This window comes from Ictidomys tridecemlineatus, chromosome 10, assembly GCF_052094955.1.
Source record: "Ictidomys tridecemlineatus isolate mIctTri1 chromosome 10, mIctTri1.hap1, whole genome shotgun sequence".
NCBI classification, from domain to species: Eukaryota; Metazoa; Chordata; class Mammalia; order Rodentia; family Sciuridae; genus Ictidomys; species Ictidomys tridecemlineatus.
Window position 1 is genome coordinate 111558378 of NC_135486.1, and position 51611 is coordinate 111609988.

Consider the following 51611-nt stretch of genomic DNA (forward strand, 5'->3'; position numbering starts at 1 on the left):
TCCCTAGGAAAATTTTTATTAAGTCCCTCCAAAAACATAATAAAATTTAAAGGTACTAATAACAAACCTAAGCTGCTTAGAATATCATGGCCCCACAAATTTCCTGGCAAGATGCCTAAAACATAAGCCTTGAAAATTCCAGAGTTACCATCTTTATCACCCCAGTGAAAATATTTAGCTCTTTGTGCAGTCTGAGAGGTCTGACCTATCCCCTCCATGTTGGCAGGTGCAATATGTAAAGGCCAGCCCCTAGGCCATAATCTACTAGATAGAACATATCTATAAGCCCCAGTTATCTATGATACATGAATTTTTTATGATTAATTTTAAGATCCAGTAGAGGGCATTCTTGCTGAACTAATTGAGCCCAGAAGTTGAGGTCTACTCTGGGCCTTCCATGGAGTGACAAGGCAGGAGTATTAGCTGTGCCAATCATCTCTAAAAGAGAGCTAAGTATCGAGCTCTGACTGCATAATAATTTCAATTTTATCTCTAAAGTTTGAATCAATCACTCCTGGCAGCACCTGAATTCCCTTTTTTAAGTTGTTTCACCCCAAAAATCAGCCTATTGTATTTGTAGGTACTGGCCCATGAACCCCAGTAGGGACTCGGTTGGCTACATTTCAGGCATTAAAATAATTCCCAAGGTTGGTCATAAGTGTACAGTCTTGGTGGAGTTGGCTGGTGATTAGCTGGCATGGCCAGTCCTGTTGACGTCAGAGTCTGCGACTCCTCTTCCAGTGTATATTAAAGTGCCCTTACTGTTTGGTGGGCCCAGTGAAGGCCCAGCTCCCAGTTTCCTGGCACAAAAGAAGGCAGAGGTGAAGGCCAAATTGGCTGTGAACCACCGCCGCCATATATATCCAAATCTTCCCATGCCATGTGGTCATCTCCCTGGTAGTGACATCTGTGCAAACTGGGAGAGGTCTCTGCCCTATTGTGCAGAGTTCCATAGTCCCAAGCCATTTGCCCAGTTCTACCAAAATTGGAACAGCACCCATGAGAATGGCACCTCTGAGACTTATGTTGTAATAAACGCTTCAAACTGCAGCAAGCATTACACCCTGTAGCTGTGTGGGACCCACAACCACACAAAGGCCAATGAACTTGAAAATTATCCCATTTTTTCAATGGGGTTGAAGGATTTCCTGACAAACTTTGTTAGCATTCTCAAATGCTTGCAGCTTGACTAGGAACTCAGAGGTATCCAAGTCTCCTATTGATCTCTTTGCTGCCTGGTATAGATATTCCTCCAAATCTGAAAATGTCTCTGGTGATCCTTGTTAGATCTGACTAAAATCCAAAGTTTATTCACCCCGATTAGGCAGCTCTCCATGCCCTTTTGGCACATGCAGTAATTTGATCATATATGAAGATAGTGATGTGGCTCACTGGTAGAGCACTTACCTTGCATGTGTGAGGCAATGGGTTTGATTCTCAGAACTGCATATAAATAAATGAATAAAATAAAGTGCCGCAGTCTGGCTGGGCACAATTCAGGAGCCACTTGTCAAAAGAAACTAACTTTATTTTTAGAACTACACATGCAAAACAAAACAGCTCCTCAGGAAAAAACCCTCAGAGCCCAACTGCCACCACCGGCTTCCCACAAGCCTCTCACTCCAACACCAGCCTCTCACCCTCCCACAATCCTCCTGCTCTTGAGGCCGATTGGCTGAGTAGCATGAGTGGAGCCAAAGAAGTTCCCCAATGAGCAGCTCCGTGGTCTGAAAGGACAGGCAAACAGCCCAATGAACATCACCGCAGAGGAGCCAATCAGCTAGATGTTACTGGGGCCGCTGTGAGCCAATCATCAGCAGGCAGCTGGAAGTTTGCTGGCAGCTGGAAGTTTGCTGGGGCCCCTTTGGCTGTGACTCTCAACAATAAGGGTCCATCAACAACTAAAAATATATATTAAAAAAGAATGAAAAATTTCATAGATGCAAATTTCAAATATATGACTCAGTACTTAGATCATAGCAGTAAAAAGCACTCAGTAACTATTTTTCAAATATATATATTTTACCACCATTTAACCTAGCTATTCCACTCCCTGGTTTATACCCAAAGGACTTAAAATAAGCATACTATAGTGATGCAGCCACATCAATGTTTATACTAGCTCAATTCACAGTAGCTAAACTGTGGAAGCAACCTAGGTGTCCCACAATAGATGAATGGATTAAGAAAATGTGGTATATACACTCAATGGACTGTTACTCAGCTTTAAAGAAGAGTGAAATTATGCCATTTACTAGTAAATGGTTGAAGTTGGAGAAAATCATACTAAGTAAAATAAACCAATCTCACAAAACCAAAGGCCAAATGTTCTCCCTAATATGCAGGTGCTAATTCACAATAAGGCAGGGGACACTAGGGAATAATAGCATTATCTTATATTAGGTAGAGGAAAGTGATAGGAGGGGAGGAAAGAGGTTGTAGTGATACAAAAGGCAGTAGAAAAAGCAGACATTATTACTTTATGTATATATGTGACTACATGACCAATATGATTCCACAACAGGTATACTCAGAAAAATGAGAAATTATATTCCATCTATGTATGACATGTCAAAGTGCATAAATACATTCTACTGTCATGTAGAACTAATTATAACAAATTAAAAATTATATATTTTACAAAAAGTATGTACAGGTACTATTACTTTGTATGTAATAATACTTCTCTTCTAAAAACTTACTGATACAGTAAACTCTACAATTCTAACAACATAACTTATCTCTCACCCTTCCTTTCAAGAAACCCTTCACTTCATGTCCCATACTTCTGATATTAAGCAAGATCTTCTCCTTTGACATTGCGTAAATATTCTTGAGTGGCATCATTTATATCTATTTTGTGGATGAAAATATAATGAGAAAAGCGTGAGTGTCAATGAACTTTGCAAGTCTTCTATGGAGAGATTTTTAATCATTTTCCCTGGTTCTCTAGGGGGTGTGAAATGTGCCCCATGTTGCTTGGATGCCTGAGACCAAGTTAAAACAGTGAAGTTATACATAAGCCACGTATTTCTTGCAAAGAGATTCAGAGACCTGGATTCTTGAAAGGTTTATTCAGATCAACATAAGGAGCTTATCCTATTCCATTCTCTGTTTGGGACAACTGCGAGTGCAATCACCAGGTGATCTGTATCCCTAACACTCTTCTCAGAGCCTTTATTCCAGAGAGTATAAATCAGAGGATTCAGAGTGGGAGTAATGATGCTAAAGAACACAGAACCAACTTTGTCTTCCAGTGGAGTGTGCTGGGACCTGGGCCTCATGTATGAGAAGATGCAGGCACCAAACCAGAGAGACACCACAATTAGGTGGGAGCTGCAAGTGGCAAAGATATTTCTCTTACTCCCAGATGAATGCATCTCAATGACACTGTGCAGAATGAAGCCATAGGATGTAGAAACCAGGATTATTGGGAGGAGGAGAAGCACGATGGTGCTGATGAACATTGTGGACACATACACAGTGACGTTAACACATACCAACTTCAAGACAGCTGGATACTCACAGTAGAAGTGGTGTATTTTCCAAGTCCCACAGAAAGGAAAGTGCATCAAGATGACTGTGAATTAGGGAGTTCAGAGATGGCCCCAACCATGAAATGAGGGCCATCATCAGTGCCACCTTCCTGCTCATGAGCACAGTGCAATGCAGAGGCTGACAGATGGCAACATACCTGTCATAGGACATGAGAGCTAGCAGAAGACACTTAGCGCCACCCAGAGACAAATAGAGGAAGTGCTGGGTGGCACATCCCAAGAAGGAGATGGACTTGGTGCCAGACAGGTAGTTGGTAGCCATCTTGGGGATGGTTGTGCAGACGTGCATCAGGTCCATGAGGGAGAGCTGGCTGAGCAGGAAGTACATGGGTGTGTGAAGCCCATGATCCACACAGATGAGGAGGATGGTGAGGGTGTTGCCACTCAGTGCAACAAGGTAGACCACTATGGTCAGGCAGAAAAGAAAAAGGTGGGTTGGGGAGACATCAAAGAGTCCTTCAAGGATGAAGTCTGCCAGAGACATATGATTTCTCAGCCCTGTGGTTCCTTCTCAGTCCCTAGGGAAACAGGGAGTAGAGACAGATTGTGACGCCAGAAAAATGGGATCCTGTGTACATGGTGATAAGCTCTGTTGTGAAGAGAGTTTTTCTCTATTTGTAATTAATCTGCAGTTGAAATTATTGAAATTCAGTTTTTCAAAACAAAAGAAACCTAAAATTTGTTATCACGATCATGGTCATTTGGAATTCCAAGACTCTATTAAGGGCCAAAATTTATGACTCTTGTTACTAAATATAGGCATATGTGTATATAATCATTTGTGTGATTTGTGTTAGTGTGTGTCTATGTTTGTATGGTTGTTGGATTATGTTTCTGATTTTACAGGCAGCTTATAACAAGAGCAGCTGAAAAACTAAGACATTTCTATTAATACATGTAATGGTAAAGGGTTGCATTACAGAACTTTGGCATTATTTCTTTGTGGAAGCTGGTTAAGGAGTTGGTGTACTGCTGTCATGTTTAAGTCTGATGTGGAAACTTTAAGTCTACAGGACAAGCAGTAGAAAGGGAAGATAGTAGAAAGTAGGGCAGACAAGAGACAGATGAAATCCAAAAGCATGAACTGTGACCCTGCAAGAGAAAACAAACAAACAAAAAAGAGTCAGTTCTTCTTGCCTATAGAATTAGGCACTGGGGTTCTTTATTTGTATTGGCTATTTTGAATTTTACAAACTTTTTGGGTTTCTTTTAACATAATTAAAAAGCATAAAATAGGCCTCAATTCAGTCCCCATACTTCCCTTTTCCTTTTCTCCTCCCTTCCTTTGATCCCTTCCCTCTACTCTGATGATCTGCTATTATTTATAGCTTTTTATTAGTTCCTTGTGGATATACATACAGATGAGATCCATATGGTATGTTCATATAGGTATATGGGAAATTTAGGTCGGATTTCTAATGAAGCTGAATGCCCACACCTAGCCCAGAATTCAAAGAGCCTAAAGGAGAATCCTGGGGAAGGTAGAGCAACTGCAGGCCCAGCCACTGCTCCATACCAGTGAGGAATGAGCCAGCAGATCTCCAGCAATGTTTTAATACTACAGAATGACTGCTTCCCTTCTGCCCTCTAATCTCCCAGGAAGCTCCTCTATGGCCCACTTTAACTAGAAATGATGGATTAGAGGGAATTTGGTGAGATGTAGTTCATCCTAGCCAACCTCACACATCATAAAGTCACTACAGTCCATCTTCTGCCAATTTGGCACACATGTACACCTCCATCAGTCAGGTTAACCTCCAAATACAAAAATGATACATGTGTAACTATTACAATACATCCATCATGAAGGCAAACACATTAACCCATTCTCCAGGAGAAAATCCAAATTTTTTTTATTTCACCTAGGGGATATATTTATTCCTCTGATACATGTGTTCTCTTTAATATCCTGGAACTTCAAAATTTTCTGCATGATTTATATGAGAAAGATTCATACAGAAAATGTTGGGAGTCACCCTGGCTCCAAAGATGGCGCCAACCATGCTTCTCTTCTGGTACTAACTTCCCCATGCTCCAAGACAGTGGTGGGAAGAGCCGCCCAATGGTAAGTCTTGCTGACCCTCATGATCCTTACCCACCAAGCAGAAAGTGCCCTGTGCCAATACCTTGCTCTGTTGAATGGTTCCTGTCTCTATAAATGAAGAAAGCTGTTCCTCAATAAACAGGTACTTCTCCGATGACGAGCCTTGTCTGGTCGTTCTTTCAGAAACAACAAAGAAATACTCATTACTACCCATCACGGGATAGATCTTCTTATCCAAAAAAGGGTTAACCAGTACTTTGGATACCAACCCCTGTTTCCTCACTCAGTCCTGGCATCTTCCCAATAGATCCATGAACAAACTGGACATGGCCTCAGGGGTAAATATTATTCCTGGATTCAGCAAGATGGACGTACACTCACCAAGGCCAATCTTTCTGAAGCTGCAGCTGAATACTCATGGTTAATAGCAAAGACCAATCTGAGTTCCCAACATCGCATATTCCCTGGGGTGATCAATAAGCCCCTCATACCACATTGATGACATTGGACCATATTCAACATGAAAGGAACATTCTTTCTTTTTTCTGGACTGGAAATTCACTCTGAGTATGGATTTTGCTTCCTCTTCTGAAGTGCTGCTGCCAGAACTAACATCTCTGGACTCACAGAATGCTTTTTTTCCCCATAAGAGTATTCCACACAGCATTGCTCCTGATCAAGGAGCTTGATTCACAGCAAATAAGTGTGCAATGTGGCCTGTGTTCATGGCATTTGTTATACTTAACATAGGTCTTCCAACTTCCTGAAACACAGAAACTGATGTAATGGTGAAATACACTTGTAAGACGCTGCTTCAAACTACACGTAGCTGAAAACATCTCTCATTGCTGGGGCAATGTCCTCCAGGGTGTGTACATGCTCCACTTTACATCTAATTTATGGTACTGCTTCTCCCACAACAAGGATTCATAGGATCAGACCACAAGCATTCAATGAATAGAAATGAGAGTGTGTTCTCCCCCCTACAACATTGATGTCTATGACACACCAACATTATGTGTTCCTGCACTTTTCAGTTCTGCTGCTTTAGAAAATTCTTAGCGACAAAAAAGAGATTCTTCTACCCAGACACAAGGTGATTCCGTTTTCTGAGAGTTGAGATTGCTCTACTGCCACTTTAGGATGCTTATTTTAGCTGAATCAACAGGTGAATAAGAATCACTCTGTGGCATGTAGTGATTGATTCTGACTAGGAATGGGAAACTGAGTTGCTACTACACAATACAGAGAGGAAGAGCAAGTGTGACAAAGGACATTTTCCTAGTGCCTCTTCGAACTCCCAGGTCCTGTGATGGAGGGCAACAGGAAACTAAATCCCAAGTCAGGTCACACTGATAAAGGCTCAGATCCTTCAGAGATGAAGGTTTGGGTCACCCACCTGACTAGGAACAATGACCAGCTGTGAACCAAGGCAGTATGTACTGGGGAGTGAAATAGGATAGTCATAAACACCAGTAATGACCATGTGGACAAACCTCAGGAACACAGATTACCATACTTTTGCATTTCTTCTTAATGCTGATAAGAATTTTTTTATATTATACAAATTAAGATTTTATTTCATTGTCATCCTCTTATCAAACATGAGGTGTGAATAATACCTAAAATCACATCTCAGTATTTAAATAAATGGATATAAATGAAGGAGTATGAATCAGTAGAAACAGAATAAATTTCACACAAAATACCAAAAAAATGATTTTTTTCTCTTAATGAGGAAAGGGTTGTATATTTTGTATACTCTTCTTAGGAAAAGTTGACGACGTTTTAGGTTATTCTTAGAATAGTCAGATTAGGTAGAAGAATATTTTATGTTGTCTTTATTTGAATATTGAGTAAATTTTTTTTAAAAAAAATGCATGAGTGCCGTGTTGACACAAAACAAAACAACCATATCTGTGTCCTGGGTAGATTTGTGAGTCAACAGATTACATAAAATGCCAACAAAGCTACGTTTTTCTCATTGATTTAGGCACACTTGCCAATCTTTCCTCTCACAAGTTCTCCCTCTAACTTCCCCATCTCCCAAGAAGAGCTGTCTAATGATGAGTCCTGCCGGCTCACATGATTCTTACCCACCAATTAAACTAGCCCTTTTGGCTCACATGACCCTTACCTACCAATCAGACTAGGCCTGCTGACTCACATGATCCTTACCCATAAATCAGAAAGCACACTATGCCAACTGAAAACCATTAAACTGTTAAATTTTCATAACTGTCAAACCACCCCCGGTTCTATAAATATACAGAGCTTTTTCTCAATAAACGGGCATTTTATCCAACAATGTGCCTTTTTTGTTCTTTCATCAGAGCCAAAACCTGGGAGGGGAATGCCTCACTGCTTGAGGGCCTTCTCTCTCAAGGCTTGCCATCCTTGTTATCTCTTTTGAGTGCTGCTACTACTCACACAACACCGGCTCTTCTGTAGGTGACTTCCCCTATTGGGTATCCAATTTCAGATGGGCTATAAGCAGGGGCTTTGACCATGAACGTCCAGCAAACCTCTGATGCCCAATCTGGAGGAGAGAATGGACCCCACCACCACCTTCACAGTCATGGTAGACTCTCTGGGACCCGGTTCATGGGTGAGAGGTCCTGAGGGGTGGAAGAAAAGGCACTCTCTCTCTCTCTCTCTCTCTCTCTCTCTCTCTCTCTCTCTCTCCCCCACCCTTGTCCCTCTCCTGACCTATACAGGCTTCTTCTTCCCTCCATGAAGACTTCTTCCTCCTTATTAAATTCTGCAGACAAGATTGGCCTTACTATCAATTAGACAATCAAAGTCAATGGCCCCCAGGAGGATTCCTAGATCCTGCAATTCTCAGAGATCTATTTAACTTCTGCGAGCACTCAAAAAAGTGGAAGCAGATCCCCCATGTTGAGGCTTTTTCTCTTCTTTCTTCTCACCCTGACCTATCCAGCAGATAAAACCCCTCCCTACTGACCTCCCCCATTGGCTCCATCCAGCCACTCAGGTGCTCCCCCTGACTTGGCTGACACCTTTATTCCCCCCAAACTAGGACCCTCTCCCTAGTCCCACAAACCATGGTCCCCTTAAGAGATTTTGCTGGACCTGAGGGCATTATCTGAGTACATGTTCCATTCTCTATGAATGACTTTATGCAACTTGAGTGAAGGTTGGGCTCATTCACCACAGAAGAGAGTTTCAATGGGTCTTCCAGGCTTATACCCTCACTTATATGTTATTGGTTAATACTCTCCTTCTTGAGGAATGTACCAGAGTCTGGGAACTCGCCAGAGGCCATGTTGATGAAACTCACTGAGTTAATCCCAATCACCCTCCGGGGCCATTTGCTGCCCCAGATAATACTCAAGCTGGCATACAGAGTAGGGAACAATTCTCTGCATGTATTATTGCTGGCTCAAAAAAGTGGCATATAAGGCTGTCAATTTCCAAAAATTACAAGAGACCCAATTGAAATTTCTGTATCAGCTTACAAAAGCCCTTCAGCAGTAACCTAGATCCTGAAACCCCAGATGGCCATATGTCCTTATGACATATTTCCTCTTGCAGAGCTACCTCGACATCTGGGTCAAACGAAAAAAGCTCAAAAAAGGCCCTGCCACCCCCCAGACTGAGAAATTTTAGATGCTCACCCAGGCCCTGCAGGGTGCTTTCTTGGGTTGCTGCCCATCACCAGAATCCCCCCCTGGGTACCTGCTTCAAGTGTGACAAGGAGAGACATTGGGCCAAGACATGCCCTGCACCACACACTGTGCATACCTTATGCCCTAAATGTCAATAACAAGGTCATTGGGTTTATGACTGTCCTAGATCCCATAGGAGGCCTATGGCCAGGTTACCATTCGACCTTCTGGGCATAGCAATGGAAAATTGATGGAACCTTGGTTCCTTGTCCCTTGTCCCGGTCCTTGTCTTGTCAATAGACAGGAACCCAGGGTGCAGATTCAGGTGGATAGGTGCAAGATTGACTTTCTCCTAGACACTGGGGCTACCTTCTCAGAATTCTTCCTGACAGAATTCTGGGGGCAAACAGTGCTGTCTACCTCTCCTATTGTTGGGGTAGAAGGAAAGACCATCTATCCAAAAAAACACCCCTATTACTCTGTTCCATAGACAACTTCCCATGCTCTGAGGCATTCCTAGTTATGCCCCAATGCCCAGTTCCTTTGCTCAGCTGAGATATTCTCTCTAAATTCAATACAACAATCAACATCCAGGCTCTTGGCATCAGTCAGGCCCCAGAATTGGCCTGTTCATTTTTTTCTGGCCCTTTTGGCAGAAGACTGGCCATTCTGCTCCACTTGTGAGGATGATATGAAACACCATACTGAAAAGGACCTCTTACCTATGAACCTGGTTGACCCAATTGTATGGGATACCCACACCCCCTCCACCTTTTCCTGCCCACCAGTAAAGATTCTAACACCTTTCCCAATCAGGCTCAATACCCCCTGTCCACAAAAGCTCTTATGGGCCTACAACCTGTTATTCAGGACCTTCTGAGCAAAGGGGTACCTCCGTCCTGCTCATTCCCCTTACCATACTCCCATACTAATGGTAGAAAAGCCCAACAGGTCCTATCACTTAGTTCAGGATCTACGACTCATCAACACCTCCGTTAGGCCCATACATCCTTTGGTTCCCAACCGTATTTGAATTGCCAGTTATCATAATCATGTGAGTTAATTTCTTATAATGAATCTCACACACCCACACATTTATGCATACATGAATACACTCAGACATCCTATTGATTCTGTTTCTTTGGAGAACCACAACAGGAAACAAATTGACTATTTTAAAAAACAAAACCAGCATATTGTGGAGTTTTTAATGTATTTAAAGGTGAAATGCATGACAAAAATTGACCTTTATCACTAGGAAATGAACTTTATCTCTGGTACTATTCTTTGCTCTTAAGTCTGTTGATATACTCACTCTAAATTTCTTTAGTATTCACATGTTATATCATTTTAATTCTTTTACTTTAAACATATATGGGTCTTTATATAAAATAATCATAGTTGGGTCTTGCTTTTTAAGATGATACAACCAAACCCTCTGCCTTTGGTTTAGGGTAACTCAGATATTTATAGTTAATGTGATCATTATGCAGTGAGACTGGTGTCTATTATCTTGCTATTTGCATTTTGTTGTATTTCTTTCTTTTCCCACTTTCTTTTTGATAAATTAAGATTTTTAAATCATTCCACTTTATTTCCTTGTTGATTTATTATTTATAATGGTTTTATTTTAGTGTTCCTATAAGGGTCACAGCATATACTGATAAACCCAGCCTGATTCCCTCTTAAAATTGGGAGCCATCTCGCCGCAAACATGAAAAGCTAATTTCAGCTTTACTATAAATTTCTGTGAATTCTAAACTTGCTTGGAATGCCTGTGCATGTCTTGAACTCACCCATGCCTGGCTTTCCCTAACCAGATAACAACCCTCTCTGGGGCTCTAATGACCTTCATAAATTCTGATGAATTTTAAACTAAAATTATAAATTAGCCTTTGTGTTAAGCTCGTCAAGAGTTTTGTTATCTGTAAGTTTTCAACTCCCCCCCCCACTTTGGGTAATTTTCTGGGCTATAAAACTGCACTTCTAGAATGTTTTGAGGCTGTCTTTTGTTCCTGTGGTTTTTGTTGGGAGAGGCTGCCCAGCTGGTTGAAATAATAAGTTTGCTTTAATTTGATTTTAATTGGAGTCAATGGTCTTTTCTTTACATCCTGGTCTAACAATACCTTTATCAGTCTACCATCAAGTGATATTATACAACTTCACAACTAAGAAATATGTAATATTATGTTGCTATTCCCCCTGCCCCCATCTCAATCTTCATGCTATTGTCTGGAAAAAGGAATTCTCAGAATACCATAAACAGATTTCAACACTAACCACCTATTCTGGGGAAAAAAGACATTTTTACTACAGAGTAACATTACTGGTAATTGGAGAGCAAAGAAAGCTTGAAGATTACTGTGGGAGTATGTTAGAGATTAAAAAATATCTACCTCCTCATGTGGAATTCTGGGATAATCATTGGAATTCAGCTGGCCATCAGTCTCTAGCAAGTCTCCCTGTCATCCCTTCAGAGGGAGATACAAGTCTTTATCAGGTGGGGTTTGCCTAGCTCATGAGGTATTGTACTGTAGCGCTGTGGACAGAGTACACCTGACATTTTTTTCTTCTCCTTTTGTCTCACACCGCTGGCTGTATTCTTTTACTGATTCCCCTAACATCTTTAGTTAGGCCATTAATGACTCATGGGAAATAAAGCTATTCTTCTTTTGAATGAAAATTCCCTCCTTGAACTCTGGCTTAGAGACACACATTTCTTGGATCCCTTTCCCCCTTCATTTGTGTCCTGGGTAGTCCATCAGTACTATCCATTCAGATTCCAATTTCATGTTCATTTCAGCTCCTGCATAAGATGCACACAAACAAATATGGTAGCTTCCATTAGTCACTTTTCTAGTGGCCACCTAAACATTCCTTTTTCCTCTGATCCTCCTAATTGAACTATTTAATATTCACTCTCAATGTGCTTCAGATGATGCAGTCTCATTTAAGGAATTAGGGCCAGTGGAGCTAGGACAGAAAATTTTCCAAGGTGCATCTAAGTTATATTCAAATATTTAAAATATTTTACATTAATTATATTTAAACATGAATATTTTGAATATTAAAAATAATTTTTAAAACATTCTTACCATTTTTTATGTTAGCAGCTATATAGGAACTGAGAACACAGGGACAGTAGACTTGGTTAAAGATTTGCCTAAGCTTTGTTTTGGCAGTTCTAAGAAATGATTACACATTCCTATCAGGACTTCTTCCAGTACCCACATTGCTAATTTCTTATCATTGGGAAACTTATCAATACTTTTTCCTATTCTTCCTGTGAGCTGTTGCAAGATTGATTGACTCTTCTACAAATCCTTATTCTGATATCAAATGGAGCCAATAAACAAATTTTATTTTTTTCATCCCTTGGCTTCCTTTTAAATCACTGGTGGCAACAGTTCCAAACTTTTCCTCTACAATTGGGAAGAAATTAAATTTTCACTTGAGAGGGAAAAAAAAACACATTCATATCCTCACCTCATATTATTCAGTCCTTTACCTCTTTTTTTGTGGGTCTTGATGTTGACCCTATCTGCTCATTAGGTATAGATGGGATTCAAATAACAAAACAAATAAATAATAATATAATAATAACAAAACAACAAACTGAAACACTTAACCTCTTTGATGCTTTTGACATACAAAACATTATTGAGAAGAAAATTTCATGGTAAATTTTCAATTTTACTTAAGGACTTCTGCAAACTTTTTCTATGTTAATGTGTGATATGACTCATTAGGAGTGTTGGCAGCAATTTAGCATCATTCACCACAGAAACCATTGTTCTTGCACAGTTATTGGGACTTCCTAGAAGGTGGTTTTGCCATCCTTACTTATCCTCCACTTTCTGAGCCCCACGTGTACCTTCTAGGATCTCAACTTCTCAGATCCACAGGGAGACCCAGACTGCACCACCCTAGCCCTCTGAGGTCATGGGTATTCTCCTCCACTGGAAGGTGCTCTCTGCCAGGTGCCAAAGAGTGTAGAGGGGCATCTTGATGTGAGGAAGACAGACAGGCTTATCCCTTAGACCAATCTCTAGACGGGTGGGTTGGAACTAGACTCGGAGCACTCTGGAGACCTGGTGGTTTCTAGAAGGGGAGACCGGAAGTGCTAGTGAAAGGATCTGATGTGCAGTCTGGGCAGCTGGGAATGCCTACGTGTCTCTTCTGGAGGGTAAGGCTTTTCCCTGGTGTTGTTAATCTTTAGCCCAAGATTAAGGCTGTGTTAGCTAGGTTTTTATTTTTTTATTTTTAAAATTCACATTTTCCCCTTATTTACTTGTGCTTTCAAAACCAGTTACTGGGCTGGGGTTGTAGCTCAGGGAGAGAGGGTGAGGCTCTGGATTGGATTCTCAGCACCACATTAAAAAAATAAAAAAGTCACAAAGTCTAGCCCACGCACAAGGGGCTGGGGAAGCAGCTAGGAGAATGCAATTGGGGACAGGACCCGGAGCCAAGTGACGCCTGGTGGCAAAAGTGTGTGGGGGCAGGAGATGTGTGTCCACTTAAATTATTTGTAATGTTTCTGAGTGGAAGACTTCCTTTCTCTTCCATTTGTTTAATTATTTATACCAAAATGAGCTCATGAAGATTTATTTTATCATTTGGGTTGTATTCCAGCATCACATTACTTATCTTTTGGTCAAATTATCTCAGCTTTGTTCATTAGGAATCCTTCATATTAGCTCCCGTGTCCTTCCAATTGTATTTTTATTGTGTTAGGTCCATTTGGTGTATTGTGTTCAAGTTTTCTGTTTCCATATAGATTTTCTGTCTACATGATTAATCTGTTATGAATTAACGGCTCCTACTGTTATTGTGTTGCTGATGATATCTTTCTTCAGATCTGTCAGTGTTTGCCTTAAATTAGGTAGAGTGATGTTGGTTGCATAGCTTTTTTTTTCCTTTGGGTTATGGGGATTGAACTCAGGGACCCTTGACCACTGAGCCACATCCCAATACATATTTTGTATTTTATTTAGAGACAGGTTCTCACTGACGGGTGGATCCTTTCCATTGCTGAGGCTGGTTTTAAACTGGAGATCCTCCTTTCTCAGCCTCCCAAGTGCCTGGGATTACAGGCATGTCCCACTGCAACCAATTTGCATACCTATTTTTAATCATTACATTTTCCTATTGAATTGACCCTTTAATCATTATATAATGATTTTTGTCTCTAATACCAGTTTTGACTTGTCTATTTGTCTTTATGAGTTAACTTCACCATGTTTTCTTTAAGTTAGTGTTTGAATGGAATATCATTTTCTTCCTTTACTTTCAGCCTTTATACAAGATGAATATGTCATAATGATCTCTACAATACAGTGTATAGATCTGTGGAAGGCTGCCTGCCCATAAGCTGAGCATCCTCTCTCAGCTTTGAGTAAGGGGGTGCTGGTCTAGTATCACACACCTTACTCTATGCAATGGAGTGGCCCCCACCTTCACTCTGCAAAGAAGTTTGCTCTAGCCCTGGACTTGGGCATTACTAAGTGGGATTAGATGACTCTCTTTTAAACTGTATCTCCTGCTTTATTTGGTGAAGAACATTCTATTGAAACTCCTGTGTGTCTCCCCTATAAACAAAAAGAAATTCTGGGTGCATGCTCTCTTTTCTAGTGCTCTTTCCAGCGTGGAAGCTGACCTTTAAGGTCACAGAGCAGTCCACCTTCCATGTGAAAATTTCTTTTGTGTCCTGTGCTTTCTCACCATTTTCTTAGTTTAATGTTGCAGCCAGCTCTTGTGAATTCAGTTCATCTCGTCAGTGCAGGTGGCTGGGTGAGATATAGCCTATAGTTTTCTATTATACTTTGTATACTTAAGAATTTGTAAGACAGTAGAACTATATTGTGTTTTTTTACATGCAGAAATTATAATGATAAAGAGAAAGGGAGTAAAGTTTGGAGGTGATGGATATGTTTATAGTGTAGTTTATAGTGACTACATGAGTATATTTATCTCTGAACTCATCAACTTTTATGTATTAAATATGTCCAATGTTTTGTATGTTACTCCTTCCTCAGTAAAGTGGTTTTATTTATTTATTATTATCTTCAATATTTTTAGTTGTAGATGGTCACAATATCTTTATTTTGTTTATTTATTTTTATGTAGTGCTAGGGATCAAATACCAGTAAAGTGGTTTTTTGTTTGTTTTGTTTTGTTTTGTTTTTTTAAGATAATTCCACCACATGACCAGCACTGGCTTCATGAAAGAAAGTTCTATTCATGAGTAAACGCTAAGGAGTTCTAAATTAAAGAGACAAGGCTCTAATTATCTTTAATACCAGCCCTGGGTCGGCTTCGCCTAGCTCCTACCTCCACCCATGTAATGCGGTATTGAGGTTCACCGAAGAGGAGAGAGAGAGAGAGAGAGAGAGAGAGAGAGAGAGAGAGAGAGAGAGAGAGAGAGAGAGAACAGGCCAGGGAGTGGACTTTTATTACAGAACAAAAAATTCAAGGGAAAATCTCATCCAATGAACATTAAGGGGGCGGGGGCAGCATCCCAAAGTCAGGGACGATAATTGGGTCTTTGTGCAGTGGCCAGGCATGCCTCTGCAAGGGCCTCGAGAAGGGTGAGGAAAAGCTCTAACACAGCTGTGTCTAAGTGCCTCTCATCCAGGCAGGGAGGTAACTCAAATCACATGCAAGGATGGCCTCCCACAGAAAATACATTTTTTTAATTTATTTTTTTCAATGAACCTTTATTTTATTTATATGCAGTGCCAAATATTGATCTCAGTTCCTCACACATGCTAGGCAAGTGCTCTACCACTGAGCTACAATTTCACCCAGCAAAGTGGTCTTAATGTACAAAACAAAACATTTTTGTTTTTTTATTTTCCTTTTGATTTCTTTTTGACCTATGGGTAATTTAAAAGTCTCTCAATATTTGGAGTTTCAGGAGATATTTCTATTATTGATTTTTAATTTTGTACTGGCCTGAGAATACAATTTGTAGACTTAAAGTTTAAATTTATTGCTCCTTTTATTATGGCTTAGAATATAGCTTATGTTGATAAATTTTTCCACATACGTATAAAAATATTTTCTGTTTTTTTAGAGTGGAGTGTTTGGTATGTTTTTCCTAGGTCAAGCTGGATAATAGTATTATTTTTTCAGATTTTTTTTCTGTCCCTCCTTTCTCTACTCTTTCAGGGCTCCAATTACTTCAACATACCTCTCTCACTACTAGATAGGTCATCCAGAAATAATCTAAGTAAAGAATCCTCAAACCGAAAAAATACTATTAACCAAATGTACCTAATAGACATCTGTAGAATATTTCATCCAACAATTACTGAATTTAACTTCCTCTCAGCAGTGAATGGAACATTTTCTAAAATATGTGACATTTTAGGTCATGAAGCAAATTTTAGCAAATATGAAAAAAATATAGATAATATATTGCATCCTAATGAAACATAATAGAGTGAAATTAGAAATCAATGATCAGATTAAAAATAGAAACCACTCTTACACCTGGAGGCTAAATAATACATCTTTGAATGACAAATGGACAGCAGAAGAAATTGGAGGAGATATAAATAATTCGTATAAACAAATGAGAATAGGTACACCACATATCAAAATATCTGAGCCAGTATAAAAGCAGATGTAAGAAAAAATTTTAGTCCTGAGTTTATACATTAAAAAATTAGAGAACACATAAATAACTAACATTATACCTCAAGGTCCTAGAAAAAAGAAAAACAAACCAACACCAAAGTCAGTAGAAAACAGGAATTAAAATCAGAGCCCAAAACCAATGAGATTGAGAATAAAAAATACAAAGGATCAATAAAACAAAGAGTTAGTTTTTTGAAAAGATAAGCAAGAATAATAACCCCCCCTAGTCAAGTTAACCAAAATAAAGAGAGAAAAGACTCGAATAAATACAATTAGTGATGAAAAAGGAAATATCACTAGATACCACTGAAAGCCAGAGGATCATCTGAAATTATTTTGAAAATTTATACTCCAATAAGCTAGAACTTTTTGAAGAAATCGAAAAATTCCTAGAGACATATGACCAAATCAAATGAACTATGAGGATCTAGAAAACATAAACAGATTAATATCAAGTAATGAAATTGAAATAGCTATCAAAAGCCTTTCAACAAAGAGAAATCCAGGACCAGATGGAGTAATAGCTGAGTTCTATCAAACCTTTAAAGAAGAATTAGTACCAGACCTCCTCAAATTATTCCATGAAATTGAAAAGGAGGGAATCACTGCCAAATTCATTCTATGAGACCAGTATCACCCTAACTAGACAAACACACATCAAGGAAAGAAAACTTCAGGCTAATATCCTTGATGAACACAGATGCAAAAAATTCTTAAGAAAATACTGGGAATCTCAGTGTGGTGATGCAGGCCTGTAATCCCAGCGGCTCCGGAGACAGGAGAATAGTGACTTCAAAGCCAGCTTCAGTAACAGTGAGGTGCTTAGCAGCTCAGTGAGACCCTGTCTCTAAATAAAATACAAGATAGAGCTGGACATGTGGCTCAGTGGCCAAGTGTCCCTGAGTTCAAGCCCCAGTCCCTCCTGCCCCCCAAAATATTTTGGAAAACTGGATACAAAAACATATTACAAAGATAATACACTAAAATCAAGGGAGTTTTATTTCAGGGCTGAGAGGTTGGTTCAATATATGCAAATCAATAGATGTAATTTACCATATAATAGACTTAAGGATAAGAATCACATGATTATCTCAATAAATGCAGAAAAATTATTTGACAAAGTACAACACATATCAATGTTTAAAACATTAGAAAAATTAGGGATAGAAGGAACTTACCTCAACATTGTAAAGGCTATACATGACAAATCCAAAGGCAATATCACACTGAATGGAGAAAAACAGAAAGCATTTTCTCTGAAAACAGGAATAAGACAAAGATTTCCACTATCACAATTCCTATTCAACACAGTTGTTAAAACTGTAGCCAGAACATTCAGGCAAAAATAGGAAATTAAAGAAATACAAAAAGGAAAAGGAGCTCAAATGATCTCGGCTAGCTATTGACATTATCATATATTTAGAAGACACCAAAAACTCCAATACAAGTCTTCTAGAGCTGATAAAATTTTAGTAAAGTATCAGCATCCAAAATTAACATATATAAATCAATCACTTTCCTATACTTCAATATAAATCAATCAGTTTCCTATAGTTCAATAAGGAACCACTGTAAAAGAAACAATAACCCACCTCAGAATATGGAAAGATTTCCCATGGATGGGCAGAATTAATATTATTAAGATGAAAATATCACCAAAACCATAATAGAGATTCAATCCAATTTCCATCAAAATACCAATGACATTCTTAAAAGATCTAGAAAAGGCAATTCTAAAATTCATTTTGAAAAATAAGAGGCTCCAAATAGCCAAAGCAATCCTAAGCAAAAAAAGAAAAAAAAAGATGCTGGAGGCATCACAATACCAGACCTCAAAATATGCTACAGAGCTATAATAACAAAACAGCATGACACTGGCACCAAAACAGACTGAAGAACAATTAAATAGAATAGAAGATAGAGAGGCAAATCCACATTAATACAATCATCTGATACTAGATGAAGGTACCAAAAACATTAATTGGAGAAAAGATAGCCTCTTTAACAAATGGATTTGGAGTTACTGTAAATCCATATGTAGAAAAATGAAAGTTAACCTCTCTCACCATGAAAAGGTCAACTCAAAGTGGATCAAAGACCTAGGAATTAGACTGGAAACTCTGCAACTCCTAGAAAATGTAGGCCCAACAGTCCAACATGTTAGCACAGGAACTGACTTCCTTAACAATACTTCTTAAGCAAAAGACATAAAACCAAAAAATCAATAAATGGGATAGCATAAAAATGAAGAAATTTTTGTATAGCATAGAAAACAAGCAAGTGAAGAGAAACCTTGCATAAGATTTTTGCCACCTGTTATTCAGACATGTCATCAATATCCATAATATATAAAGAACTCAAAAATCTTGACACCCAAACCTCTGCAAATAGCTCAATTAAAAATGAGAAAAATAACTAAAGACACTTCTCAAAAGAAGAAATACAATTGGACAACAAACATGTAAAAAATGTTCAATATCTCTAGCAGTAAGGGAAATGCAAACCAAGACTGCATTGAGATTTTATCTCACCCTAGTCAGAATAGCAATTTTGAAGAGTACAAATAATAATAAGTATTAACAAGGATGTGGGGAAAAGGTACATTTATACATTGTTGGTAGGACTGAAAATTAATGCAAGTACTCTGGAAGGTCATATGGAGATTTCTCAAAAAACTAGGAATGGGCTCAGCAAAAGAAACAATCAATGAGGTGAACAGAACATTTTGGGATCAAGTTTTTGCCACACACATGTCGTATATAGTTCTAATCTCCAGGATATATAAAGAACTCAAATACTCAACACCTAAAAACCAAACAACCCAATCAATAAATAGACTAAGGAGCTAAACAGTCACTTCTCAGAAAAAGATATATAACTGATCAACAAATATATGAAAAATGTTCAACACCTCTAGTAATTAGAGAAGTGCAAATCAAACTATTCTAAGATTTCCTCTTATGCCAGTCAGAATGGCAGTTATCAAGAATACAAACAACAATAAGTACTGGTGAGGATGTGGAGGGAAAGGCACACTCATACATTGCTGGTAGGACTGCAAATTGGTGCAACCAATCTCGAAAGCAGTATGGAAATTCCTTAGAAAATTTGGAATGGAACTACCATTTGTGTAGAGGGAAGTGAGGACTGGGGTGTGGCTGTGGGGATGAGAAGAATGGTAGAATGAGACAGACATTATTACCTTATATACATGTATATACTGAAGTGATTACCATGTACAGTCAGAGGAGTGAGAAGTTGTGCTCCATTTGTGTACCATATGTCAAAATTCATTCTACTGTCCCACTCCTCGGACTATACCCAAAGGACTTAAAATCAGCATACTATAGTAACACAGCCACATCAATGTTTATAGCAACTCAATTCACCATAGCTAAACTGTGGAACCAACCTAGATGCCCGTCAATAGATGAATGGATAAAGAAACTGTGTTATATATACACAATAGAATATTACTCAGCATTAAAAGAGAATAAAATTATGACATTTGCAAGTAAAAGCATGGAGTTGAAGAATATAATGCTAAGTAAAGTAAGTCAATCCCCAAAAACCAAAGGCCATATTCTCTCTGATAAGTGGATAATGATACTTAATGGAGGGTCATGGGGAAAATGAAGAAACTTTGGGCAAATGGGAGGGAGGGAGGGGAGGGCTCAAGGGGGCAGGAAAGATGGTGGAATGAGATAGACATCATTACCCTAGATACTTGTATGACATCACATATGGTGCAATGCTGTATTGTGTACAAACAGAGAAATGAAAAGTTTTGCTTGCTGTAACTGTGTACAATGAATTAAAATGCATTTTGCTGTCATATATACCTAAGGAGAATAAATAAATAAACAAATAACCCAAAGAAAAAAAATTGAAAAATAAAGCAAAAAACAAAAACAAACAAGCAAAAAAAGAATGTAGGAATGGAACCATCATATGACTACCACTCTTTGGTATATATCTGAAGGAGCTAAAGTCAGCATGCTGTATGGATACAGCCACATCAGTGCTTGGTAGAAACACAATTCATAACAATTAAGCTATGGAACCAACGAAGGTGTCCTTCAATAGATGAATGGACAAAGAAAATGTGATATATATCCATCTGTAGCCAGTGGAGTACTAGTCATAACGGTGATTGAAATTATAGTATTTGCTGGTAAATGGATGGAATTGGAGACCATCATGCTAAGTGAGTTAAACCAGACTCATAAAGCTAAAAATTGAAGGTTTTCTCTGATTTGTGAAAGCTACCCCAAAATAAGAGGGAAAAAGAGAAAAAAGATAAAGGGAAAATGATTTCATAAAAATAGAAAAAAGATAGGTGGAATAGATAAAGGAGGCTGAGTGGGAGGGAGAAGAAACATGATAAGGAAGGAACAGAAGAGTGAATCTGACCTAACTTTCACATATATGAATATGTGAAATACATATATGAACATACCACAGTGAATCTCATCATAATGTATATCCAGAAGACACTAACTATAAAAAAACTCATGTTTACTTCAATAGCAAAAAGATCTGTAGAGTAGAGGATAGGGAAGATGGGGAGGGAGGAGAGAATGGAAAGAGGGAAATACTGGGGACTGAATTAGGACAAATTATATTTCATGCTTTTATAAGTATGTGAAAATGAATCCTAATGTTATATATAACTAAACGAACAAAAAAAATTCAAAAAAATTTTGTTTCGTATCACTTGCATGGGCATTGATTAATACAAATCTTTAACACAAGCTGACATATTTTTATCTGTAAATCTTAAGGAGTAAAGAACCCCTCATGCTTGTTAATCACTATGTAATCAATCCAGTGCATGGAACATAGCAAGTGCTCATACAATATTTGTCAAACAAATGAATGAATCATATAAATACCATAGCTGCCTTAATTTAAAGCTAATTATATTCTTGCATAAAGGAAGGTACCAGATAAAAGTAATAGTCTGTAGGTTTTGAAGACAATGATAATACATTTCATCTACTTAAACAACAAGCCACAATATGGAGTCAAGGTAAGCTCAGTGAAGCAAGACATATTGATATCTGAGTTGAGAAAAGAGAAACAATAGCTCAAATGTGCTTATGATGAGTTCTGGGCTGTGGTTCAGTGGTAGAGTGCTTGCCTAGCATGTGTCGAGCACTGGGTTCAAACCTTAGCACCACATAAAAATAAAATAGATTATGTGTGTCCATCTAAATCTAAGGAAAAATCTCCAAAATATCCTTATTATAAGAGGAGGGCAGGGAGTGAATGAAACATGGGAATTAATGCAATGTAGCGAAATGCACTTTTCTTTTTATTTGTCCATGTAAATGACATGTTATTTAATGTACTTTATAAGAATTGGAGTACCAATAAGACTGAGGGTGGGAATTACCTGCTATCATTTTTATAATATATTACATGGGAAAAGACAGAAAAGTGGCCATTGTGCTAGAAGATACTCAGCCTGTCTTCTGAAAAGGGTAGCATGGAAAGAGGCTACAGAGATCTTGATTCTGTAATGAATACATTATTATAAAATATCCTGGCACGTTTTTTTATGATCCTCTGCTATAACTGATTTTTAAAAAATTTGTTCTAATTAGTTATTCATAAAAGTAGAATGCATTTTGACATATTGTACACAAATGCAGCACAACTTCTCATCCCTCTGACAGTACATGGTGCAGAGTCACTTCAGTATATACGTGTATATAAGGTAATAATGTCTGTCTCATTCTACCATCCTTCTCATCTTCACAGCCCCACCCCACCCCTCACTGCCCTCTACACAAACACCAAATTTTCTTCATTCTTCCAGACCCACCTGTCCCAGTATTGATCACCAACCACATATCAGAGAAAATATTTGGCTTTGTTCTTTTTGGAGGGGGGATTCACTTATTTCACTTAGCATGATATTCTCTAGTTATGACTATTTACCTGAAAATCTATAATTTCATTCTTATTTAAGACTGAGTAATATTCCATTCTGTTTATATACCACATTTTCCTGACCTGTTTTATTTGTGTAGTAATATGTATTCCTGGAGATTCACCAAGTGTTAGTGTGGGAATTAACTTCCTTCATTTCTTAAATTCTTTTCTGTGTAAAGATATTCAGGAAGACCGTTAAAAGGGCATATTGGGTAAGGGAGACTTGATCTTTCTCAAAAATTGTCTTCTCAAGAGGGTAGCATGGAAAGGGACTACAGAGATCTGGGTTCTGCAATGAATAAAACAAGTCAGGGAGTTTAGGAATAGTTACTATGCATTGTTAATTGGCCCCTAGAGAGAGTATTCCCATGCTATCTTCAGAGCCAGAGTCCCAGAATTATCAAGGTCCCCCAACCCTGCAAATAAACTTCAAGTACAGCACTCTGGGATTATCACCTCAGTGCACACAGCACAGAGTAATTGGTATGTTTGGTAATGATGCCCAGAAGAGATCCAGGTTGTGTTCTGGTGGGAATTCTTGATGCCACCAGGGATTCAGATCTCTATTCACTTCTGCTGACATCATAGGTCCTGAGGACCAGGGGGTATTTCATCTCTCATGGAGTATGCTCCTCTTTTCTCATGAATGACTCATGTCAGGCCAAGTCTGGCCTCTTCTAACCCCTGTGATTACTGTTGAGGAAATATCTGTGTAGTCCAGAAGGAGCTTAGTAACTGCATAACATGTACATGGTTGGATGTTACTAAGTAGGGAATGAAGATAAAGCTAGAAAGAGGGTACCTTAGTGATTCCAAACCACAGAGACTGCAAAGTGGATTTTTGTTGGATTCTGGGAGCATTGAAGATTAAGCTGGTATTATTGTTTACCATCTTACTCAGGTAACATAAATGGCCATTCCTATTTCCAAGGCTCTCAACTTGGTAATGAAAGGTAGTTCAAATATATGCTCAGGAACAGAGGAAACATGTACCATGCAAAGTTCCAACTATAAGGGGCCAAAAGAATTCAGTTATTTAATCTGTCCTGATGTGGGCTCATGGGGCTCAAAATATGAGCACAGATATTGAGAGGGTCACAGAACCCCATATCCTATTGTTTCTGTGTTGCTCTATCACTAGTGTAATTAGTGCAAATCATGATGACTGTGCTGGACCAATGTCCTCTCTGGTATACTACTAGGAGATGGCAATTTCCAGGGTTAGAGGAGGAGTCTGAGGAATACTTCTGCAAGTGTTTCTATGGAAGGCCATTAGCAAAAGTGTGGCTGGGAGGACTTTTCTTCCTTCTTTATTTCACTTCTGTGCTTATTCTGTCTAAACATCTCTGCAGAGGAAATGCCAGGTAAGATAGTGCTGGAGCTTGAGGTTTTATTAGAAACTAGAGCATTGTGAGATTATCCTTTAAATCGAGGGAGACATTTGATTAGCCCATGGGGATGCTTCCTGAGAAGGCACAAAACATAACAAAACAAACAGTGAACCAAAAAATGTAATTTAAGGGGCACAAGTAGGATTGGAAAATTATTAGGCAGGTTATCTAAGAGAGGAAGAGAAATAGAGTTAGATGGTGGAATACTTGTACTATGGAGGTTTACAGATATGGTTAGAAACTAATGAGAAAAGAGAGAGATGTATGGATAATTAGGTGGAAAGAATGTTTGTAGATAATCTTGACTTGGTTAGAGTAATCAGGGGGAGCAGTGTTGAAATTACTCTCTTAGTCTACAGAAGCTGAGTGTGAAATATGACATGACTGCCACAAAAATCCTAGAGTGACCCTAGGGCACAGGAAAAATGAATGTGAGCTCTTTATTTCCTGGAAAAAAATTGATATTTGATCAGAATGCATTCAGTCCTGTGTTTTTTGTTTTTATTTTTTAAGTTTTTTTTAATACTCACATATTTTTAATTATTTGTGTTCACTCTTATGAATGTCATGATTATCACAAGTCTATCTAGAGCATAGGTATTGTTGCTTTGTTTTGTGTCAACACAGCATCCATTCACATTTTTAAAAATTATAATCAATAGTCAAATAAAGACAACATAAAATATCCTTTTACCTAATCCGATATGACTATTCTATCAACTTTTTTTTTCCAAGAAGAGTATATAAAATATACAACCCTTTCCTCATTTAGGGGAAAAAATCATTTTTTGTGTATTTTGTGTGAAATTTATTCTATTCCTACTGATTCATACTCCTCCTTTTATATTTAGTTATTCAAATACTGAAATATGATATTAGGTTTTATTAATTCCTCTTATGTTGATAAGAGGATGAAAATAAAATAAACACTTGATTTACATAATATTAATGGATAATATTCTTATCAGCATTAGGAAGAAATGCACAAACTATGGTGGTTGTGTTCCTGAGGGTTTTCCACATAGGGTTTTTTCCTATTTTACTTCCCAGTCCATATTTCCTTGGTTCATAGGTAGTCATTGTTTCTGGTCTGGTAGGGTGACCCAAATCTTCCTTTCTGAAGGATGTGAGCCCTTATCAGCATGATCTGACTTGGGCTTTAATTTTCTATTGCTCTGCATTACAGGACCTGGAAGTTTGAAGAGGAACTTTAGAAAATGTCCCGATTTCACACTTGCTCTTCCTCCTTCGTATTGTGTAGTTGTAACAACTTACTTTCCCCTTCCTAATTAGAATCAATCACTCCATGCCATAGGGTGAACTTCTTCACCTCCTGATTCTGTTATAATGAGGATCCTAAAGTGGCAGCAGGGAAATCTAAACTCTCACAAAATGGAATCAAAAAACAAAAAACAAACACAAAACAAAACAAAGAAACAAAAAACCAAACCACAAGTGTCTGTTTTATGTTAAAAGTAGTCCAATACTATCAAAGTGCTATCAACTCAGGTTGGTCTTTGCTGTTGGCAGTGGGTATTCAGCAGTTTATTCAGGCACATTTTCCTTGGTGAGTGTAAGTCCACTGTGCTGAATCCAGGGATAATCTTTACCCCTGCTGCCATGCCTGGTTTGTTCATGGTTCTGTTTGGCAGATTCCAGAACTGAGTGAAAAATGGCTGATAGCTAAAGAATGGGTAAATACTTTTTTGGATAAGATGATCTATTCTATTGGTAGGAGTAGTGAGGATTTCTTTCTTGTTTCCATATGAATATTCTGAATATATCTTAACCAGATAATTTTGAAGTTCTAGGAGACAAAAGGGTCACATGTTTCAGAAGAATGACTGTCTCCCGTAGGCGGACTAAAGAACTGTGGATTTTTGTCTGAAGAAAACGTTAACATTTGCCTTCATGCTGGATGTATTGTATTTTTTAGGCAGGTAACTGTTCTATTTAGAAATTAACCTGACTGAAGGAGATGTGTATGTGTTTCAAATTGACAGAAAATGGACTGATGTGAATTTGTGATGTGTGAGGCTGGCTAGGATGAACTACATCTCACCAAATTCCCTCTAATTTTTCTTTTCTGTTTAAGGTGGGACTTAGAGGAGCTTCCTGGGAGATTAGAGGGCAGAAGGGAAGCAGCTATCCTGTAGTACTAATATGTTGTTGCTGGTCACCTGGCTCACACCTCACTGACATGGAGCAGTGGCTGGGCCTGCAGTTGCTCTACCTTCCCCAGGATTCTCCTTTAGGCTCTTTGACTTCTGGGCTAGGGGTGTGCATTCAGCTTCATTAGAAATTTGACCTAAATTTCCCATGTGCCTATATGAACATACCATAGGGATCTCATCTGGATGTATATCCACAAGAAACTAATAAAGAAATATAAATTAATAGCAGATAGATCAGTAGAGTAGAGGAAAGGGAACAGAAGAAGGGAGGAGGAGAGATAAAGGGGAAGTACTGGGGAGTGAATTAAAGCAAATTATATTTTATGCTTTAGAATTATGTCAAAACAAACCCAAATATTTTGCATAAATAAAAACAGTCAATAAAAAAGAATACCAGCCACTGATTCCATAGGCAAGCACACCTGACACTTTTTTTGTCTTCATTTGTGGGGTTACAGCTCATGCTTTCGGATTTAGTCTGCATCTTGTCTGCCCTGCTTTATGCTGTCTTCCCTTTCTACTGCTTGTTTTTTAAAAAAAGTATATTCCAATAATTTCAGGTGCTGATAATTACATATAGGAAAAAAATCTCTTCACAAATGTTTTCTTGGATAAAAGTGCTTATCCTCATGTATGCAGGATCCCATATTTCGGGCATCTCTGAACTCCCTAATTCACACAGTCATCTTCATGCACTTTCCTTTCTGTGGTACTCGAAAAATACAACACTTCTACTGTTAGTATCCAGCTGTTTGGATGTTGGTGTGTGTTGACGTCACTGTCTATGAGACCACAGCATACATCGGCACCATAGTGCTTCTCCTCCTCCCCATCATCCTGGTTTCTACATCCTATGGCTTCATCCTGCACAGTGTCATTAAGATGCATTCAGCTGGGAGTAAGAGAAATGCCTTTGCCACTTGCAGCACCCACCTCACTGTGGTCTCTCTCTGGTTTGGTGCCTGCATCTTCTCATACATGAGAACCAGGTCCCAGTGCACTCCAGTGCAAGTCAAAGTTGGTTCTTTGTTCTATAGCATCATTACTCCCACTCTGAATTCTCTGATTTATACTCTCCGGAATAAGGATGTAGCTAAGGCTCTGAGGAGAGTGTTGAGGAGAGATTTTATCTCCCAATGACTATATCTGTGTTTGTCCCAAATGTAGATGTTATTCTGAGCAAATCTCTAAGAATTTTCAAGAGTCCAAATACCTTATGTTCTCTGAATACTCCAAGAATAAAGTGGTTTATGGCTAACTTCACTATTTTAACTTAGTCACAAGAATTCAAGCAGCATTGCATATGTGTCTACAGTCATTCAGAGTATTAGAGAAATATCTTTACAAACCTTATTAAAAGAAGACATATAATGGTAAGAGACAATGTAAAAATATTAATATAAATATGTAAGCACCTTTTGTATTATTATTTATTGACAAGACTTGTGTAATTTATGCCACCAGATGGTATTTTTGGAGTGTAAAATTAGAATTTGTTGCTTAATATCAGAATCATGGGAAGTAAAGGGTGTTTTGAAAGAAATGGTAGATGATACAAAATTTATGCTTATAGACCTTTATAGTTCCTTGAATCAGTGTTTATAAATTTATAAAGGAAAAAATAAAGAGGCAAGGGTATGGAGAGGGGTGGAGAGAGTCTCAAGAGAACCAGAGAGGCTAAGTCTTCACGTTTGGCAATGATGTGGTCACCTCCTTTTAATCACACAATACAGAGTACTGTGTAGAGACAAGCCCAGAGAAAGTTCAGCATCACTAGTAACTCAAGAGCAGCATCAATCTATCTTAAATTCATTTTTTTATTCACAGAGCAAATCAAGATATTTTTTGTTCTGACACACATCTTTCTTTAAGAACAGAGCATAAATCTTTAGGAAGATTCAGATTCTACTTTACAGGCTTTTCTCTTGACACAATCTTTAGAACATTGTTTTTTCTGGCTGAAGTAATGATTCCCTGCTGAATTTCAGAGGAATCTGAAAACATTAATCTAGCATACTTAAAAGTAGTAAATGAAGCATCAAAACCAGAAGGAATTAGAAAAGGTAAATTTAAGATAATAATGCTATATAAACATATGAAAACTACTTTTAACCTTGTATGTCTAGGTTTCCTTCATTTATTTTTATAAGCTTTCTTAAGATTGGATAGTGAAAGCATATATACATCTGTCCATTCAACAAAATATTTTATGAGAATCTACTCACTACCATGCCTGGGATAAATCATGTTGGCTTGTGGTTTTTTTAACTTAAATTTTCGCAAGAGAGTTGGGGATGAGGTTCAGTGGTTGAGCACTTGCCTAGCAATGGTGAGGCCCTGAGTTCCCCGGTACCACAAAGAAAAAAATTTAAGTAAAATGGATGAATTTAAAAAATTTAAACCAGAGTCAAACTCTGTAAAGCTGAATAAAATGAACCTCATGGATGTTTGCTCAGGTTCTTTCATGCATGGGTTACATAGGAAAGGCTGAGTAGGTTTTATAATTAGAAGTATATGAGTAGTCCTTCCCTTCTAAAAGAGTCCAGTCATACCTCTTGATTGTACCCATGCAGTTTAAAGATGGACAAAACCTTCAGGGAAACTTTATGCTTTCCACCTCCAAGGCTCCTCTTTGTCTTTACTTCCAAGTGAAGTGCAAATGGGGAACTTTTGAGTTCTACAGAGTTTAGAGGAGAACTTTTGCCCCATTCTGACCAAGGCATTCCTTTACTGTCAGGGGTACTTCCAGCAGAGTATTATTCTGATCCCAGGAGAAAGAAGGGGAGACAATTGTCATGGAGATTGAGAAATTCCTGCTGGGAAAGACTAGGAGCTTGCAGAAAGAACCTACCCTATCCCAGCTGTACTAGAGACTTATTTTCTATCAGATCTAAGTGCCCTATATGTACATACATGAAGCATAGCTACATGGCTGCCCTAAATCCTCAAAGAAAATGATAGCCATATCTCTCCTCTCATTTTCCAAATGGAAAACTAACATATGGGGGAGGATTTGCATATTAAATGAACAATCCCTAGAAATAAGCCATATAAGACCTTGCTTTTTATGACTCAGTGACAACATTACATTTTTCATAGAAGTGATTCCACATTGATTCATACATGTAACAAATTACTATTTTTAAATTTCAAATAATTTGCAAATATTTTCTGCATACTGAGAAATGTGTGTGCATGCATGCATGCACAGACAGAGAGAGAGAGAGAGAGAGAGAGAGAGAGAGAGAGAGAGAGAGAGAGAGAGAATATCATTTGTAAAATTTTAAAATTAAAAAGAGCAAAAAAATGACAGCCATGAAATCTAATTCAAGTCACTTCTTAAATATTTACTGAATGCTTTGCATGCATGAGGTCCATTTTCAAGTCACCACTGGGAGTTTATGAAAGGCATAAATAAGGTGAAGTAGTTAAGGGGGATGATGTACTAAGATACAGAAAAAAATAGGCCTCAAGGGGCTGTGGTTGTGGTTCGGTGGTAGAGTGCTTGCATAGCCTGTTTGAGGCACTAGGTTCAAGTCTCAGCACCACATTTAGAAAACTAAATTTAAACCAAAGTCAAATTGGTTTAAATATAGTCCTACAAATGGGATTCTATAATAACAAAATATTAACTTAGATGATGAAAACAGTTTGCATTAACCAATAACAAAATGGAGGAGTGAATGAGTCTTGCATTAGACGGGGTGGACTCCTTGAAAGAGTTTGTATATTGAACTAGAATTTGAATATGAGAAGAAGTGGGAAATAAGAGTCAGAAATAGTTATTACTGAAATGTAAAAGAAGTAGTTTTTCTGTAACAGGACTCCTGGTATCAATCAGGATTACCCTAGACTGTATAAATCATTCATAGAGAGGAAATATGGGAGGGAACGGGAGAGGGGAAAGTAGGGGATAGGAAAGGTAGCATAATACAACAGTCACTAATATGGCATTATGGAAAAATGTGGATGTGTTACTGATGTGATTCTGCAACTTGTATTTGGGGTAAAAATGGGAGTTCATAACCCACTTGAATCAAATATATAAAAGATTATATGTCATGAGTTATGTAATGTTTTAAACAACCAATTAAAAAAAGAAATTATTGATATCAGTGATTCTCAATTTTATCTGAGAATGAGAACTGAAGGATTAAAGATCAGTATACAAAAACAAACTGTGTTTTTATAGACTGTGATAAGAGGGAAATTAAGAAATGAAGAAAATAATTTAATTTATGATATCATTGAAAAGAACAAATACTTAGAAATCAAACTGACAAAACTGCAACACAGGTCTCGGGCTGCAGCTCAGTTGGTAGAGTGCTAGCCTAGCACATATGAAGTACTGGGTTTGATCCTCAGCACTACATAAAAATAAAATATATTGTGTCCATCTATTATAAAAATATTTTTAAGAAACCAAAAAAGTGAGAAAAACAGTTACAATAATAACTAAAAAACACTGTTGATATAAATTAAAGAGTATCTACATGACTAACAAAAACATGCCAGGTTCATTGATCAGAAAACTTAATACCAGAAAAATGGCAGTACTCTTGAAATCAATTTACAGGTTAGAATGTCCTTTGTAAGAGAATCTTAGCTGACTTTTATTGTAGAAATTGATAAATTGATTTAATATTTAAATTGAATTTAAAGAGACCCCCAAATAGTCATAATGATCTTGAAAATCAAGAATAAAGTGAAGGATTCACATTTCTTGATTTAAAAACTTAACGCAAAGCAAAAATACATTTTTGGTGATAAAGCAAAATTGTAGAACTATTATAGAAAAGAGTTTTGGTGGTTCTTTATTAAGTGAAACATGGAGTTATTGGTCCTGGCATATGGGTAACATGTAGATAAATGGAATATGATTTGTAGTTCATAAAGAAACCTACCTGTATATTACCTGTGGAATTTTGAGAAATGTGCCATTGCCACTGAATGGGGCAGACACTCTTCAAAAAATGAAACTGGAACAACTGAATAGCTACATGCAAAACACTAAAGTGCTGTCCTTACATGACTCTGAATGTAGAATTTAACTCAAAATGGTTGGCATACCTAAGTATAAAAGTTAAAGCTAAGCAATTCTTGACAGAAAATTACAACAACTGTGTAATTCCATATGACCTCAATGGAGTCTGAGATTTGATACTTACAGCACAAAAAATGAAAAGAAAACACATAAATCACACATCATTCAAATGTAAGTTTCTGTGACATGTTGAGTTTTTAACACTTTTATAAGTAGCATCATATCACATGCATTTTCTTTCAATTGCTTTTCTTATATAAACTTTACAGCTTTGAGATTAATACATTTAAGATTTTGAAATCTAGTTCATTCATTTTTATGGTTGAGGTATATAGTAACTTCCATGAAAGGAATAAATTGCAAAAAAAAAACAACTAAAAACTTTGTGCTTCAAAGTAAAATATCAAGAAAGTGAAAAGACCTCTATAGATAGAACAAACCTGTTGTAAATGATAATCTAACAAGGATTTCTGTGAAGACTATATAAAGATTCTTAAGCTTCAAAATGAAAAGACAAATGTTTTGGGTATACAGGGGCAAAAGAAATGGATAGATATTTTTTTAAAAAAATATTTTTATTACTTATGGATGGACCTTTATTTATTTGCTTATATATGGTGCTGAGAATTAAACCCAGTTCCTCACACATGCCAGGCAAGTGCTCTACCACTGAGCAAAAATCCCAGCCCATGGATAGATATTTCTTTAAAATAATGGATCTGTCTTAACTTTCCTATGTACACAGATGAATACACAACATTGAATCTCCACATCATGTGCATCCTCAGGACTGGGATTCTAATTAAAATAAGATGTAATCTATTTTTGTATAAATATGTCAAAATATACTCTCCTGTCATGTACACCTAAACAGAACAAATAAAAAATAACATTGCTCAGTACTTGTAATCAATAGGAAGATACAAATCAAAACCACATGAGATGCCATCTTACGACCATTACAATGTCTAAAATTAGAGGTGGAAACATAAAGTCTTAGAAAAAATGTGAAGTAATTTGAACTCTCATATACATTTTTGGTGAGAAAGCAAAATGGTACAACTATTATAGAAAAGTTTTTGGTGGTTCTTTATTAAGTGAAACACAGAATTATTCCATAAGCAAGAAATTTCACTCCTGAGTATACACAAGAAGAAATTGAAATCTAGAGTTCACAAACAAGTTTCACAATGTTATTTATAATAGCACTATTTACAATGACCAAAAGGTGGAAATCACTCAAATGTCCATCAATGATGAATGGATAACCAAATTTAGATATATAAATACAATGAAATATTATTTGGTCATAAAATCTGAGGTAATGATATATATTTTACTTGAAAACAAAATGCTATATGATAGGCATTTACATCACAAAAGACTACATATTATATGACTCTATTTTTATAATGTAAATGATATTTTAACAAAGTTGTTATTTAAAAGAGAAAAAGAAATGCTAGTTCACATAGTAATTATTAAAAAAAGTGGATGAAAGACATCTAAATCTCTGATGCTCTTTGCTTTTTTTTTCACAAAGGAATCTTGCGAATCGTTGAGGGAATCAACATTAACTGTCTCTGGCTGTAGCTGGCCCTGTGGTCATGCCCCTGCCAGTCCCTCTTCCACTCAGTGTGAATGAAGATAGTGTGGCATCCTTCCTCTGTGTACCAGGATGTGCTAGTGATTATGCCTGTGCTGTAGGCCCCAAAGATTCTGAGCAGAGAAAACACAGAATATTTAAATCTGTGCCATTTTACCCTCCTTCTGCTACACATGCAGCAAGAAGTAGGACCAGCACAGGTCCACACACTGTCAGAATTATCTGTTGATCAATGGCTAGTTCTTGTTCCTATCACATGCCATGAGGCAGCTGCCCTTGTTCCTGGGGAGTCACAGACACTAGGGTGAGTGAGACTCATATCTCAGATCAAAGAGGAGAGGAGAGGAGAGGAGAGAGAGAAAGAGAGAGAGAGAGAGAGAGAGAGAGAGAGAGAGAGAGAGAGAGAGAGAGACCTATAAGTGAACAAATTACAACAGCAAATGAAGTGTGGATGATTAAGGGGGTTTACAAGATGGCAGGCCAGAGGGAGGCAGAATTCTGCATTGCTCAGTGACCTGGGGTTCAAGTTGTTAGAATATGGCTTCTCTGCCAGCAATATTTCTGCTTTATGCAGGAAGTATCTTGCCTTTCCAGGACTCCAGGCCTCAGCATCAGACCTCAGCATCAGAGTAGGTCTCCCAAATACTAGCCCACGCAAGACTACTGGATACCTGAGTGAGATCATCCATGGCAGTGGCAGCAGCATCCATAAAGAACTTTTGGCCACCAACTCGAGCAGAAATCACAGATGCTGCTTCCATGGAGGATACCTGGATCTTCCCATGAGTAAGAACTCAGTCTGCCACCCCTGTGTGGACTCTCATCTACCAATGTGGGAAATCCCCTGATCACTGTCATCATGGGACTCTGCAGCAGCTGACATAATCACCTATGCACAGTGCCTGCCAGCACCTAGGAAATTCACACAGGCTCTGAAGTCAGCTGACACTGCCAGCCACAGAGTTAGCTGCTGAACTCATCATCCAACACCATCGCCAGGCTTCCTCCACCACAACAGACACCTCACCACTGAAAGCAGGAGCCTCTATCTTGGGTCACCTTTATCACCATCTTACTGGTACTCAGTTTCTAACTCCCCACTCTCCCCATCAGCTGCTAACTCTGCACAATGACACCCTGGTAACTTTCATCATCCTGAGGGCAGAGATACCAGCTAACAACAGAGGACTCCACCTATTGGATGAGAAGGGAAGCAGGAAAGATACTGATAAACAACCATAGCAAGCCCTGTGTCTTTCTTCAATATATTTTTCTTTCTCTATCTCTCTCTCTCCCTCTGTCTCTTTCCCACTCCTTCTGCTTTCTCCTGCCTTCACATCCCTAACATATATGAAACCAAATAGTTTGCATGAATTAGGATTTTGAGGTCTGGGACATCTTAAAAGTGTATTACATTATGTTGTGTATTCTTTTAATACTATTTTATTTTTTAAATTTAAAATTTTTTTTCTTTTTTCCTTAAGGTTCTGCTATTTTAACATTTTTAAATTTTCTTGATATATCTGTGTGTTTGTGTTATGTACTCTATGGTCTTCCCACTTAATTGTCTACCCAAAGGTACTTCCCATCCTTCTACTAATTTCCCTCTTTAGATTTCTCTTTCACACTTTCTAAGGTGTAACAACTCTATAGCCTCACCTCCTACTTCCTCACCATATCATCCTATATCTCACCTCAGGTAAAAACCTACCATCAGAATATGTAAATCCTTTTATAAGCCTACTGAGAATATTATAGAAGTTAATTCACCATTTTTGTACATTGTGAACAAACTGCAGCAAACATTTGTGTTTTTAGAATGTATATTTGTTTATATGGGATCTGATAACATTGTCCTTCACTTCAAAGAAGAGGTATTGGGTTCCTACAGGGGCATAATAAGCCTATAGGGTAAAATAGGTACCACCTATATACACAGTGGTGGAAAAAGGAAAGACACACAAGCAATATTAAAAGACAAAGGAAGAAAGTGCCTCAAACAAATCAAGACACTGCATTATTAGAATGCATGGCTAGCACTGCAGAAGATATTACAGAGGAGGAGTTCAGGATGTACATAATTAAAATGTTCTGTGAAGTAAGAGATCATATAAGAGCAAATACAGGCAGCAAAAAGATCATTTTTAAAAAGAGCTACATCAACAAATAAAGGAAGCAAAAGATTACTTCAATAGGGAGATAGAGGGTTTTTTTTGTAAAAAGACAAAAATCTTGCAATGAAAGAAACAATAAACCAAATTAAGAGTTCAATTCAGAGCATCACTAATAGATTAGACCACTTGGAAGACAGGACCTCAGAAAATGAAGACAAAATATATAATCTTGAATGAAGACCACACAATGAAAATCTTAAGAAACCATGAGCAGAAGATATAATAAATATGGGATACCATAAAAAGACTAAATTTAAGACATTTTGGGATAGAGGAAGGAATGGAGTTTCAAACTAAAGGTATGAGCAATCTTTTCAATGAAATAATATCAGAAAAATTTCCAAACATTAAGAATGAATGAATTGGAAAACCAAATTCAAGAGGTTTACAGGGTGCCAAATGTACAAAATTATAACAGATCCACACCAAGACACATTATAATAAAAATGCCTAATATACAGAATAAGGAGAGAATATTAAAAGTCATGAGAGAAAGGAATCAGATTACATATAGGTGGAAACCTATTAGAATATGTGCAGAGTTTTCAACCCAGACCCTGAAAGTTATAAGGTCCTGTAACAACATATATCAAGCTCTGAAAGAAAATGGATGCCAAGCAAGAATCTTATATCCAGAAAAACTAAGCTTTATATTTGATGATGAAAGTAAAATCTCCCATGATAAATGCAAGTTAAAAAATTTTACAACTCAAAAGTCTTTACTACAGAACATCCTTGGTAAAATATTCCATGAAGAGGAATTGAAAAACAACAATAAAAATCAGAAAATGGAGGTATTGTACTAAAGGAAAAACTAATCAAAAGAGAAAACAAAACAAGTTAAATACCAAAATAAACAAAAATGCCTAGGAATACAAATCATGTCTCAATAATTACCCTGTATGTTAATGGCCTAAACTCACCAATCAAAAGACATAAATTGGAAGATTGGATTTTTAAAAAAGACTCAATTATATGCTGACTCTAAGAGATTCATCTCATTGGAAAAGCCATTCATAGACTGAAGGGGGAAAGTTGGGAGAAACCATACCACTCACATGGACTCTGGGAGCAAGCAGAAGTTTCCATCCTCATATCAAATAAAGTAGACTTCAAGCCAAAGTTAATCAAAAGGGATAAAAATGGACATTACATGCTGCTCAAGGGAACCATACACCAAAAAACATAAAAATTATAAATATATATGCTCAAAACAATGGTACAGCTATATTCATCAAACAAATTCTTCTCAAGTTCAAGAGTCAAATAGGCCACAACATAATAATTTTGGGTGACTTTAACACACCTCTTTTATCACTAGATAGATTTCCAAACAAAAGGTGAACAAACAAACTCTAGAACTCAATAATACAATCAATTACTTAGACTTAACTGACATATATAGAATATTTTAATCTTTAACAAGAGAGTATACTTTCTTCTCAACAGCACATGGATCCTTCTCTAAAACAGACCATGTAATATGCCACAAAACAACTCTTAGAAAACATAAAAAAGTGGAGATACTATGCTGAATTTATCAGATTATAATGGAATAAAATTAGAAATCAATTATAAAATAAGAAATAAAATCCACACCAACACCTGGAAACTAAACAATATGCTATTGAATGAACAATGTGTTACAGAAGACATCAGGAGGAGATTAAAATTTTTTATAGGTGAATGAGAACACAGATACAACATATGAAAATCTCTGGGACACTATGAAACAGTTCTAAGATGAAACCTCATTGCATGGAGTTTATTCTTTAAGAAAACAAAAAGTCAACAAATAAGTGAATTAACACAACATCTCAAAGCCCTAGAACAAGAAGAACGTATCCACACCAAAAACATCAGAAGACAGGATATAATTAAAATCAGAGCTGAAATAAATGAAATTGAAACAAAAGAAACAATTGAAAAAATTGACAGAACAAAAAGTTGGTTCTTTGAAAAACAAATAAAATTGACAGTCACTTAGCCACTATAATGAAGAGAAGGAGAGAGAAAACTTAAATCACTAACATACATGATGAAAAGGGAAATATCACAACAGACACTATAGAAATACAGAAGAAAATTAGAAATTATTTTTAAAACGTATACCCTATTAAAATAGAAAATATCAAAGGCATCGATAAATTTCTAGAGTCATATAATTTGTCCAAATTGAATCAGGATGATATAGAGAATTTAAACCAATCAATTTCAAGTGATAAAATAGCAGACACCACAAAATCTACCAACCAAGAAAAGCCCAGGAATGGATAGATACACATCCAATTTTTACAAGATCTTTAAAGAAGAACTAATACCAATACTATACAATTTATTTCAGGAAATAGGAAAAAGGCAGCACTTCCAAATTCATTCTATGAAGCAAATATCACTCTGATTCCAAAACCAGGCAGACACATCAAAAAAAGAACACTTCAGACCAACATCTCTAATAAATATAGATGCAAAAATTCTCAATAAAATTTTGGCAACAAATACAAAAACATGTCAAAAAGATACTGTGCCATGATCAAGTGGAGTTCATCCCAGGGATGCAAGGTTGGTTCAACATACAGAAATCAATAAATTTATTTCATCACATCAATAGACTGAAAGATAAGAACCATATGATTATCTCAAAAGATGAAGAAGAAGTATTTGATAAAATACAGCACTGCTTCATGTTGAAAATACTAGAAACACTAGGGATAACAGGAACATATCACAACTTTGTAAAAGCTATCAATGCTAAGCCCCAGGTCAACATGATTCTAAATAGAGAAAAATTGAAAGAATTCCCTCTAAAAACTAAAACAAGACAGGGATGCCCGATTTCACCACTTCTATTTAACATAGTTCTTGAAACACTGGCCAAAGCAATTAGACAGATGAAAGAGATTAAAGGGTTTAATTTCATTTTTTGCATATGGATTTCCAGTTTTCCTGGTACCATCTGTTGAAGAGGCTATCTTTTCTCCAATGCATGTTTTTGGCACCTTTGTCTAATATAAGATAATTGTAATTTTGTGGATTAGTTTCTGTGTCATCTATTCTGTACCATTGGTCTACAAGTCTGTTTTGGTGCCAATACCGGTGCTGTTTTTGTTACTATTGCTCTGTAGTATAGTTTAAGGTCTGGTATATTGATGCCATCTGATTCACTCTTCCTGCTAAGGATTGCTTTAACTCTTCTGGGTCTCTTATTTTTCCAGGTGAATTCCATGATTGCTTTTTCTATTTCTTTGAGGAATACCATTGTGATTTTGATTGGAATTGCATTAAATCTGAATAGTGCTTTTGGTGGTATGGTCATTTTGATAATATTAATTCTGCCTATCCAAGAGCAAGGTAGATATTTCTATCTTCTAAGGTCTTATGTGATTTTCTTTCTTTAGGGTTCTGTAGTTTTTATTTGTGTAGATTTTTTTACCTCTTTCTTTAATTTAATTCCCAAGTATCTTATTTTTTTGAAATTATTGTAAATTGGTAGTTTTCTTTCTCAGAGGATTTGTCACTGATATATACAAATGCCTCTGATTTATGGGTGTTGATTTTATATCCTGATACTTTGCTGAATTCATTTACTAGTTCTAGAAGCTTTCTGGTGGAGCTTTTTGGGTCTTCTAGGTATAGAATCATATTGGGAGCAGATAGTGCTAATTAAGTTCTTCATTTCCTATACATATCCCTTTAATTTCTTTTGACTGTCTAATTGCTGTGGCCAGTGTTTTAAAAACTATGATAAATATAACTGATAAAAGAGGACATCACTGTCTTATTCCAGTTTTTAGAAGGAAAGCTTTTAATTTTTCTCCATTTAGGATGATGTTGGCCTGAGGCTTAGCATAGATAGCCTTCATGATGTTGAGATATGTTCTTGTTATCCCTAGTTTTTCTACTGTTTTGAACATGAAGCGATGCTGTATTTTGTCAAATGCTTTTTCTGCACATATTGAAATGATCATATGATTTTAATCCTTGAGTCTATTGTTGTGATGATTAAATTTATTTATTTCCATATGTTAAATGAACCTTGCATCCCTTGGATAAATCCCACTTGATCATGGTGCACGATCTTTTTGATATGTTTTTGTATTCGATTTGCCAGAATTTTATTGAGAATTTTTGCATCTATGTTCATTAGAGATATTGGTGTCTTTGCCTGGTTTTTGGATCAGTGTGATATTGGCCTTAGAAAATGAGTTTGGAAGTGCTACAAAGATAATCTTTACTAATATGGTGCTGGGACAAGTGGACAGTCACAGTTCAACAAAATGAGACAATAAAACTGAACCTTATCTTGTTTAACAATGAACATGACATAGATCATAGATTTAAATGCAAAGCATAAAAGTACAACTTTTAGATGAGAAACAAGAAAAACAGAAGTCAGAAGTAAAGAATTTTCAGATATTATGCTTAAACCACAAAGAAATATTAATATATTAGTCTCCTCCAAATAAAACAATATTTGCTTTTATGAAGACCCTGTTAAAAGGAAAAGACAAGATACACATAAGGACTCTAAAAAAGACACAGCCTTGGGGAACACTTTGTCTGGACGAAGATGACAGTTACAAGAATCTATCCACAGTAGCAAATTTGCAGACATACATAGGCACACATGCATGAGGCACATAAAATACTCATGAAATCTAAATACGTTCTGTGAATTGTATCATTGTCAAAAAGATCTGTTGAGTTGCATTGACAAGTTATGGATTGAGATATCTGTGGGTTTTTTTGTTCTTGTTTGTTTGTTTTAGTGTTAAGCTTATTGAGTTCTTTGTATATCCTGGAAATTAACACTATAAATGAGATGCAGGTGGCAAAGATTTTCTCCTCTTCTCTACATTCTTGGTTCATGTTTTTGATTGATCTTTTGCTGTGAAAGAGTATTGGATTAGTAAAAATTTGAAGGCAAGTAAATTATTAAGTTCTTACAAGGGCTTCAGATGCTGGGCTTGTATCAGTGGAGATTCACCCTGTGTGCTCTTTCCCTTCATCCACATGCCCTTTATGATCCATGCCAGTTAGTCAGGATGCTGTGGCCAGCCCTGGAGTTTTTGAGGACTTGATGAGAGAAGATGAAGACATAGGAAGTGGCAAAGCCTTCTTCTACTTGCTTATAGCATACAAGAATTACAATTATACCTCTGGAGCTGCTTTCACCAAACAGCATTAAGGAAACATCTGCTGAAATTAGCTGAATTCACTCTACCATATCCTGAAGTACATAATCCCATGGGAACACAGTGGTTTAAATGTACTGGACATCCATTTTTCCTAGTCAATAGAATGATGTTGGCAAAGAAATCCGGGTATACACTTCTGCTGAAAACACCTAACAATTAAAAACAAATTAATCATCCCCCAAGACTTTACACTTGTAGATAAAATTAAAATAAACAGAGGACAAATCATTTCCCAATCGGTTTATTTCCATCTCTCATCTTTTTTTTTCAAATGCACATGATAAACCCCAAATTTATATAAAGGTTTTTGACTTTTAATCAAATTGATTATCTTTAAAGGAGTTAAAGCCATGCATGGTGCTTATATTAGAAGGGTTTGGAGTTATGCCTCCTCTGCATTATTAAATGTTTTGTAAGAAAGGAAAGTTGGAAAAGGGAGGATTGACTAGGCACTGGATGAAAGTTGCGACCAGGAGTTTCTGGGTCTTCGTAGACTGAGAAAAGTCAGGAGTGTGGTGTTCTTGGCTTTGAGTCCTGACACCAGGTGACATATGGGACCCTTGACAGGAGTAGGGGCCGCCATAAGCTTTATGATAATTAGATACCAGTAATACATGTGGACTGGCATTGTCCTCATGCAGTGGGGTGCCTTATGCCAACAAGTATATCTAAGAAAACTTTCCAGAATACTCACTCACACATTTTCCCATATTTTCATGATATTGGGTTCTTATTTCCAAAAATCCTGGGAAGAGGGAAAAGAGAAATTATATTGTTATTTTGAACATATTGAATTCTGATTCTAGTTGTTTCCAATCCCTTGGCATCAGACATATTGTGAAATGCTGGAAAATCAGCCTGAAGCACCTATTCAAAGACATCTGAAGGCAAAGGAGAGAAAATAGAAAAAAATATTTGAAAAGGGAGTTTAGAGTGTATCTTGAATTTTCTTGAATTATTGGACATATTGAAGGAATATATATATATATATATATATATATATATATATATATATATATATATATATTTCTATGTCACTCAAGCTGTCCTTGAATTTGTTATTCTTCTGCCTTAGCCTTCAGAGTAGTTGGGACTGCAGGTATTTGCCACTGTTTGGCTAGTTATCTTTGAGTATAAATATTAAGCAACTCTTTGTTTCTGTAGCATTATTGTGTGAGATTTTTGTTTCTGTAATTCTGCCAACTTTTGAGTTCTTTCCTCCACATGAATGTGAGGAAACTAAAACTGAGGAAAAGTGAGTGAATTTCCCAGGAATATTCACAATGACACTTTACTTGTTTTTTTTCCAGATTTTTTCACTTATCTTATGAATCCCCTAGAATACTGGTAAAATTAGGAAGTTAAAGGCACCAGGGAATTTAATTTTACAAAGTTTATATGATTGTTTTGATTCATATTTTCACTGCTATGACCAAAAGAACTGAAAAAAAAAAACAATGTAGAGAAGGTAAAATTTATTTGGCTTACTGTTTCAGAGGTCTCATTTTGAAGTTGGTTGATTCCTTTTGTTCTGGTCTAATGTGTGGCAGATCAACATGGCAGAAGAGTTTGATGGAAGAAAGCAGCTCAGGGCACAGCACCAGGAAGCAAAGTGAGAATGCCACTCACCAAGGACAAAATATAAGCTCCAAAGACAGCGCCCAGTGACACACCTCCTCCAGCCACACCCTACCTGCTTACAGTTATAACAGTTAATGCACTGATCTCGTTAAGACAATCACTTTATTTCTGATTTTTTTTTGCATTGTCTCACACATGAGCTTTTGGGGGACACTTCATATTTAAAACATAACAGTGGTCCTCAAACATGTTGTTGAGTGAGAACAAATGAATGATGAATGACAAAATGGAGTCAACTTCAAGTTTCCTAGCTCAGTGTAGAAAAGAAGGGAAATTGGCACCAATACACACAGGAGTCAGCAAATTAAATACTTGCTCTAAGTTTTTGCTTTGACACTTAAAAGTAAAACTTCATATTGCTAAGTTTCAGAGGTGATATTTTCAAGCTGCAAAGGGAGTCCCCAATAATGGGGATCTTAGCTCCTATCTAGTAAGTAGTTGACTGGGGAAGTATGAAAAGGAAATGATTGCTCTTACAGAGGGAACAGCAGTAAAGAATTCTCAGATGGATGTTAGGTCTCAGAATTATAGAATTAGAATGTAATTTTTAAAAAGTCACAGATTTGGGGGAGAGGAAATCTGAGCATAGAGCAGCTTTTCTTCTGATCTTCTGAAATAGATCTCATTAATTTCACTTCAGGAGTCAGGCCTTGAGTCAAACACCTAACTGGATTAACCACAAAGTCTTGGTTAAAATTCACATTCCTTATGGAATATGTTACATTCAATTCAGTGACCTTATATTTTAATAATTTTAAAAATCATCCAATTTCTACTGATTTTATATAAGTGATTCTGCCTTTGTTGAAAAACAAAACTCATCTTGTGGACCAATGGTACAGAGTGAAAGACATAGATATAAACCTATGTAAATACAGTTATTCATACTAGAAAAAGGCACCAAAACATACATTGGAAGAAATATAGCATCTTCAACAAATGATGCTGGGGGAGCTGGAAATCCACATGTAAGAAATAAAATTAAATCTCTTTCCAATCAAAGTGGATCATGGACCCGAATTACTCCAAAGACCCTTACCTAATAGAGGAAAAAATAGGTCCAAATTTTCATTATGTAGGATTAAACCCCACCTTCCTTAACAAGACTCCTAAAACACAAGAAATAAAATCAAAGATTAATAAATGGGATGGTCTCTAAGGAAAATGCTTCTTCTCAGCAAAAGAAACAAAGAATGAGGTGAACAGACAACCTATATTTTTGTGAGCAAATTTTTGCCACACACACATCATAGCACTTATATTCAGGATATATAAAGAACTCAAAACACTTAACATCAACAAACAAACAAACAACACAATCAATAAATGGGCTAAGGAGCTGAACAGACATTTCTCAGAGGTTATATAGTTGATCAACAAATAGATGAAAAATGTTAACATCTTTAGTAATCAGAGAAATGCAAATCAAAACTACTCTGAGATTTCATCTCATGACAGTCAATATGGCAGTTATCAAGAATACAGGCAACAATAAATGTTGGCAAGGATATAGGGGAAAATGCACAGTCATACATTGCTGATGGGACTGCTAATTGGTGCAAACAATCAAGAAAGAAGTATGGAGATTCCTTAGAAAACTTGGAATGGAACCACCATTGGACTCAGATATCCCACTCCATGACCTCTACCCAAAGGACTTAAAATCAACATAATATAGTAATGCAGCCACATCAATGTTTATAGCAGCTTAATTCACAATAGCTAAATTTTGGAAGAAATCTAGATGCCTTTAAATAGATGAATGGATAAAGAAACTGTGGTAAATATACAAATAGAATACTACATAGCATTAAAAGAATAGTATCATGAAATTTGAAGGCAATTGGATAGAGTTAGAGAATATCATGCTAAGTGAAGTAGGCCTATGCCAAAATCCAAAGGTTGAATATTCTTTCTGATAATTGGATGCTCATCCAAGACAGGGGGTTGGGAGACATGGGAAAAATGTAAGAACTTTGATTGGGCAAAGGATAGGCAGGAAGAGCAGGGTGTGGAGCCCAAGAAATATGGTGGAATGAGATGAACATCATTACCCTATATACCCTAGATACAACAATCACCTTGCAGTAGTGCAGAAAGTTCCAAAGAGAGGCAGAGGTGTTAGCCCAGGCATTCTCATTTTCTTAAATAGACCATGTGACGATGTTCTGTTTTTATAAAGTGAAAGAGAAACCCAGATCATCATGACTGTCATTCTATAGATAAGGGACTGGCCAGTCTCTGACTGAAAAACTGGACCAGGCAGTGAAGGATATAACATGTAGGTGAGACATAATAATGAAAACTCCATCGGCATGTTCTCTCCTTTCCAACTCCAGTTAGAGAACACCCCCTCCCAACCCCAAAAGCACAATAATTAGCTAAAAGAAGTTTAGTCTTCATGGCCCAAATTCTTGGGTTCATACTTGATAAACATTCCCATAAGTTAATATTTCTGTTGTCCTGAGAGGTCCAGGCTGGTGTTCTGGCAGGGCATTTTGTTTGCTATGTCTCTTTGGTCTCTTGACTCTTCCTTAATGTGCAGAATTCTAGTCTAGGTAAAAAAAAAGGTGAGGAGGACTGATGTTTTGACATGATTTTGATAATGAGATTTTGGGTAACCAAGTCCACTCAATTACAGGGAATCCACTGAGAGAATATGGTGACATTTTTTCCTTGCAATTTGTTCACAAAACATTTATGCTTTTTCTTCTCACTATGCCATGTCCCTGGTTCAGCGCCCAGCACTACTTTAAATCTGACTTCACATGGGCACTTAGAAACAGTCATTTTATTCTTATTTCTATTGAATGAAAAATGTGTCATTTTAAAAAAGTAAGACTCCATTGGCTTCACACAAATGTGAAATCTTTTGAGTGACACCCAAGTCTGTTGTCAGATAAACAGATTGACTTGAGCCATAAGGAAGGCTTATTTCCCTTACATCCTTTAAGTGCTACTTTGAGGAATGAATGACTGAAAAATCATCTCCAGACCACTCCTCTCCTTATTGAGTCTGTTTCTTCAACTGGAGATGGGCAAATGGCTCACACCGCCAGACATGCTTATGTTCACCAAAGTGGTCAATCACCAAGGAATTTGTTTATTGCCTCCATACATGAGTATTTAGAGCAGAGGACACCATACTTTAACTCTCTTTGTAAGAAAATATACAAAGGCTGGTGCCCCGTTGGGCTGAATAATCAGCAATTCAGTTGTGTCAAGTTGAACAGCCCCATTCCAGGGTATTCTGGATCCTAAAACTCCTGCCCTTCCACAGCTTTACTCAAAGATGAGAGACTAGGAAATGAAGAAAATGGGAAGAAGAGATTTCTGCCAGCTGCTTTAATTATGAAATATCTAGTTGTGTATAGGTAGTCCCATAGTGGCAGAGAAGGAGAGTGTTGCAAGTATAAATGGCTCAATAGCCCTGCAATTCCATTCAGCTACATGGAAGAACCTTCCAAAGTTTAGGTACAGTCCTGTTGACATAGCAGAAAATATGCAACATAAAATAAGAACCCATGATGAGTTCCAAACAGTTGCAATAAAAACTTGATGCTACATCTTTAGAGGAGAATGTTGAAGGCAGTATAGGTTTCATACACTTATGTACAAATCATGTAACTAAATAGAAGAAAATTAAGCGTCATCAATTTATTAGAAAATGTTATTGAGGAGAGGATTATGCCACCATAACACCCTGAATTAATACCTTTACTTTCAGAGAATTGAAACTGAATCTACACTTTCCTTTTTCATGCTATTGTGATTCTCTACTCTTAAGAGTGAAATTCAGACAGAAGTCAATATAACTAGCATGGAATCTCTCCTACACACACATCAAAGTAATGTCTCTCCCTCTACTTCAAGATATCATGATCTCATTATTAAGAGCAATTTCCTATGAGATGATATTTATTCATGTTTTCATGCTGGAGTATAGAGAAAAAACTATAAAATCAAATTCTCTTTGGGGTGTTTTTCAGGCTTCTTGCAGATTTCATATTGGGGGAAATGCAACTCTTTACTGATGTTAATCAATATAAAGCAAGAATAAGACTTCTTAAAATTTCTGTCAGGTATTCTTTGCTCTAAATACTCATCATTTGGAAAGAAACAGTATTGTGTACTGCTTAGTGTAAAAATTGAGTTGTAGGAGGGAGGAAGTGCCAGGAGTGGTTCACAGAAAACAGGAATTTTTGCAGTTAGCCTTCTGGGGAGTCTCAGGTATAATTGGTTCATTCTATAAATAGTGCTAGGGGCAGGAGGAGTAAGGAATCACCACATGCATAGGAGCTATTCCTTTTACATTTGTTTTTCAGAAAATGAAAACCCAGAAAATAAAGCCAAAACCCAAGCAAACTGGTTGTCCCTGAAATTCCCAAAACTCCAAAGTGTGAATTTTCCACTGTGCATGGTAATAACTCATTCATTATCTGTATATGTTTAATTCTGGTTCATTACACTAGGTGCAAACTCAGAGGAAATCAGATCATCCCCAGGAACAAACCTCACCACCAATCCCTCTACCCACAGGAATATGGATTTAGAGGTGGGGAGGAGCTCAAACAGTCAACCTAAGATGAAGAGGAACTTTATAAGTGTTTATAGTAATTTCAAGTGCATTATCTCTTTGATCTTCCAAACATAAGGGAAACAGGAACCTGATTAGGCCTCCAACTCCAGGGTTCCAGAGGAGAGGAGGCTAGACAGCAATTAAGAGTGAAATTCAGACAGAAGTCCAATATAACCTGAATGGACTTCTTTCTGAATTTCACTCTTAATTGCTGTCTAGCCTCCTCTCCTCTGGAGTTGGGGGCCTAATCAGGTTGGTGTTTCTAATGTTGCTCCTCATAAGTAGAGGAGCACAAGGCTGATAGCTAGGAGGACTCAGGTCTCTATGGAAGAATTTAGGATCAGATACATCACCACTTTTCTTCAACACTTCTGTCTTCTGAATTTTCCTTTTAGCTCTGGGGGCTGCTGTGTGGAGAACTGTGCCTGCAGAGCATCCCTTCTGTGCCCAGCTGTGCAAGGCCAGTTTATGTGCTGGGAAATGAGGTGAGACAAGAGTTTCAGCCAGAGGAAAGGCCACTCTCTCCATTTCCTGAAATTGGATGGTCAGGTGCCCTCTTTGCAGTTAGCAAAAAATCATGCACTGTCTTACTTGGACCTTTTATAATTGGAACTTCAAGAAGCTACCTTTGGTAAATGCAGTGACTCTGAGGTCCACAGCTGTTCAATGGGTAACTAAAAGCAGGATAAAGCTTGGTGTTCTGCCTTCATTGTGTATCATTTACTAACTTAACATTTTTTATCATCCATGCTTGGTTTATATCACATCAAATTATTAGGTATGTCTCATGGCTCAAAGTCAGGTATAATCCATAAAAAAGAAACACAGAATCTCTGCATATCACAACACAGGAAGTAAAATAAATAGATCATATTGCATTAGACAATGACTAAAGTGATTTGATAAGGTCATTAGTGACAATTTTAAATATAAAGATGCTTTCAGAGAAGAAAATGCTTTTCCTCAGGGAATGGAAATTGTTTTTTTTTTTAATTAATTTATTTTTTGTTGGTTGTTCAAAACATTTACAAAGATTGCAGAATCACACCGGTTACACATCCACATTTCTACATAATGCCATATTAGTAACTGTTGTATTCTGCTACCTTTCCTATCCTCTACTATCCCCCCTCCCCTCCCCTCCCATCTTCTCCATTTTTGACTGTTCAGTTCTGCACATAGACATGTTTATCATTTAAGATGTGCTCATCTAAAAACTGGAAATACCACATTTAGTAACCCAAATTTACTTAACCTATCTGATACCCCCTTGAAAACTGAGGCAAGATGGAGGGAACATTCAATCATCAGCTTTTACATTACCTTGTTCCAGAGACCTGGTGTGGTGCCTAGAAGTTTTCAGTCATTGTTCAATTCCTTCCAAAAATGACAGAGCATTATAGACAGATCACAATGAGGATACTCTTCCCTCAATAGGAGTAATCATTTCATGGGACCTATAATGCCCTTTTTAGCATTTAAGGTCTGGTATATGAACATACTGTGCAGTAAGTTAAATTTACCAACTTCAAGAGATAAGGACTTCTCACAGTGCTAGAACTGAGATAATGATTCATCAGACTACAGTTTGGCCAAGACTACTTAAAAATGCATACTTCTTTCCCACTTCTGTAAGTCTTCTTCTATTTAAACCTTCAGGTAATATCAGCACCCTGAAGATATGCCTAAAACATGTATTCCCATTGCGGCTGGTATTAAAGTTCTTTTCTTGATTTTCACAATTACCATTTGGGTTTGTTTTGAGGGATGAGTGGCCAGACCTGGCTTTTGTACCTGGCCTGGAACTCTTGTAATACATTTAGTTCATATATTGTGGGAAATCAATAAATCACTGTGTAATTGGTAATGTCATAGGTTATTTGATATCATGAGAAATCGAAGCAAACCACTAGCATTAAATCTCCTTATTCTGTGTCTGCAAAATAGCTGTTGTTGTTAAAAACAGACTTTCATCAAAACAAAATGTTTCATCAAACATTCTTAAATCTTTGCCCACACAGTTTCATCTGCCTAGTGTGATTTTGTGCCTCATAAAAGATTCCTGCTTAGCCTACAAAACAAATCTCCTATAGTATCTATTTGGTACATAGAGTCTTTCCTTATTTATCTCAAACAGTAGAACAATTTCTATTTTGCCTGTAGTCTGGAGGCTGGAAGATTGCACATTCAAACCAACCTCAGAAATTCAGTGAGGTCCTAAGCAATGTAGCTAGAACCTGTCTCAAAATAAAACATAAAAAGAGAAGAGTAGTAGAATGAATCACACATTATTACTCTATGCAAATGGTTACACAACCCACTTATCTCTACAAAGTGTACAAGCAGTAGATTCATTCTACTATCCTTCTTACCTCATATCCCCTCCCCTCCCTTCACTCCTTTCTGCCTAATCCAAAGTAATTCTATTCTTCCCTAACACCAAAACTTTATTGTGTATTTGTATTTGCATATCAGAGAAAACATTCGCCTTTTGGTTTTTCTGGGATTGGCTTAGCACAATATTTTCCAGCTCCATTCATTTACTGAAAAATGTCATAATTTCATTCCCTTAGGCTGAGTAATATTCCGTTGTGTATATATAACACTTTTTCTTTATCCATTTATCTATTGAAGGGAACCAAGTTGGTTCACTATTTGGCTATAAATCTCTGCTCTAAGTACGTGGTTGGGATAAATTCTGTGAAGTAAAAGAATTCTTTACTGAAGCTTGCAGCAGGATTTGACTCATTCATCGTTTTTTTTCCTCAAATCACTCCTCCTTTGAAAAATATAAAACAACAGAATCAATGGGACTAGAGGCATGGAAAGTCTGATTGTGCCTGGATCTCTTTCCTCACAAGGGAGAAATTGACCTAAGAGGTCCAAAAGCCTTGTTATCTCAATCACAAGACCCACTCAGCACTACCTGCCTATCTCAGGCTTGGCATGAAACACACACCTTCCTCATTATTCTAATTATCTTGTATATTATAGTCCCCAAATTTCTCTAGTTCTTGCAGAAACCAAGAGATCCTATGATTAGGATGCATAAAATGTGGAATAATCTGGAACTAAAAGATGACACACGGGCCACAGATGTCCTGAGCTAGAAAATCTAGAGAGGGTCTCTGAATTGGGAGTGCAATAAAAAAGGCACCATATACAGAAATCAATAACTCAGGAAAGAATATCTACCATTTATTTACTTATCTATATTGTTTATTTTGTCTTTTTATATATACATGACATTAGAGTGTGTTTTGACATTACACATACATGGAGTGTAACTTTTTAATTAGAATAACATTCTTGCGGTTGTACATGATGTGGAGTTTTATTGGTCTTGTATTCATATATGTACATAGGAAGGTGATGTTCAATTAGTTCTAATGTCTTTCCTAGTGTATGTTTTTTTTTGTTGTTGTTCTAATAACTTCTACTTTATTAACTGGCACAATCCGTCCAACAACTCTATGAGATTTGTGTGGTTATAGTCATTATTTTATGAATGAGTAAACTAAGTCCCACAAAGTTTAACTCACCCACCCATGGTTACCTAGCTAATTACTACCAGAGTCACTGTTCTAATTTAAATCATCTAACTCTAGTGCCCAGGGTCTTAACCTTGCAACCTGGGCTCAGCCTCACCTACTGCCACACAGGATGAGTTAAGGGAATGGAATGTGGCCCAGATCTTCTGAAAGTGTTGTACCCAGAGCTCTGGCTCCTACAAAGGCACAAGTTGAAGATACCATAGTAGCCCCATGGGGGACATCCTATCTCCCCTCCTCACTCTGGTAGAGGAAACCTTCTGAAGATTTTGAGTTTAAGAGTAAGAAGATTTCATCATTGCTGCTCACTTCCTACTCCATCCCTGAGCCTTTCTTCTTTTGAAAATAACCAATAAGTGAATAGAGTACCTCAAAGTTTTGAAAGCTCATTTACATTTCCCTTAATGATGGATCCTATGTATACTCTGTAAGACAACTAGTGTTGGGTTATTTTAATTCCCCTGTTATAACTGTGAAACCAACAGTGAAGAAGAAAATTGCCGAGGCAATTTAATCCTGAAGTGGGGCCCTGGAGCCAGAGCTTGTGATTCCAAATTGTGCTGAAGGTACAAGGGATTCTCTCAAAAACCTGGTTAATGTGTCAGCCTCACATAGGTTAAATATTTATTTCCACACCTCTCAGAATACTCTCAACATAGTTATGAAATGGTGCAGAACTACTTGTGAACACAAATCCACAGAGAGCCTTTATTTTGTTACTAAATGTGAATTCACTGAATTTCTGGAGTCAGCAGACAGTAAGAGGTAGAAATAGTTTAGTCATTTTATAATCTGAATCATTTTGATAGTCAGGAAAGCAGGAAGCAAATGAGGACAAAGCCAATAAATCAAAGAGAAATCAGAATTTATGATAGAGCAAATGAATAAGGAGAAGATGAGCATCATGGGGTCATGTTGAAAAGAACTGCAAAGCCTGCACACTCTCCCCTCCACATGGGACAGTGAGCTTTTAACTTGCTTGATGGGACTGCAGGCTGCTCTTTTTCAGGGAATGCCCTGCTCACCACCAGGTAGAGCCTTGTAAAATGGGTCTTTTAATATTTATTTATTGATTTTTGTACTCAGACTTTTTACTTTTTATTTTGAATCCGGTCTTTGTAAGTAGGTCAGGACCTCAATAAGTTGCTAAGGCTGGCTTTAGACTTGCAATCCTCCTGCCTCAGCCTCCTGAGTCACTTGGATTACAGGAGTGTACCACGATGCACAGCTAACATTTCTCTTGTACTAAAATCTTTCAAAATGCTATCGACACCTACAGAATAAACCAAATTGCCTTCAGCAACACCTGATTCTTCTTCACCAGGACACACAGGCCTCTTCTATTGAGAGCCACAGCCAAAGGGGCCCCAGAAAACTTCCAGCTACCAGCAAACTTCCAGCTGCCGGCTGATGATCGGCTCACAGCGGCCCCAGCAACATCT

At 37.2% G+C, this 51611-nt stretch overlaps 2 long non-coding RNA genes across 2 annotated transcripts; both read right to left on the minus strand.

The window, feature by feature from the left end:
* Window positions 1-32485: 32485 nt before the first annotated feature.
* LOC144367451 (uncharacterized) lies at window positions 32486-46764 on the minus strand. The gene is made up of 3 exons (XR_013426838.1): window positions 41887-46764; window positions 41093-41143; window positions 32486-40547 (listed from the first exon to the last, which is right to left on the minus strand). It is a non-coding gene; the product is annotated as an uncharacterized LOC144367451 (long non-coding RNA).
* A 237-nt stretch (window positions 46765-47001) lies between these two features.
* LOC144367055 (uncharacterized) lies at window positions 47002-48145 on the minus strand. The gene is made up of 2 exons (XR_013426264.1): window positions 47942-48145; window positions 47002-47091 (listed from the first exon to the last, which is right to left on the minus strand). It is a non-coding gene; the product is annotated as an uncharacterized LOC144367055 (long non-coding RNA).
* Window positions 48146-51611: the final 3466 nt, after the last annotated feature.